At 39.9% G+C, this 72,089-nt stretch overlaps 1 protein-coding gene across 2 annotated transcripts; it reads left to right on the forward strand.

The window, feature by feature from the left end:
• Positions 1-7,541: 7,541 nt before the first annotated feature.
• TMEM161B (transmembrane protein 161B) lies at positions 7,542-54,027 on the forward strand. Of its 2 annotated transcripts, XM_086479556.1 has the most exons (12): positions 7,542-7,553; positions 24,146-24,249; positions 29,481-29,561; positions 35,138-35,235; positions 36,978-37,134; positions 42,470-42,621; positions 43,160-43,220; positions 44,887-45,027; positions 48,434-48,547; positions 49,663-49,837; positions 51,973-52,069; positions 52,940-54,027. In XM_086479556.1, the coding sequence occupies exons 1-12, from the start codon at positions 7,551-7,553 to the stop codon at positions 53,215-53,217; spliced, it is 1,461 nt and encodes a 486-aa protein (XP_086335682.1). In that variant the 5' UTR covers positions 7,542-7,550; the 3' UTR covers positions 53,218-54,027. The 2 variants fall into 2 exon arrangements, with proteins under 2 accessions (XP_086335682.1, XP_086335681.1); XM_086479555.1 differs by lacking the exons at positions 7,542-7,553; positions 24,146-24,249; positions 29,481-29,561; positions 35,138-35,235 and having other exon boundaries at positions 37,015-37,038; positions 42,568-42,621.
• The last annotated feature ends 18,062 nt before the right edge of the window (positions 54,028-72,089 follow it).

Below are 72,089 nucleotides of genomic sequence, written 5' to 3' on the forward strand. Positions count from 1 at the left end.
ACAAACAGAGTAAGCTGAAGGCTCATAATAATACTTGTGAGCACTGGGGATACATTTCTCCTTAACCGAGACACTAAGTCGAGGCCTATAGCACTTTCACCGAGTGTTTGAAGAATGCTCCTGTCGGGTTGTTAACTTGGTCCCAAGCCCCCAAACGTACTGGAATCACTTTGTTCATTATGCTGCTTCTCCGTGAAGCTGAGGATTGGTTTAAAAACTCTCTTTCTGCAAGACCTTCAGTGGTCCAGTTCCTGCAAACAGGCACAAGCTCTCTTCCCCTCTCGCACTGCAGGTCTGAGTGCACTCTTCCTCACCTTCTGCTAGCTCTAATACCAAAACAGCAAAGCACTTCACCTTTTTTTGAATTGTACATCTAAAACACTTTGCCAATTTGTAGTCTGCTCACTCATTGTAAGATTTTTTACACGCAAACGCTGCTCTGGGGAACTGTAGCACATGCTGGCACATTGCTGATATAATTACATTCTGCTTGCTGCTGTTATGACTTCATTTTTCAAATACTTTAGTGTATATTAAAACAATGTAGATGAAACTTTAAGGTACAGTACAAAGAGGAAAACATTAAAACCACTCAGTGCTTTTTAAAAGGAAATCCTACTGTCAGAGACATTTAAATTCTTTTAACATGTAGTGGTTAAGTGAAGTCACAACACACCACAGGCCTTTCTAGCTCTACTGCACTCCTTAGCAAGAAGGCATTTGCTCCTCAGTAATCTGATTTTTTAGGAAAAAAAGGAAAAGTGTGCTGACTATCAGAAAATACATTTCAAGTTCACCTAATTAAACAGAGCAGTAACCACTTCAGAAGTGACGTGCCGTAGGTAAAATGAGAAGCACCTTGTTTTAAGTTGCAAATTTGGAGCTTACAATTTGCTTAGTTTTATATATATATATTTGACTTGATGATCTTAAAGGTCTTTTCCAAGATAAATGGTTCTATGGTTCTATATATATCTCTGTGTGAATGTGTGCGTGTGCCTGGCATAGCCATGGGAATATATAAAAAGATGTACTTTCATACATAGTTGAAGTAATTTGGTCATAATTTCAAAATACAATAGAGAGGTCAGGGGTGGGGATTAATATCTAAAAAGACTCAGACCAGACCTAGGTCCTGGGAGCCCACTTACTACGCACATGCACACAAAAATGAACCCACAGCCTTTGTAGTCACAACTTTCTGTCTTAGGGCATGGTAAAACAGGTGAAATGAACACACTGCTGGCACAAATACAAGTGTTTTCTTTTTGGTCTGATTTCCTGTGGAAATAAGGCATATACAGTCCTGCGGTGTGGTTATATGTAAAGTCATATGGATGTGTGAATGTGTCTGCTTGTATGCTGGTAAGTCATTTTTCATTCGGTTTGGAACCCACTGGCCTGTATCAAACACACAGGCAAAGTAAAATTCTTAAATTATAATTACACTGCCTGTGTGTAGGCCAGAGATATTGTAAATCCCCCAAACAGACACACTCTTAAACTAGAAACTTGTGTTTCTAATCTATCAATCATGAGGTAGAAATCGACAGGAAATGAAGCTTCATTAGCCCTACTATTCACAGAACTAGTTTAAATCAGCTGAGCAGTCACCTACCTAAGTCAAAAGAACCACCAAGAAAACCCCCTCCCGTTCTGTGCTAAATGCCTTTGCTTGTATTTTCAAATGCTGGGAAGTATTTTTATTTTACTTAGAAAATTTAGAATTATTCATATAAACGGAAACTTTCCAGTCTGACACACTGTCTTCAGGAAAAGAAACTAATGATTCCTCTCTGGAATGTATTTTGATGGTTTTGCCACCATTTTCCTTCAACGTCCTCTCATGTGTCGAATTAGTCTTTAAGTGAATCTCTTCTCAGTCTTCACTTTACAAAAATGGCAAATAACCCAAAAAATGGAAAGTTAAGAATAAACAGAACACATTGCAATGGCACATGTTCTCGTTGTTCCCTTCATTAAAAACTTTGTACTGATACAGGACTGTAAATTTTCACATATTTACAGGGATTTATTCACCCTATAGAGAAACCCAGAACTTAACATAAAGGTCAGCCCTGGCTCTATCTCAAATAACAGCAACTTCCCTTACCTGGTGGGTGTACTCCAATGCCAAATACATGAGAGATCCCCATGCTACAGCTCTGGTAAGGGAGAGTAATGCCTATGGGTGCATACAGGGCCTTGACAGGTCCAGGGAAAATAAGGGAACATTTTCAGGTGGCCAAAATTGCACCTAAGTTTCAGTGGGTGAGTAAGGACAGACTGTGATTCAGATCTCTGAATGACTGTCAGAGGCAGTTAATCCTCTTCAGCAATTAGCCAGAGAGACTCAGGAGGTATTTAGGCCATCCAAATGAGAACAGCAAGATTTACAGATATACTGTAAGTGATAAACGTGGTGTTACATTTCATATCAACTCTCAGAAGTCTCACAGCTGGCTCTGCTTCAGTACATGGAACAAATTCTTCAGAGCAAGCAAAGATGCTCTTCAATTTTTTTCATTGATCCAACAAGAGGCAGAACTTGCACAGATCTAGGAAAATGGGAACATTCATGTTTTCATGCAGCTCTTGTTCATTCTTTGTGGAATAACAACAGTGCAGCTGGGCAAGGAGGTTCCTTAAATACGTCTTTGTGCTTGATTCAGAAGAATACAGGAAATTTCTAGTATGTTTTATGTTTTGGCTTATGCTAGACAACTCAAACTCTAGCATCTCATAGGAAGTAGAGGTCTTATTCTTTCCTGCAACTTGCTCTAAAAAATTGCGAAATAGCTGCATTCTTTTTCTTTCATTAGATGATTTGGCTGTTGTTGAGCTAAACTTACCTTCTGCTTACCGTCCTGTCATCTAGGGACTGTAGGTGGTATTATAACAGAATCAACATTCTCTTTTTGCATTTTGTCTCAGCAGCTCAGTTGCCTTGCTTTAACATTACATTGCAGATTTCCCAAGTGCCTGTGAGCATCTGAACTCCTTCCAGACTCATCTTCCAGAGGAAGATGTCTTTGGCTTTTTACCATGTGGGAAGCTGTGAGATAAAAACCATCTTCGAAAATGTTTATAACATTTTACTGCTTTCAAATGATGAGGATCATAGAATCATAGAATACCAGGATGGAAGGGACCTCAAGGATCACCTAGTCCAACCTTTCAAGGTAAAAGTATAGTTTAAATGATATGGCCCAGCACCCTGTCAAGCTGAGTCTTAAAACTGCCCAATGTAGGGGAATCCACCACTTCCCTTGGGAAACTATTCCAATGTCTGATTGTCCTCATGGTGGAAAAGTTTCTTCTGGAGTCCAATCACAGTCTCCCCAGGAGTAACCTGTACTCATTACCCCTTGTCTTTTCCATGTGACTCCTCGTAAAAAGGGAGTCTCCATCTTCTTGGTAGCCACCCCTTATGTACTGGTACACGGCAATAAGGTCTCCCCTAAGCCTTCTCTTCTCAAGGTTGAACAAACCCAGTTTTTTCAGTCTTTCTTCATGTGACAGGTCTTCTAGTCCTCTGATCATCTTCGTGGTCCTTCTCTGGACCCTTTCCAGCTTGTCTGCATCTTTTTTGTATAGCAGGGACCAAAACTGGACAGAGTACTCAAGGTGTGGTCTGACCAGTGCTGAGTAGAGCAGGATAATGACGTCTTCATCTCTGCTAGTGATGCCCTTGTTGATGTAGCCCAGCACACTGTTCACTCATGTTGAGCTTGTCATCCACCAAGACCCCCAGGTCCTTTTCCACAGGGCTGCTCTCCAGTCAGGTGGATCCCAGGCTGAGCTGCATTCCTGGGTTATATATTCCCAGGTGCAAGACCGTACACTTGTCCATGCTGAACTTCATAAAGTGCCTGCTAGCCCACTCGTCCAGCCTGTCCAGGCCTTCTTGGAGGGTGGCTCTCCCTTCTGAAGTGTCACTACACTCATTTTAATGTCATCTGCAAACTTCATCAGGGTGCTCTTGATACCATCATCCAAACCACTTATGAAGGTATTAAACAGCACTGGGCCCAACACCAATCCCCAGGGGACCCCACTTGTGACAGGTTGCCAGCTTGAGAACGGACTGTTTACTACGACCTTCTGGGTGCGTCCTGTCAGCCAGCTCCCTGCCCACCGCACAGACCATTTGCCTAGGTTGTGACATGTCCGTTTTTCAAGGAGGAGGCTGTGGGGGACATTTTATCACTTTCAAATGATGGATGTCACTGAACCCCCCCCAACTCCTGACAGCAAAGTACTGTCCCACAGATAACCATGAGATCAGATCTCCTTAGCACTTGACTTGAAGAAAGAGAATCTCCTTGAGAGAAGTTTTCCTCCTCTCCCCTTGAGAGAAGTTTTCCTCCTCTCCCCTTGAGACTCTGCCTTTGTCTGGAGCAAGACTGCTGCTGTATCAGACAGTGAAAAGTTCCTTCAGAATATCGTTGAGTCGGAGATCACAAACAGTTGTGCCACAGCCCTGTTAAGGTTCCTTTATAGCCCAAATGATGTAAAGGTCTGCTGGACACAAAAGTGAGGACGATCCTTGACAACACATGAACTGTGACATTACGAAGAACTTCAAAAGTTGAGGACCCTGTTTAGTTATTTTCTCACTAAATCTGACGAAGACGATGTTGTCTCCCCCACTCTCCTTGCTGGAAGTCATTACCCATGTGGCCACAGCAGTAGAATGAGATCCATCGCACAGCCTTACTGTGGTCACACGCACTTAAACCGCTGACAAAACAGCCTGTCTCAAATCACAGCAGTGGAAACAGGTCTAATAGCAACAGTGACCAGGTCTAATAGCAAGCTTAAGGAAGTAGCCTGTGGAGATGGTAATGAAAATATCCTCAGTGCCAAGTCCCACTCCTGAATTTTTCTGAACCCCTCATGATGTGACCTCGGCATACATTTGGCAAAACGGGCAAGCTTCCATCTGCTTAGACCTGAAGCAGAGTTTAAGTCATGTTAGTTGCTACATAACATGTTGCATGTTATGCGAATAATTTATTTTTTTCCTGTGGAGGTTAAAGAATACTTGGTGTGGGGGAGGAAATGGTCATCTGGAGCAAAAGAGAGTTTAGTGATGTGGAATAAAGAGAATGGAGGGGCTGCTTAAACCACACCTGAGAGCCTAGAAACGGCTAGGTATTTTGGGAGAGCTCTGTCCGTTTCCTGAAGCATGTTCCGCTTAACCCAGCCTGGCATCCAGGCGGCACAGGCAGCAAGGCTGCATCTGCTCTAACGGGTGTCTTAAAAAAGAGAGAGGGTCTAGGAGAGCACCAGCACAGGCGAGATGCTGTTTGTATCAGCGGCACTTGATAACACACACAACAATCTTCTTTAGGTTGCTCACTGCAAAGGTCCTACTCAGCCTAGATAAATCCTTTAAAAAAAAATATCCATTTTTGCATAGGGATTACAACAACTTTGGCCTCGTTTTTGTATGAATACTGACTGTTCTTGTTGAACATCCTTTCAGCAGTACTAGAATTAAAAATACTAGGGCTCTAAACTCATGCTTGTTCAAGAGTTCAAGGCAATTAATATGTAATCCTTGTTTCAGCTAATGCAACAGCTCTGCTTGTTATCGATTTTGTTTGCTTATTTTTCATAAAATGCCACCAAATTCTTATCAGTGGTGAAATCTCATGCCACAGGTAAGCTATGAATTTCCTTTACAAGACACACACTTTTGGGACTTTTACATTCAGAAGTTTCAAACTGATTGCCTTCCAAATGCATCTGTTCTCTTGCTATTGTATACTAACAAGATGAATGCTTTTCAGATGATCTTCGCTTTTTTAAGAATTTACTAATTTTCTTTATTATTCTCTGCATGCCAGGAACACAGGATTAACGGTGTAAACAGAATGCTTTTGGAATTTGTTATTTTCTTAACTCGACAGCGCTCTTCTGTACCATGCCACATTTGCCACAAACATCACCAAATCAGCCTTAATAAAGCAGGAAGCCCAAGACTTGTTCACGAAAATGAAATGGTTTGAATAGGTCAAAACTGTCTTGTCTTTATCCTCGTCTTGTATCAGAGAGGATTTCCTTTGAAGTCTGTTTGCTCTATTGTTTTATTATTGTGAAGTTCAGTGGGTTTTGTTGGATTTTCCTTTTAGTCTCCACGTATTTCAAAGGAACAGTTAAAAATGTCAGAACATCAATAGTTTGCAGGCCACTGTGACTGTCGTTCAGATGTCACTAAATTATCTTTTCCTAGGTATTTGTATGTGAGGCGAGATTCAGATTCACTGTGAATCCCCTCCTTGGGATTCTCTGAAAGGTAAGTAAAGTTTGACAAAACACCAACAGATGTAGATAAAAGTTTTCTATAAAAATACTGTTTATCCATTCAAGCAGCATGCTGGTGCTCCTTTCCAGCCCATGCGTGACAAAGGAGACCGGTACATTTAAAGCAGCAGGATTTACCAAAAAAGGCGTTATTTCAGTTAGACATACAATTTGGCATCACTCTTTTGGGACAGGTGCGGCTGGCTATCAAGGCACGTCCTCTTATCAAGGGAACTAGGCGGAAAGCGGACCAAAGACCAAAGGGAGGCCGAATGCCGTTTTGCCCTGGCAGAGCTGCGGGACGGCAGACACACGGTACATCGGCCTCGGGTCAAACGGCTCCGCGCCGTTTCCCGCCTCCGCAGCAGACCGGCGGGGACCGTCCGGCGGCCGTGGGCCCCACTCTCCTCACAGCTGCCTGCGGGTCCCCCCAGCTGGAGAGGACTTTTCGGAAGGCCCTACTACGCCCTCCAGCCCTCAGGGATCACCGTTAGTGTCCACTTTCTCGCGGGGTACTCCCGCCATTACCGGGAAAAGAGAAGCCCCAAACGCCCCTGCCGCACTTCCGGCTTCATCCTCCAGCTCTGCGCATGCGCCTTGGCGCCACCACCCCGTGGCGAGCGGGGGGGGCAGTGTCAGCAACGCATGCGCGGATGCGCCGCCGTACATTCTACCCAACCCCCTCCCTTCTCACAGCAGCTGAATCGCCCTCCCGCCCCCGCCGCCGTTTCTCTCCCGGTAGACACCGACTCCGCCGCTCCGCGGAGCTCCTCTCCGCGGGGCCGAGTAGGGAAGTCAGCCCTCTAGGCGACCTCCCGAGCCACGTGACCGGGGTCGCGCCGGTGCCCTGCCCGAGACTGGCTGTCCCTGCGGCGCCTGACAGATCTCGCACAAAGGGACCGGCGGGCGGTGTGTCCCGGCGGGCATCTCCCCCGCCCCGCCACCGCCGCTTTCCCTTCCGCCTGAAGGGGCGCGACGGCAGGCGCGGGGGTGGCCACCGAGGCGCCATCTAGGTGCGCCGCTGTGCCCGCCGCGCAGGCATTTGGTTGGACAGCTCAAACGGGCCTCTGTCTGTCGGGGTCCTGGCGTGACCTCCGCGGCGAGGCGTGCGCCGGGCGAGAGCCGGCGCGGCGGGGCCTGGCGGGGCGGCGGGAGCGGAGCGGCGGATTTATGTGCTGGGAGCGGGGCCGGGCCGGGTGGCTGGAGCGGCGGCGGCGGGCGGGGCCGGCTGGAGCACCATGGTGAGCGGGGCAGCACAGGGGAGTTCGGGCGGCGGGACGGGACGGGACGGGGCGGCGGGGGGCTGTGGGGTGAGGCCGCCCGTGCTGAGGCCGGGGGTGGGGGGTAGCTGCGCTCCGCCGATGTCCCGTGGGTCGGGGCTGAGGTCCTGCCGTCCCCGATCTGCCTGGGCTGCAGGAGCAGCTCGAGTGTTTGAGGAGGTCGAGCAGAGGGGAAGCGAGGGCGTAGGGAAAGCGTTGATCTCTGCTGTCAGTAGTCGTTAAGAAAATACCGGGCTGTTTGCTTCCTCACTGCGACTTTACACCGACACGTCTTTACTGATTTCCCTCTTTGCTGCTTTCACACTGAGCAGCAGAGTGAGCCACTACTGTTATGAGGTGTAAGGTGTGTTTTTATGAATATGTAGAACTCTGTTCCCATCTCCTGGAGACCCCCTGTAAGTAGATTATGTAATTAAGCTGTGGTCTGGAAACTATCTGGAAACCTTTGCCAAATGCTTTGTTGCAAGTAGTTCAATTTTCCGTGCTCTGGATTACATCGCAGCTGTCGTACATGCTGTGGCAGCACACAGATACTTTGGGTTTATGGAAAATCCTGCCTTAACAATCTTTTCTTGACAGAGGTTTTAGCACAGGCACAACTTACTGCATTTGGCATAACACACAGTAAATGAACCTGTAGTATAGATAGTGTCAGAAAAGCAAAGCTCGACTGGTGTAGAATTGGTTGGATGGGCCTTGGAGCAACCTGGTCGAATGGAAGGTGTCCTTGCCCATGGCCGGAGGATTGGATTAAATGGTCTTCAAGGTCCCTTCCAACCCAAACCATTCTATTCTGTTCTGTCCCGTTTTGTTCTGTTCTATTCTATGAATTGCTACCAATGACATGAGATTGTTGATTAGACATAGCATAAACAGCGTAGGCTGAGTATATCATGAATGGACTTTCTTCACTAAAGATATGCTGAATTTTGTATTTAGTTCTTAGTGACCATTTAGAACACCAGAGTTGATTGGTTCTGCTTTTAACATACTTACTTTACAGATATGAAGTTTATGGAGCACCATAGCGATACATGAGTGCGGGTATAAATACATATTTTGTGAGTGCTGTAGATATGTATATTGCCCTTCCACATGGGTGTACGTCTTGGTATGTCATTTTAACTATGGTGACATAGTGTTTGTTTGAGTGATAGAAGTCTTGCTTAGGAAATACACTTTAGAGTTACACTTGGAGTCAAATCTGATTTTTAACGGCTGTAATACTTAAAGATTTAATCACCTGATTTTACTAAGGTATTTTTTAATAGTATCTGTTTTGAAATCTGAAAGGAACTGTGTAGCTTTTTTCCTTGATATGTCTTTTCCTCCTTTTCCCCCCCCTCCTTTTCCCCCCCCTCCTTTTCCCCCCCCTCCTTTTCCCCCCCCTCCTTTTCCCCCCCCTCCTTTTCCCCCCCCTCCTTTTCCCCCCCCTCCTTTTCCCCCCCCTCCTTTTCCCCCCCCTCCTTTTCCCCCCCCTCCTTTTCCCCCCCCTCCTTTTCCCCCCCCTCCTTTTCCCCCCCCTCCTTTTCCCCCCCCTCCTTTTCCCCCCCCTCCTTTTCCCCCCCCTCCTTTTCCCCCCCCTCCTTTTCCCCCCCCTCCTTTTCCCCCCCCTCCTTTTCCCCCCCCTCCTTTTCCCCCCCCTCCTTTTCCCCCCCCTCCTTTTCCCCCCCCTCCTTTTCCCCCCCCTCCTTTTCCCCCCCCTCCTTTTCCCCCCCCTCCTTTTCCCCCCCCTCCTTTTCCCCCCCCTCCTTTTCCCCCCCCTCCTTTTCCCCCCCCTCCTTTTCCCCCCCCTCCTTTTCCCCCCCCTCCTTTTCCCCCCCCTCCTTTTCCCCCCCCTCCTTTTCCCCCCCCTCCTTTTCCCCCCCCTCCTTTTCCCCCCCCTCCTTTTCCCCCCCCTCCTTTTCCCCCCCCTCCTTTTCCCCCCCCTCCTTTTCCCCCCCCTCCTTTTCCCCCCCCTCCTTTTCCCCCCCCTCCTTTTCCCCCCCCTCCTTTTCCCCCCCCTCCTTTTCCCCCCCCTCCTTTTCCCCCCCCTCCTTTTCCCCCCCCTCCTTTTCCCCCCCCTCCTTTTCCCCCCCCTCCTTTTCCCCCCCCTCCTTTTCCCCCCCCTCCTTTTCCCCCCCCTCCTTTTCCCCCCCCTCCTTTTCCCCCCCCTCCTTTTCCCCCCCCTCCTTTTCCCCCCCCTCCTTTTCCCCCCCCTCCTTTTCCCCCCCCTCCTTTTCCCCCCCCTCCTTTTCCCCCCCCTCCTTTTCCCCCCCCTCCTTTTCCCCCCCCTCCTTTTCCCCCCCCTCCTTTTCCCCCCCCTCCTTTTCCCCCCCCTCCTTTTCCCCCCCCTCCTTTTCCCCCCCCTCCTTTTCCCCCCCCTCCTTTTCCCCCCCCTCCTTTTCCCCCCCCTCCTTTTCCCCCCCCTCCTTTTCCCCCCCCTCCTTTTCCCCCCCCTCCTTTTCCCCCCCCTCCTTTTCCCCCCCCTCCTTTTCCCCCCCCTCCTTTTCCCCCCCCTCCTTTTCCCCCCCCTCCTTTTCCCCCCCCTCCTTTTCCCCCCCCTCCTTTTCCCCCCCCTCCTTTTCCCCCCCCTCCTTTTCCCCCCCCTCCTTTTCCCCCCCCTCCTTTTCCCCCCCCTCCTTTTCCCCCCCCTCCTTTTCCCCCCCCTCCTTTTCCCCCCCCTCCTTTTCCCCCCCCTCCTTTTCCCCCCCCTCCTTTTCCCCCCCCTCCTTTTCCCCCCCCTCCTTTTCCCCCCCCTCCTTTTCCCCCCCCTCCTTTTCCCCCCCCTCCTTTTCCCCCCCCTCCTTTTCCCCCCCCTCCTTTTCCCCCCCCTCCTTTTCCCCCCCCTCCTTTTCCCCCCCCTCCTTTTCCCCCCCCTCCTTTTCCCCCCCCTCCTTTTCCCCCCCCTCCTTTTCCCCCCCCTCCTTTTCCCCCCCCTCCTTTTCCCCCCCCTCCTTTTCCCCCCCCCTCCTTTTCCCCCCCCCTCCTTTTCCCCCCCCCTCCTTTTCCCCCCCCCTCCTTTTCCCCCCCCCTCCTTTTCCCCCCCCCTCCTTTTCCCCCCCCCTCCTTTTCCCCCCCCCTCCTTTTCCCCCCCCCTCCTTTTCCCCCCCCCTCCTTTTCCCCCCCCCTCCTTTTCCCCCCCCCTCCTTTCCCCCCCCCTCCTTTCCCCCCCCCTCCTTTCCCCCCCCCTCCTTTCCCCCCCCCTCCTTTCCCCCCCCCTCCTTTCCCCCCCCCTCCTTTCCCCCCCCCTCCTTTCCCCCCCCCTCCTTTCCCCCCCCCTCCTTTCCCCCCCCCTCCTTTCCCCCCCCCTCCTTTCCCCCCCCCTCCTTTCCCCCCCCCTCCTTTCCCCCCCCCTCCTTTCCCCCCCCCTCCTTTCCCCCCCCCTCCTTTCCCCCCCCCTCCTTTCCCCCCCCCTCCTTTCCCCCCCCCTCCTTTCCCCCCCCCTCCTTTCCCCCCCCCTCCTTTCCCCCCCCCTCCTTTTCCCCCCCCCCTCCTTTTCCCCCCCCCTCCTTTTCCCCCCCCCCTCCTTTTTTTCTTTTTTGTAGAATTTAGTATGAACATCCTGTCCTTTGTAGGAATGCATGGATGCTGTAGTCTAGCTACTTTTTCAAAGTCACAAGGAAATACAGCTTTTTCTCTCACTGTAGGTCCTTATTTAAATAAACCAGCAAGAAGTGCTTGCTTTTGTTGCCTGATGGGGTTGAAAAATCAGGTCCAGTTTTCTTTGCTAGTTGCTGGCAGTGTAGACAAATAATCTTTGTATGTGATTCCATGACGTAAGCAAAGTGAAAAGGTGATAGTCTACTTTCATGCTGTTTGGAAGCTGTGTTCTCCAGTTCCAAAGCAACAGGAGAATGAAATGTTCATCAGTTTCTTTTGCATCAAGAAGCTTATAAATCAAGTCATCACAAGAATTTACTGGCAGCACTCTGCCAAGTTGGGACCGCCAGGACTCGTCTGCGTAGTTGCAGTGCCAGTTAGGTTCACAACTTTAAACCATGCACAAGTATCTTAATGCTATGTAGGGCCATGGTGTTTTAAACTGTTCAGCAGAGGCATTGAAAACTTCCCACTTCTTATACTTGAAAGGATTCCAGTAATGGCAAACCCAGCTATTTAAAAAGCAAAGAGCTTCCATACTTCCTCCTTGTGTTAATTGGGGAAGTATGGGTAAACTAGATTTTTAAACTCTTTGAATAGTAATAATAGGATATAACTTTGTTTTTTCCTTTGTGGTAGATCAGTTCTCTGAACTAGTTTTACTTGTAATTTAATAATATGTTGGATATGTATTGGTGTTCTGCACAAGAGATGTCCTGTATTGACTTCTTCAGTAGTAAGAATAATTCTGTGATTTTATAAATGTCGTTGTTCTGGTCAGATTTCTGTAGATTTCTATAGCAATAACTTGATTTACCTAATGATCACTGGTTCTATAGTCTTTGTGCTTAGAGAGCCTCAGTGGAAAAAGGTGCAAGACTCTCAGGTAAAATGCAGTTGACTGACTGGAAGGTAGTTTTGGTTTTGAACAAAACACCTTGTTTCAAAGGGAGTCGTGCTGCTGGTGACTGCTTCCAACTAGCAGTTTATGGCTCTGCTGTGCATGCGTGGAAAGATGCTGCTCAAGAGGGATGCGACCTTTGGGTGGGAAAGACCCACGAAGTTAAGCGATTTGGTCGTAGCCCCAAATTCCTTGTATGTTCTTCATGGCTCGTTGTGTATCTTTTGTTCATCTCTGCTGTGTTGTAAACAGTGGTGGGTGTAGGAAAATAAAAATTCAGGGAAAACTTGACCATGAAATAAAGAAAAAAAAAATCTGAAATTCGAACAGGTCTCTTGGCATAGATTTCTTTCCCAAAAATAACTTTCTGAATGTCTGACATTTACAAATTGTAAGCTTTGAACTGCCTCAGGTTGCCGACTATACAAGGTATCATTCTGACTATAGGTATTTTGTGAAAGTAGTCTTTTTCACAGGAAGCATTCATTTTAAGACTTCACACAGCGAGCTTACTTTGGCCATGCCATATAATGTTTTTTACTGTTTAGCGAACAATTTTGAATTGCATTTATGTTTCAGGAGAACACTGTCAGCTTGCTTTTGCAAGCTGCAGCTTGATCATGGAGAAAATTTTGCGTATGGAAAAGTCTCTAATTGCAAGAGCAGTAATGTGTCATCAATTAAATGGCATTTCAAATAGGTTTTATCACTGTATCTTCTAGGCTTCACAAACGCCATTGCACTTTTGGAATTGCAGAAGATAAGAGTATTTGTTATATTCCCCTAGAGATCTTACTGCTCGCTATTAATATAAAAGCTTTTCCATTTCTTACTTGAAAATTCATAGCCTTGTTAGCATGTTTGTGTGCTACCGTTGAAAGAGATTGATATGCCCTGAATTAACATCTATGGAATATTCCAGTGCACTTGTGTAAAAATCTTGTTTTTACAAGACTTGCCACTTCAGAAAGTAAGTGGCTATCTAGCATTGCATTTCTGAAGATGAAGTTGTAAATTCTTGGATTCTACTAGCTGCATTTTCAGTCATGCAATTGTATTGTTACTGCAGTCCAGGTATGTGTGGTGGTTGGCTTCAGCTCAAGGCCCTTGTCTTGCAGTGGAGAAGATGGTTATTGTTAGAGAACAAGTAGTTTCAAAGTTCTGTTTAAAGCTAGGTGTTTGAATTATTTATAATATCTGGGGGTGTCGTAAGGGGAAAAAAAAATTAGGAAAAACCTGTCCTGTTATAGTTGTGGGAGAATAACCTTGGGCAAGGTCAAAATGTGGAGACCAGAGTGGTGTCTTGGCATAAAACTGGTAACCTTGGTTGTCTTTGCTCTGCATATTCTGTAAATCAATTAATGATGAAAAGGAAAACGTCCTTCAGGCAGAAGTACTTTTAAAAATTTGTTTGGGTTTTTTTGATAACTATTCGAAGATAGCTGTCGGTGTGTTATAAGTACATTTAACTTGTAGATAAGATTATTGTACCTTTATCTTAATTGCTTATTCTTACTTTTTGTTCTCCTAACTATCAGCAACTGTGTCTCCAGGCATGTAGTATAAAGAGTATAGACTGTGAAAACCGAAGTCTAAGTTATACTTTATTCAATCTTAAGCTGTTGCCTTTTGGACCTGTCATCTTCTTTTCACGATTTTAAGAAATCTGGCAATCTTCCCTTTAATGTAGCTGCCAAGACTTCTCTTGTAGACCACTTATGTATTGTCTGCTATGTTTTATTAAAAGCTTTCTTGTCAAACATGTGCTGTGTTGCACAAGCAAAAGCAGGAATACTATACCTACTGAAGGTCCTGGAACTCTGAGCACAGTGCTCAAGGCTTTTAAGACACTTCTAACCAGAGACCTTGCTCTGTCACAGGAACGCAGCCAGACCGCAGTTCATGAGACAGTGTAGTCCCTACTTGGTTGTACTATTTCAGTTTCGTGAGGTTGCTTGCCAGCCTCTATTTTGCAGAGAAACTGACTTAACTGTCTTATGTAGTTGTCTTTTCTTTGGGCTGAGTGCTTTGTGGCGTCATGCAGATTGACAGAAATGTCTCTGCCTAACGAGATACTGACTTCTCTCTCCAGTGTCTTGCATTTGGATTTCAAATTCCAAGTTGCAAAGCTGAAGCATGATAGGGAAATGGATGTATGTGGAATCGGAGAGGGCCGAAGGCCTTACGAAATAGGTTCAAATAATGTAATTTTCTACAAACTGTTCTGTAACTACAGAAGCTTGATTTAATCTGTGCAGCAGTTCCTCATCTCTAAGAGGTGAATAATGCTTCTGTTACATTTGAGTCAAGCCTGTCAATGGCCGTGTGCTCTTTATCACAGACCACATGGGTTGGTGGGTTCCAGCTTTTGTTCACCAGAGGCCCTCAAAACCCCCATGTAATTGGGGACTTTGCCCTTGAGCATCTTCTTCATCAAACACATACTATACTCTACTAAGCAGGGCTAGATTTTTTTTAAAGTTGTGGATTTCTGGCTAAATTCTAAACTCCTCTTAATTTACAGTATGGCAAGTAGAGAATATAAGATATTGGTGGGAACCAACACCTAATTTAATTCGTGTTCCTGAAACTAGTAGTTTTGAATTTAAACTGATATTAGTGGTAATTAATGAGAAGACAACTAGAAAGAGCCTGAATTGGAATGAACCCTGTATTTTGTGATTCTGTTTTGGGGGGTTGGGTGTGTTTTAGTGTTGTAATGCAAGACAGTTTGGAATGTTGTAGATTTTTCCAAATTGTAATAATAAACATGTAAGTAGTGTGTAACCACACACAGTCAAAAGAGTAGAGTTGGCAAAATGTTCTGCTTTGCACACAGCATGGTATTTTGAATGGGTCTATTACCTACTATATTCCTGTGCCATGTGTTCTCGGCTGATTGCAAGAAGATTAATGCAGTGGAATTTTTTAATTTTGTGTGACAGCTTTACTCTGTTAACGTATTGCTCATGGTTGATTACTAACCTTTGGGAATCAAGAGAAGAATGCCCTGATCATGTAAATGGGTATATAATTTTTTTAATGTATTGAGGTGTAGAATCTTTTTACCACAAAGACTGAAAATTAAGATTAGTTTTAATTTTTGATCTGACTTTGTGGTGAAAATATCCTTCTAGTATCTTTCTACACTTCAGTAAATTAAAAAAATGTAAAAAAAATTTGGGAGAAATATGACTGTTCTCAGAAGGTGTAGGGAGGCAACTAGGAAAGCTAAGGCCTCCTTGGAGGTAAGCTTTGCAAGGTAGGTCAAGGACAGCAGAAAGGGCTTCTTCAAAACCATTGCAGACAAAACTAACACTGGAGGCAGTGTAGGCCCTTTGCTGAATGAGGCAGGTGCCGTGGTGACAGAGGATACAGTGAAGGCAGAGTTACTGAATGCCTTCTTTGCCTCTGTCTATGCTGCTGGAGACTGTCCTCAGGAGCCCCAGGCCCCAGAGGAAGTCAGGATAAAGGAGGAGTTTGACTTGGTTGATGAGGACGGGGTTAGGGATCAATTAAGCAAGCTGGACATACATAAATCCATGGAACCTGATGGGATGCACCTGCAGGTGCTGAGGGAGCTGACGGAAGTTATTGCTAGACCACTCTCCATCATCTTTGGTAAGTCGTGGGGAACAGGTGAGGTGCCTGAGGACTGAAGGAAAGCCGATGTCACTCCAGTCTTGAAAAAGGACAAGAAGGAGGACCCGAGTAGCTACAGACCGGTCAGGCTCACCTCCATCCCTGGAAAAGTGGTGGAACAACTTATCCTTGACGCTGTCTCTAGGCATATCAAGGATAAGAGAGTCATTAGCAGCAGTCAACATGGCTTTACCAAGGGGAAGTCACATTTGACCAACCTGATAGCCTTTTATGAAGACATGACCAGGTGGATAGATGATGGTAGTGCAGGGGATGAGGTTTATCTTGATTTCAGTAAAGCGCTTGACACCATGTCCCACAGCATCCTTGCAGCTAAACTGAGGAAGTGTGGTCTGGATGATAGGGTAGTGAGGTGGATTGTGAGTTGGCTGAAGGAAAGAAGTCAGAGAGTTGTGGTCAATGGGACAGAGTCTAGTTGGAGGCCTGTATCTAGTGGAGTCCCTCAGGGGTTGGTACTGGGACCAGTACTATTCAATATATTCATCGATGACCTGGATGAGGGAACAGAGTGCACTGTCAGCAAGTTTGCTGATGACACAAAACTGGGAGAGGTGGCTGACACACCAGGAGGCTGTGCTGCCGTTCAGTGAGACCTGGACAGGCTGGAGAGCTGGGCGGGGAGAAATTTAATAAAATACAACAAGAGCAAGTGTAGAGTCTTGCTTCTGGGAAAGAACAACCCCATATACCAGTGTAGGTTGGGGACTGAGCTGTTGGAGAGTAGTGTAGGGGAAAGGGACCTGGGGGTCCTGGTGGACAGCAGGATGGCCATGAGCCAGCAACGTGCCCTCGTGGCCAAGTGTCATGGTTTGAGCCTACCCAGCTGGCTCCAAAACCACCATACATCCGCTCGCTCACCCCTACCCATCCCCTGAGGGATGCGGAGGGTAAGATGCATCCATTTGTCTTGAAGGTAGAGACAAGGGACAGGGAGGGCTCACTCACCAGTTATGACCATGAGCAAAAGACAGACTCAACTTGGGGATGACGACATCAATTTAATACCAATCAATGGCCACCATCAAGGAGAAAAAGAGATACAACCATATCTTAAATACAACACCACCCCCCGCGCTCACCTCCACCCCTCTGGTCTTCCGGGGCTCAACTCTGCTACCTCTCCCCCCCCGCCCAGCAGCACAGGGGACAGGGAATGGGGGTTACAGTCCGTCCAGTACGAGATGTCTCCACTGCTCCTCTGTCTTCAGAGAGGTCCTCACAGTCCTGTGCTCTGGCGTGGGGTCCCTCTCATGGGAGACAGCCCTCCACCAACTGCTCCAACATGAGTCCTTTCCCGCGGGGCTGCAGCTCTCTGCACAACAGGCTGCTCCAGCATGGTTGGAGTTGCGCTCTGCTTCGGGCCTGGCCTGGGGTCCTCCACAGGCTGCAGGCCAACCTCTGGCCACTGCTGATCTCCAGGGGCTGCAGGGGCTCAGCTGCCACCCCACCATGGGCCACAGGGGAACCTCTGCTCCGGCACAGCTCCCCCTCTCCTTCCTCACTGACCTGGCTGTCCACAGGGCTGTCTCTCTCCCATCCCCCTTCGCTCACCAACACAAAAGAACAAAAAGATTTAATCAACCACTTCTTTCGCTCTTAAATAGTTATTCCCAGAGGTGCCATTGGTCTGGCCTTGCCCAGAGGCAGGTCTGAAATTGGAGCCAAGGGAGCTTCTTGAAGCCCCTTACAGGATCCACCTCCATAGCCCCATCCACCGCTGCCAAAACTGTGCCAAAACCCCACCAGACACCAAACCACCACACCAAGAAGGCCAATGGCATCTTGGGGTGTGTTAGAAGGGGTATGGTCAGTAGGTCGAGAGAGGTTCTCCTCCCCCTCTACTCTGCCCTGGTGAGACTCCATCTGGAATAGTGTGTCCAGTTCTGGGCCGCTCAGTTCACGAAGGACAGGGAACTGGTTGAAAGAGTCCAGCGCAGAGCCACAAAGATGATCAAGGCTGAGGGAGCTGGGTCTCTTTAGCTTGGAGAAGAGGAGACTGAGGAGTGACCTCATTAATGTTTGTAAATACATAAAGGGCGAATGTCAGGAGGATGGAGCCGGGCTCTTCTCGGTGACGGCCAATGGCAAGACAAGGGGCAACAGGTGCAAGCTGGAGCACAGGGGGTTCCACATCAACATGAGGAAAAACTTTTTCACTGTGAGGGTGACAGAGCACTGGAACAGGCTGCCCAGAGAGGCTGTGGAGTCTCCTTCCCTGGAGACATTCAAAACCTGCCTGGACACATTCCTGTGTGCCCTACTCTATGTGGCCCTGCTCTGGCAGGGGGCTTGGACTAGATGATCTTTTGAGGTCACTTCCAACCCCCAACATTCTGTGATTCTGTGTGATTAGAGATATCATAGGTTTAAATTTTTTTTTTTAATTGGCTTAAAATTTCCTGTGTTATTTTCAGTTATAAGCTGAAATATTTTTGCAGGTATTTCTATTTTTCAGAAATACAGCAATAATCTTTATGGGAGTGAGTGCAGTGAGTTTCTGATGAAAGGGAGCAGGGAGGACGGAGAGACACATTCAGTGACTTAAGTGGAAATTGTCTTAATGGGTTGTTACAACTTACAGCCTTCACTTGAGTAAGGAAATGGCTTTCTGTAGGTGCACTTTTAAATCGTGTGTTGAACTTTAAGAATTTTAGCTTAGCTAGTTGTCCTGCTACCCTGTATAAAAAATAACTGCCTTGGTTTGCATCATTTTCCCTCCTGCTATCTTGAGTTGAAAAGGCAATTTCTTTCCCTTACAAATAGGAAGTGCTAGGAGTATTTGCAGAGACATACTGGCACCTGATCAGGCAGGCCTCCTAATAAAAACATTATTCTAGAGAAATATTAATGTAACTTTATGCTGAGATAGTGGATTCTAAGGATCGTGGCTTAGGCAGGCCAGATGAAGGGGCAGTGGTTTCTCTCTCACATTGGGTGGAAGCGGTTAGGCTTATCATGAGGTAGTCAGAGTAAACATTTGGTTTTAAAATGCATCGTTTTGTAAACAAAAAGTATATACTTCCTGAGCAATTTAGTAATTTAAATATAGCAAATTTATTATGCAGCTTGTTTTAGCAACAGTTTCATTTAGGTACGCTTCCCGTTAACTAGGGAGTCAGTTTGAGTAATCTTATGCGTGGGACTCAAAGATGCAAAGAATCCTTAATAAATGTAGAGTTTTTAAGAGTATGCATACAGTTTTCGATCCTCATCTTGATCCCTGGTCTTGGTGACATGGATCATAGGCAAAAATTAGGTCTCACTTTTTGAAGTACCTTGAAGGATTGATGGCACCAATGTAGAGGAGCAGTAGAAATTCCAAAGAGGGAGGAGGCAAAGAGAGGCTTGAGTACTAAAGAAACAATAATAGTCTGAAAAAAAAAACCCAACAAAGGTGTTATTTCAAATTGCAAACAAGTAACAAGTACTTCTAAATGATATTTCACACTGTTTTGAGATGTATGGTAACATATTGAAAGTGTTTGCAAATGCTAAAAAGTAATTTATGCTACCTTGATCTCCCTCAATCATGTTATATTAAGGGTGGTACCGGACATCATGTATAACATTTCTGACTGTAATTGTTCGTAAAAGCAGTATTGACACAATTTCTGATTTATTTGAATTAAAAAAACTCATTGAAGGGAGAAAAGAGAAGAACTTTCATTAGTACAGTATTTAAGACCAAAGAAGATACTACTGGTAAGGAGGGGGAAGGTTGACGAAGAGTGGTGGATCCTGTGGGTTAGCAGCTGGTTACAGAGCAGGCATTGACAGCAGGGACATGGCTTGTATGACCCTCTTTGAGGTTTGAGGAATGCTGGGAAGGGACAGCATCCACCTGACCAAGTGGGGCAAAAGCATCTTTGCCAAGACCAAGTGGGGCAAAAGCATCTTTGCCGAGACCAAGTGGGGCAAAAGCATCTTTGCCGAGACCAAGTGGGGCAAAAGCATCTTTGCCGAGACCAAGTGGGGCAAAAGCATCTTTGCCGAGACCAAGTGGGGCAAAAGCATCTTTGCCGAGACCAAGTGGGGCAAAAGCATCTTTGCCGAGACCAAGTGGGGCAAAAGCATCTTTGCCAAGACCAAGTGGGGCAAAAGCATCTGTGCCAACAGTCTGGCCAAACTGCTGTGGAGAGCTTTAGACTAGGACTGAGAGAGGAAGGAGCTGATGACTCAAAAATTGAGAGGAAAAAGTGGTGGACTGGGTTGCTAAGCAAAGGATGCAGGATGGTACGGAGCAGAGACCTTGAAAACAACTAAACAAGGTAGAAAAGGGCTCACACAAGCATATAAACACAAACAAGGAAATACTTGTACAGAGGTAATGGCACCAGCATTATGAGAGAGAAGCTCTTATACCTCTTCTGGGAAATTGGCACACTAGGGTGTGCAGCATGGGGGAAAAAGTGACAAAGTAGGGGGCTGTATGAAGTTGCAGAGCAACGATTTCATTGGGATAACAAAGATGTGATGGCATAGCTCGTACAAATTTGTCTGCTCCCATGGATGGATGCAGGCCTTTTAGAAGGACTGGCTGGGATAGTGAGGAGGGGACTTGCTCTTAAGTGGAGGAGCAGCAGGGATACCTGGAGGTCTGACATGGGATTGGTAATCTGAGAGTTTGTGGGTAATGACTAGAGGGCAGAGCAACAGGGGTGATGTTGTTGTAGGTGTCTGCTCTAGATAGCCTTGACCATGAAGGAGTAGAAGATAATGCCTTCTTCAGAGAATGGGAGGAATCTTCCAGGTACTGGTCCTGTAGGGTACTTCAGCTACCCCGGCTATCTTCTGAAGAGACAACACAGCAGGGCACAAGCAATCCAGGAGACTTTTTGTGTGCTTTGATGGCATTTTCCTAACACAAGTGATTGAGGAGATGATGAGGAGAGATGCTCTGCTGGCCCTCGGACTTGAAAACAAGGAAGAACTGAGCAGTGATGTGAAGGCTGTGCAGCCTTTCCTGCAGTGACTGTTGTATGGTGGAATTCAGGATCCTGAGAGAAGGCAATGAGGCAAGTAGCAGGTTTGTAATCCTAGACTTCAGGAGAGTAGGCTTTGGCTTGATCAGGCCTCAGCTTGGAAGAATCCTATGGGATATGGCCTTTTAGAGAAGAGGGGTCTGGGAAAGCTGGTTGACTTTCAAGGATCACTTCCTCCAAGCTCGAGAACAATCCTGATGTACAGGGATGAACGCTGAGCTCATGGCTAAGCTCAAACATGGAAAGGAAGTATGCAAGAGGCGGAAGCGAGGTCAGGTCGCCCAGGAGGAATATGAAGAAACTGTCTTGAGTATGCAGGGGTAGCATTAGGAAAGCCAAAGCCTGCCTGGAGTTCAGTGTGACGCAGAACGTGATTGGCAACAAGAAGACCTTCTGCAAATATATCAACAGCAAATATGTTATGACAGAAAACACGGGCCTAGTGCTGGCTGGGACAGTAGACTTTGGCAAAGAACATGGGAAAGACCAAGGTATTGATGCTGCCTTTCCCTTGGTCTTGATGGATAAAGTTTGTCTTCAGAAATCCCAGGTTCCTGAGACTGGCAGGAGAGTCTGCAGCAAGGAATGCTTATCCTCCGTGGAAGACTGTCATGTTAGGGAACATTTAAATAAATTGTAGATGCACAAGTCCATGAGTCCTGATGGGATGCACTCACTAGTGCTGAGGGAGTGGCCAGTGTTGTTGTGAGGTCACTCTTTTTGGCCACTCTCATTCTGTCTTTCAAAGGTCATGGCCACCAGGGAAGGTTACTGAGGACTTCAGAAGTCAAGTGTTATGTCTGTCTTTGAGAAGTGAGAGTATGAGAACTAAAGCTTCTCAGCCTCCCTTTGATCCCTGAGGAGGTAATAAAGCAAATAACCCTGGAAACTAAATCCAAAGATATTAAAGACAAGGTAGGTTTGGGAGTAGTTAGCTTGGGTTTGTGAAGGGACAGTCATGCTTGACCGACTCGATAGCATTGTACAATGAAAAGACTAGCTTGGAGATCAAAGGAAGGAGTCGATAATGTTTATCTTCACTTTAGCAAGACTTTCAGCACTGTCTGCCATAAGATCCTCATAGACAAACTGATGAAGTGTGGACTAGATAAGTGAGCAGCAAGGTGGACTAAAAACTGGCTGTGGTGCTGAGCTCAGACTGTTGTGATTAGTGGCACAAAGTCCAGCTGGAGACTGGTCACTAGTGATGTGTCCCAGGAGCTGATACTGGTGCCAGTGTTATTTAGCATCTTCATTAATGATTGGAAGATGGAAGAGGATGCACCCTCAGCAAGTTTGCAGATGGTACAAAACTTGGAGTGGCAGCTACATCAGGTAGTTGTGTTGTCATTCAGAGGGACCTCTACAGGCTGGAGAAGCTGGTCCACAGGAATCTTATGCAGGTCAGCAAAGGAAAGCGCCAGTATTCCTGAGGAGGAATAAGCCCAGGCACCGGTACATGCTGGAGGCTGTCCACTTGGAAGACAGTTTGGCAGAATAAGACCTGGGGGTCCTGGAGATCATTAAGTTGACCATATGCCAGCAGTGAGCCCTTGGGGCAAAGACGGCCAGCAACACCCTGGACTGCATTATGCTGAGATTCACCAGCAGGTTGACACAGGTGCTCACCTCTGCTCAGCACTGGTGAGACACTGGAGTGCTGCGTCTGGTTTTGGGTTGGCCAGTACAAGAGAGACATGGGCTTGCTGGAAGGAGTCTAGTGCAGGGCCACAAAGATGGTGAAGACACTAGACCATCCTGTCACAGAAGGAGAGGCTGAGAGAGCTGGGACTGAGTCTAGAGAAGGTTCAGGAGGCATCTTATCCAAGTGTATAAATACCTGGTGAGGAGCAATAAAGAAGGTGGAGCAAGACTCTTCTCAGTGGTGCTTGGTGAACAAACAAGAGGTGGTGAACAAATGGAATATTCCATTTAAACATAAGAAAGAAAAAAGCTATTTAAGGTGAGGATGGTCAAACACTGTCACAGTTTGCCCAGAGAGGCTGTGGAGTCTTCGTCTTTGGAGACATTCAAAACCCAGCTGAACTTGTGACTGACCAACGTGCTGTAGTTGACCCTTTTCTCAGCAGGTGAGATTGGACTAGCTGATCTCCAGAGGTCCCTTCCAGCCTCAGCTGTTTGCCCATGCTGTGAGAATAGCTCTTTCCTTTCCCAGAGGATCTTTACTTTGAGAGAAACTTCTGGTAAAAATAATGTATGATGAAATTTCCTCCAAGTGAACAGTATGCTAGGTGGGAGAGGATGTGTTTGAACAGTGGAAGTACTGCATGCTGTGCTGCTAGTGAGGTGTTCTTGAGGGATGAATCTTACTTCTTTGTTTGGGGAATTTTGGAGAAAATGTATCTCAAGTGTATGAGCTAATCTGTGTTTTATTTGCCAATGGTTAATTGTGTACTGCTTCTATACATAGGAATACTTTTGCCTTCTGATCTTCTATAGCGCATTGTGTCGGTGCAAAGCTAGAGAAGTGCAACTCCCAACTTCTGAAACTATAGAGGGAAATATTTTATCTTCAAAATATTGCTAGTAGCGGGCAATATCAATAAGTTGGTATTTAAGATTGAAAGTGAATATGAACTTTGATATGCCACCATGTGAATACGGCATTTTTAGTTCTGATTGAAAAAGTGCCTTTATTCCTTTCTGTGAAATAGTATTCTGAAGAACAGTTTAAAAGTGGAAGTAGCTTATTTAGTTGATTCTTAGTGTCTTTTCACTTGCATGTTTTCGTAAATTTCCCTTGCATACCTGTATTTGATACTTTTTGTTATTGCTTGTGATGTTTTAAGCATGAAAACCTTGCATGTAAATAGAAGAAATACGGTGTACATGATTTGTGCTGTTTTTTAACATGGTTTTAGTTGATAGAATTTAGTTTGCAGGATAAAAGTAATATGATGCAATATTTCACTCATTGTTATTTAGCTTTAGAAGTTTAAAGTTGCTTTATTAAAAAAAAAAAACAAAACAACAACAACAACTGATAATCAGAATTGAAGCTTGCTGAGTGACTGGGAATGAGATTGCTGCTGGCTCTGCTGAAGTGCCAAATCCTAATCAGGAGGTGGACATTGAAGTGAATTTATGCTGATTCCTATGTGCCCTCCTCTCCCTTCCATGTGGCCACGTCCACGTGTGGCCTTACAGTCTGTGAAACAGGGGACATGTGTTACTGGCCTTGTGACCTGGCAATGCCTTTTCCCTTTGATTAAGTATTTAACTATTATAGCAAGTTCTGGGGAATTTCTTGAAAACTGGTATGGTATCTTTTTTTTCCCCTCTAGTTTAAAAAGAACCAAAACTGTTATCCCTACCATATAAGGTGTTTTTAACTTTTTTTTTGAAGGTACTTCAGGACTTTTCTAAGACACATATTGACTTCTTATTAACTTATTCCTCTACAGGGTGTGATAGGTGTACAGTTGGTGGTTACCATGGTAATGGCTAGTGTCATACAGAAGATCATACCTCACTATTCTCTGGCTCGTTGGCTTCTCTGTAGTGGCAGGTAAGATAAGAAACAGTTCCTGCACTATGTGTGAGTATGGTAATGCAGTTATGCATTAGAGTAGTAGCAGTAAAACATACTATCGTTTGGGTTGTTTTCTTGAAAAATAATTAATCTGCTGTTCTTAAATTTATTACCATAGCATTGTGATAGGCTCAAGGTGAAAAGACAGTGTTGCTGTAAAAGAACAGGCTTGTTTGTTGCTGTTACTTGCATCAGTCATAAAGTTAACTGTTGTCCAGGACTTGTATTATTAAAGGCACAAGCTGCCATACTTCAATATTAAAAAGGTAAACTGAATGCAAGACACTATAAAGAATGGAAGGGGTGTTTTTGCCACACTGCCTCAGTGTTCTTGATAATCTACCTGCTGATTAGCTTCACATATAGAGAGTGCTTAGGTATTTATTAAAAATTCTGTTTTTTTTAATACTTCATAGGACAGGATTAGTATAAATTTCAGTACACTACTTCCTCATAACAATAGATCAAACAGACATAATGAGTTTCAAGGGGAGCATTCCCTATGTGGCTGTATCCATAATAACAATGAAAACCAGCAGCTGTTTTGAATATAAATCAGTACCTTAAATATTAAAAGAATTGTAGACACTGTTTTTTTATTTGGGAAGAAAAACACTTTGTATGATTAGAAGGTAGTGTGCTGTCTTTTGTAATTGTTAAAATTTTGAAAATACCAAATCTCTACTCCCTGATATCCGAAGGAGTATCCTTGAATAATAGTGTGCTCCATAGGAGTCTTAACCAGTCTCATATAATTGTCCATTGCCTTTTTTCCTCTGTATCTCAGAATTACCAGCTTTTTTCTTTTTAATTTTCCCCATTTCATCACCCAAAAAGTTACGAATAAAAAATAATTTTTAAATGTTGGTTAGATGCATTAGGTATCACTGGTTAGATATAGTGGAAAACAGTAATGGTTGGGTGAATAATATGAAAAGGAATCATAATTTTAATTGTTGTGTGAAGTTTCATTGTTGACCATATATGCAGAGTATTGATCACCTGTTATTGTGCTCTAAAAAAATACATTAATGAATATGAAATTGCATACCATTTATTTTTAAGGTGTGTTAGTACCAAAGTGTTTTTATCAACAGTTATTCAAATGACATTTTCTACTTTTTATGTCCTGTTTTAAAGATTTATTTAAGTGTTTATTTCAAAATTTAAATATTTAATTTCTCTTTTTAAAGAATTTATCAATATTGTGCCTGTGTTCATCATTCTTGTGAAGTTTTCACTTTCTGTGTGCTTGTTCTAAGGTATGCCTTGTGCCAATGGTATGGAGAGGTTTGCTGTTCAAATATTTTTCATAATCCTTTTCTCCTTTTATCTTTGCATACCTGCAGATTGATAAGTACATAAAACAGGATTTCTGCACTTGTGCTTATGGAATTCTGCTCCCACTGAAGTCAATGGGAGTCATCTTATTGCCTTTCATGTTAGTACTCTTGAAAATCTGATTGTTGCTTTTCAGTGTCCTTCTATTTATCTGATAACTATTTTAGTGTATTGTAATTGCAGTCATTGTAAATAACCTCCTGAATACAAGAATTATGTAAAGAGCCAGAAATAATTCTGTGTTCCAGAAATAAAAGCACATCAGAAGCTTCACTGCAACAAGAATCTGAATTTTAATGTTGGAGAGGAAAATAGTTCTTTTCTTGGTTTAGCTGGCAAACTATCTTTTATGCTAACCCATTTTCCTCAGTGCTGTCTTCTTGCCAACAGTGTTTGCTTTGACAGACCCGTGTGGGCGGGGTGGTAGAGGGTTTTATACACACGCAAGTGCACAGGCATAGGCAGACACACTCTTAAGATTTCCTAGGAAAAGTTACAGCCTGCTCCTCTTTTCTTTTGTCAATATACTTCAACTAGTCATTAGTTCCCAAAACCGTTTTTTAAGTTATTTGGCTTAAGTGTCTTCCAAGGAGTTGGGAGGCTTTTCTAAGCAAGATAGTCTGAAATGTCTACAGGTAGCCCTTGCCAAGTGGGAGGGAGGAGAAACACATTACTGGACAAGCCAGAAACTCTTCAGTGACCATTTGGTTTCAAGATGCCTGTATGGGTACGTTCAAAGTCCATGAAAAGGAAATATAGACACTTCAACATTTAAAATAATTGTTACAATAGATAGATATAAGATAATTATTCATTTACAGAATGAACAGCTGTCATTGAGTGTCGAAAAACTTTTTACTTAAATTTGTAAAGAAATGCAAACTTTTTCAATGAGTGTGGTTTTCAGAGCTTGAACAGAATTTGAATATTCATATTTATTGAAATTGATGAATTGTCATCCTAAGTATCTGCATAGGCCTTGCATTTTTAATAAAATGTTTTCTACCAGAATGTTGCTTTTGAGTTGCTCAGCTATGCTCTATTTTCAGGCCACCTCAGGAAGACAGGAGAAAACGGATGTTTTGTTGTGCATTCATTAATGACCTTCATTCAGATTAACTGGGGCGTATCTGCTCTGCTGTTGCTATTCAGACAACTTGGATATGTCAGAGTTACCGAGTAATATATTGTGGGATCTCAGTTCTAAACATATATAAGCTCAAGGAGACACAAACTGCTTTTTCTTTTTTAGTTCTGCCTGTATGAAAATGTGTGTTCGGATCTCTTGGTTTTGATATTTTAGGTGTAAGGTCTGTAGGGTTTATTAACTAAAAAATCTCCAAAACTCTTGTATGCTATTAGTTGTAATTATGAATCACTTGCAACACAATTCTGTTGCGTAATTAAGAGCAAATTGTTGTTTAAGTGTTTGATTTGTGTTCATATGTTACACAGAACATGAATTTTGTCTGTTCTGCTGTACTGGGTAATATTTCTTTGTGCAGGAAAGATTGTGAAAAATAACCTTCCAACACAGGTGATTTTCATCCTTACAGAACTACTCGTGCTACTCTGAGCATGCCAAGTTCAGATCTGTGAGGTGGTGAATGACAAAGCAGAAGACTATTTCTTTGCTTTCCTCCACTTTCTCTAGGTTGTGTGAAAGATAGGAAGAATTTAGTATCTTCAATGCAGTTTGTATTCTTGGATGAAAAGGTAGATGCTCTGGTTTCTGTGTGATTCTCAGTCTCAACAAAGTCTCTTTGCAGCAAAGTTTGCAAACAGCACATTTTTTCAGCTGGGACCACACATGCTAAAAATAAATGTGTGAAATAACTTTAACTCTTACTGATGCCTCAGAAAACCCAAAACAAAAATTCGGCCCCTCTGCTAACCACCAAAACTCCTTGTTCATGCAAAGTCTGTAGTATTTGCCATTTTCAGTTTTTGAACTGACGGTGAATTCCTTCAAGGGAAATTTTCAGCGATGGTTTGGATCTCTGTGATGTATTATTGGCTGGTACTGAAGTTCTTTGTTCTTTGCTACTGAAGAAATCCCAGTATTTGTTGGTTCTTTAGCACAGCAGTATGTACTGACACAGGTGCGTGGAACTCCATATTAACCGGTTTGTATTTGTGATATTCCTGACTTGAGCTCTTACTTATACACCAGTTTTTAAGTTATTTTAAGATGATGTCCACAGGCTCTGTGCAACTGCCTGTTTAACTGGGAGCTCTATCTGAAATGTGTTGAATTTTTTTTGCACCGTTTTTCTTCATTCTCACTTCCCTGTCTTCAGCCATGTTTATTGTAGTGTCAAGGATAGTATCAGGACAAAGGGGCAATGCCTCCTGTTTAAGATCTGCCAGGCGGGCATATGCTTGTGATACACACATTTCATTGAAATTGTACTTACTCTTACTCGTAGTCTTTATCCGGTGTCTTGCAGCACACCATGTGATCCATGCCATCATAAGGAAAGTAGAAGATGTATAATATTGCTTGTTGTGGCTGCTTGCATTTAGGACTGTTTCTGCTTTTAGCATGAGGTTGGGTAGCAGTGGACCTCCCACAGCATTTGTTGTGTAGACAGCGTTCTGTGAAGAATGACAAAATTTTTTGTTTTTACCTGAAAGGCCATATTCTGCAAAGAGAAAGATGGGTGGACCAGACTTACACTTGGGACAGAAAGCCTCTCCAGAACAGAAAGGCTCTGTCCCAAGACTTCCACTTGGGACAGAGCTGGGAATCGAGTGTTATCAGCTGGCTTGAGGTTGTTTGGGTTTGATGTTTGTCCTCCAAATTTGCTTTGCTATATTTTTTTTTAATTGGATGTAACATAATCTTTAATTTGCCAGTGTCCTATTTGATGAGGTTTTCTTAACATGAGAAGTACTGATAATTGTGGATTCCACTATTACCCTGTGTTAACCTGCGTCACCAATCTGTGGCCTCCTACTCCAGAAAAGTACTTTCACATAAATTTCCCAAGTCTGTTCCCGTTGGGGTCCTTTGCCTCAGCATTTCAGAATGGAGATCAGAGTGACATCCTTCCTGCATCTGGACAGCAGCCCTCCCTTCTTGAATGTGGAAAAGGCCTTGTTTCAGCTACTAAAGTTCTTGACATGCATAGAGATTAAGGTAAAATGTACCATCTTGGAGACCTAACTATGTCTGGTTTTCCTCTTCAGAATTTCCTTGCCCCTGCTTGCCTTTTAAATAAATGAGCAATGGATGGTGCATTGACTTATGAAAGTGGAAAAAATTGCAGCTCAGCTACATGTAAATTAGTGATTTTTTTTAAAATAGCACTTTTTCTAGGAGAAGATATCACTGAGGAGGTGTTTAGGAAAGGAACGTTGATGTTACGATCTGCTCTGCCTAAGAAAAAAGACTGGTAATCGTTATTTTATAATAGCTATTCTGGATTCTGGAACATTACATTTTTCCAAGAGGCATAGTTACATTTATAAAATCATTTAGAATGTGGTTCTGTTGGGTAACTGTAATGGTATAATTATTCTAGTGAACTTTTTCCAATATCGGTACAACCTTGTTTGCTGTATTTGAAACTGGGAAATTTGGTGTTTTGAGAAGTGAAGGGCTTTCACTTGAATGACAAAGTAGCAAAGCTTTCTAATTATAAATAAGAATCTCATATGCTGAAGAGAACTGAAGCTTAGCTGTGGTTGTTCATTTCAAGCAGGATTGGTACTTGCACACAAGGGTATTTTGCTTAAGTGCAGCAAATCACTAGTGTCTTAGTACGCATATAAATCTGTGTTGATATGTAGGTTTTTTTTAAAAAAAAACTCTAAATTGGTAATACTGGTATTGTTTTACTTGATATTTTCTTTTTCTTTAGTTTACGGTGGTATCAGCATCCTACTGAAGAAGAACTACGTACTCTTGCAGGGAAACAAAGGGGGAAGAGCAAAAAAGATAGGTAAATACTTGTTTTAAGCTTTTTTTTTTTTTCCGGCAATATCCATGTAACAACTTTGCTAGCCAGCTTTTGTCTTTTTGTGAGTTAAAAACTGTTACTTGCATATGACTACCTTGCTTGCATTAATTTGTCACACCTATCTACCAAACTGCATTCTTTTATTTTTATCATTTGAACATGCCCAGATTGTGCAGAGCTGGATGATTTCCAGTCCACAAAATTGGTCTGTGAAATTGCTAATTTGGTGGCAAGGATTTTTCTTAGTGAGTGTATTCATTTGGATGAAATCTGAGAAAAGCAAATCTTTGGGATTGAAGCTCTTCATCTTGAAGCAAGAGAAGAAGGATTCGAGTATGTTAGTTCAACGTAGGATTACTGTGAGCCACCACTCTTACATAGCTATGAAAAAGGTAAATATGCTCCTAGGATGTATTAGGTGAGGTATTTCTAGTAGGAGAGAGGGAAACACCAATCCTGTAGGATAAGGCACTGGTGTAGAACTTTATCTGGGTTACTGTATATGGTTCACTCATGTTCAAGAAAAATGAATTTGCATGTGAACAGTTGAACAGAGGGCTGCTGGGATCATCCAGGAAACAGAAAGCCTTTCTTACAAGAGGAAGCTAAAAGAGCTCATCTTGTTTAACCTAGCAAAAAGACAACTGAGAGGGATGGGGTAGCTGTCTATCAGCTTAAGCTGGTAACAGATTTCTGACGTTCAGGCGTGAAGTTCTGGAACAGCCTTACCAGAAGTTCAACTGCGGCAAGAACCAAGACGTCTTGAGGTGGTGGAGCTGGCTATATTGATGCAAGATTTCTGAATTGTCTATGTTTAGAACAAATTAACAAACCCCTCTGACTTTCTTTTTTTGTGACATGGGAGGTTTCCTTTAGTCCTTTAGTCCTTTTTCTTTTAGTCCGGTATGAACTCTCTTATAATGCTTAATGTTTGTGTTAATCCACAAACTGCACATATTATTTGATCATTGTAATGTGATTTTTTCCTGTTTTGTAGTTCTTAAGCTACATGGTTAGCAACCTTATTTGCCACACTTTGGGGTAAAGAACTAAGTTGTTCTTTTAATATTAAATAACTTTAATTTTACGTGTTTGTTGCAATATTCTTTCAAATTCAGAAACTTGTTTTTATCTAAGTTTTCTGTAATAAGTTGAGGGAAAATAATTGTGAATAGCATTACAATTTATAACTGTCCATTTAACCAGTGGTACTTCATATATGAAGTAACTTAATTATGTAACTATAAATTTAAGTCCACCTATAGGAACCTTAAGCAGAAAAACACAGTGACATTGCCAAATAATAGTTGTACATTGCTCTTACTGCTTTTACTTAGCCTTTCCAGTCTTTTTCTGTCCCAAACAGATGTGTTCTCACTTTCGCCAGGCAATTACATACTCTCAGCTGAGTGGAAGCACGTCATCTTAATGTGTGCTGATGTATAAGCTTAAATTTTCTAATCTTTGGAAAACTGACTATGAAATTTAGTAGGAACCTGTATCGAAAGTCACCTATAAGGCGTTAAGTCCTTTTTCAGTTACTAATCTTCTACATTTAATGTTTCAGATGTGATGCTATGGTTTCATGTCTGTGCAGTCAAATTTTGTTGGTGTGATTTACTTATAATAAGATTGATACAATTGTCTTACTTTATTAACATGTAACCGAGAGAATAAAGTTGTAGGAGTTGTGGGTAGTTGTTTTTACTTGGGTAAGTGTTAATCACAGGGGCACGTGAAGTGTCAAAAGAAACCAAGAGGGTGGTGTGGAGGTTTGAATGATGCTTTCTCTGCTTTGCTCTTTTAACAACAGAATCATAGATACATTTTTTTAGTCAATAAGTACACCTCTGTCAGCTAAAGAAGAGGCTGTTGTTGGAGGAGAACTGTAAAGTAGGAATTCTTCCATTGAGTTGGTCTGGTGTACTGTTTTAAGTTGCACAAAATGGAATGCAGTGCTCGTTTGAGCCAGAGAGATGTAAAACAGATGGTGTAAGAGAAATAAGATCACATCTAGTTGATTTTCCCCGTGTCTTTTCATCATCAAGAACTTGTTTTGTCAGGCCCATAGTCTTGCAAAATGTAGTACCTGCACTTTACTTAAATACTATTCCAATTTGAACTAATTAAAAGAGAAATGACGGAAGATGATCCAAGGAACTTGCTTGACAGTTAACCTTAGCAACAGCTGCAGTGTGAACTTGAAGTCCATTTTATTCAATGTATATTATGCTGTAGGTTATAGTAGCACATGAATATTAGGCAGATTTTCCATTTCAGAATCGTTTGTGTTAAATTGTTAGGCTAATGAAAAGGCCCATAGCTACTATGAATTACTTTGAATTAAAACTGTCAATGATCCTTGGTATGTTCTGACTGTGTCTCTTGGATTATGGGTCCCCTGGGATAATTAAACTGTAGGAACACCAGATTTTGTTGAGCTGAAATGGCCTTGGTTATCAAAATGTTAATCTCGCTCAAGATGATGGTACTCCTGGTTGCACACAGTAGGAAAACATCAGAGTACAACTCGGGGCAGGGAAGCACACAGAAGCTTGCAGATACTCGAGTGACTGGGCAGTATTTGGGACTTCTTGTTTAGACGTGAGCACCTGAAATTTTGGAGTAATGCTTTGCATTCCTATCCTCGGTTGTCAGTTTGTCTATTAAAATTCATGTACTTTGGGTACAAGAAAAAAAAAAGCTTTCTACTTGTATTCTCTTCTCACACATTAGTTGAGAGGACATTCATTGATTCATTCAGGCTGGAAAAGACCTGTGAGACCATCAAGTCCAACCATCAGCCCTACTGTACCAACCCCTAAATTGTATCTCCAAAGCACCACATCTCAACAACCTTTAAACACATTAAGGGATGGTGACTCAACCACCTCCCTGGGCAGCCTGTTCCAATGTGTGACAATCCTTTCAGTGAAAAAACTTTTCCTAATGTCAAGCCTAAACCTACCCTCGTGCACCTTGAGTCTATTCCCTCTTGTTCTATCGTTAATTACTTGTGAAAAGAGACCAGCACCTACCTCTCTACAATTTCCTTCCTTAAAAATAAGTTCATGATTGATTGACCTTTTTAATGCTTATGTCCAAATAACTTGTGTTTCTATGGAAAATCCACCTCTCCTTTTCTGATTTCAGAGGTGCTATTCTAAAATGCAGCAGAGTTTACTGTTTCCTTCTAGTCATCTAGGTGTTTTAAGTTTTGGGTTTGATTTTTTTTCTTTTAACCTAACAAAACATTTTCTGATCAGCTTTAATAACTGTTTTTTTAGTAGTGATGAGATAAGTTTTCCCCCGTTAGTAAAGGTAATCTCTCAGCCCAATTTCATATGACTTGACTTTGTTCAGGTTCTTTTGAGAGCATATTTTTTTGTTCAATTTAAAGTCTAGTGGTATGGCTTATTTTCAGAAAATGAAGATGATGATTGTCTTCATTTAGCCTGTACCCAGGGCTAAACTGTAACAGTTCCTCTGTCACCCAACGAACCCTCACCAAACAGGCAGGGGAATAGTGAAAAAGGAGAGCAGATCTGTGGGTAGAAGCGTAACAAATTTAATCAAAACACCACCAATACAAACAGAAGTACACTTAGCCGAATAAATACCCTGTTGTCACGATCTACTGGAGAGCAGTCCTCAGGAGAAGCCGGAGGAGGAGCAGGAGGAACCCCACAGGAGCTCCTTCTCTTTAGCAAACCTTCCCCCTTTATAATGACCATGACATTAAGGGATGGGCTACACCTGTAGCTAACTCAGGTCAGCTGCCCTGGCTCACTTCAGCCTGCCTGGCATGACTGGGCTGTGATTCTGTCCCAGCCAAACCAGGACAATGATGTCGATGTAGTTTCAGAGCTCCAAATGTAAACATGCCTTTTGCTCCAAATGCATCATCTTTTATGGTCTTTACATGTATCTCTGCTGTGAAAAATGATGCCTTAAAGGTGTGTTAGTTCTAACCAACAATTTGGAAAACACAGTCTTAACTTCATCTTACACGTATAAGACATAGTTCTGTTTATGCTGTATTTCAAAGCCATTTCAGTAGAACTGGAAAAGGGGAGCAATGGTGGCTAGAAGGAAGACTTCTACACAAGGATAGAGACATGTAAGGCTTACTAGTCTGGCAACAGGCTGAGGGAGGGTTTTGCAACCATTATGTATCCAGTGTGCACAGAGGTTGGGTGGGGAGTAGTAAACTCGGTACTATGTTGTACAAGGAGGCAATGAATGACGTTAGTAGAGGAGATTTAAGGACTTCTCACTTTGGGACACGCATTGTGGAACTTGATGCTACTAGACACCACGCAGCTAAACAAATTCCATACTGGTTCAGAAAGGGATTAGGCAAATTCATTTAAGTTTTGAAAAATGATGGTTTCAGAAGATGTAGTCCCTGGCTCAGATTATACTCAAGTTGCTTAATGCTGGAAGACAGGAAGGGTTTAGCACTGTATGAGGGTCAACATTTGGTTGTCTTATTCCTTCCATTTGTATAAGCACATAGCTACCTGTGTGGTAGGAACAAATGAATCCGTGTGCTACTCGTTATGAAGCCCCTGTGTATTGCTGTCACACTCAGCAGCAGCAACTGAAACCTGGGACACAGCTTTGAACCCTGGTGCTGTATTGTGATGTGCTTAGCTGTGTCTGTCTCCCCAAAGAGAGCACGATGGATTATTTCTTTTCAAGATGTACTGTTTCTCTGGAATTGCTAGTAATACAGCGATAAATTTTTTTTTTTTTTTTTTCATAAGCAGGGTATGAATTGAAACAAGTCTATAATATGTCTACACAAAGCGTTTTAGATTAGAAAACTGTCTTACAAGTTGTCTTTGCTTGATGGCTATTAAGATGGATCTTTCAAGGATTAGTCCAGCTCGTGTGACATACTTGCTAAGTTGTGACAAAAAGGCCTAATGCTTTTTTGTGAAATTTGGGTTTTGCTACGTTTTTCCTTATCAACCATCTTCCGAAATAGATTACTGCTTGTTGTTAATTCTAGTGAATGTTCAATAAATTAACACTGCCAACTCTGTCTATCTTTTTTACTTACTTTCAATCCAAAGACTCAGCATCCTTGTCTAGACATCAATTAAAAAGTCTCAATTTATCTTTGATTTTCTTCAAGGTAAGTTTGTATGGCAGGGTGGATATATTCTGCTCTGTAGCTGTACTCATATCACTAATCTTTGGAGACTGGGAACCTGCTAGAACACCCTGTAGCTCCCTGAATGGACAAAATCAGTGGGTTGTAGTAAATACTGGCCACCAGATCTTGCCCTAATATGTGCTCAAGATGCAGCATATAGAAGCCATTTAAACCCATACCATGGTAGTATGTCAGAGGCTTTCAAGCTAAAGCTCATACCTGGTTGTTTCTCAAGATATGAACTTGAATTAATACTTTTAGCTAACTAGATAAAAATGTTTGCATTGGGCAAAAAGATGGTCCACACTTTTCTTAAATTTGAAATGCCATTATGTATTGAAAAAGTTTGTCATATCCTTGTGTGTATTATCTATTTATTTATTTATTTTTACAGAAAATATAACGGTCATATTGAAAACAAACCGCTAACCATTCCAAAAGACATTGATCTTCATCTGGAAACAAAATCTGTGACTGAAAGGGACACTATTGGTAAGAATAAGTGGATGCAGACAATAATATATTATTTTAAATATATTTTGATTCTTTCTGTCAAGTGTTTATTTACTATGAATGCTGGAATATATATATATATTTTTTTTTAGTAGACCATAAATGAACAGGGGTACAGCTGATAATAAAGTTAAATGAGAAGGCAAGAATTAGGGCTAAGTCTCCTTTGTTGTTCCATGGGTGACATCTTAATAGCAGTGTTACGGAAAAGGATGAGTAGGTGAAATCAGCACAAAACACATCTATTGTTGTATCAGGCATTCATAGTAGTGTGAGCCAACACTGAAAGGATCACTTCATAGTCTATTTGAAATAAAGAACATAGCTTTGTACAAGAAAATGACAATTGGCAGATGTTGAAACATATACTTTCTGCTCATCTAAGGAAATGTGCTGTAGCATTGAAACCAAGACCTTTGAACCACACATCTGAAACATTGAGGTAAAATGCTTCGAAACCAAAAGTGACAGTACAGAAATAAGCAGCATTAAGTGTTTTGGAAGTTGCTATTTTTTTAAATGGTGATTTTTTGATTCCTTAATCAGTCATTGTGTTACAGAAAACACATATATGGATATATATGTACATGTGATATATATTTTCTTCCTATCTGCATTTTTATATGTATGTGTTCTATGCATAAATATAGAAAGAAAGGAAGCATAGTCCTATGCAGGAGATTTCTGAGCTTAAATTATTTGAGACAGTGTAGAAAATACCTTTAACAGAAACACAGAATTTTTTGAAGCTGGCACATAAATAAACAAAGCATTCAAAAGTTTCAATTAGTGTTATTTGTTTGAAATTGTAGTATTTAACTGTCTCCTAGAGTATTTATAGATACTGATAACAGTGTAGGGTTTAACTGTCTTTAAAAAGTTTTATATATACAAATTTTAGTTGAATCTAATCAGATAGTTACTTCAAAATAAATATAGGACTTGGAAATATCTGAGTTCGGCCAATTTTGTGTGTTTGACATCAGCTAGCTTGTAGTCAACAGACAAATGCTCAGTAATGTTTTGTGACTTTTTAACCCTGTAGGTGTAGGGAAGGTGTTTGGGACGGAGAGGCTGCACTTGATTGTCACAGATTGTTCTTTGCAGTTCCCAACACCCATGGGAGCTCTTTCTTTGTAAATCACCCAACCTGCATGCAACTCGGTATGATCCCCAGAATTTTTACGAGGGAATTTACCCAATGATTTGTTGCTGTGTGGGAGATACTAACAAAATCTGGAAGAACAAACTATCAGTATCTTAGATGTTGGTTTTCTTCAAGAAAAAGAGGGAGTGATTATATGTTGTATTTTAAGTGATTGCCAGTAAGTTTTAATCTTTAACAAAAGAGTCAAAAAACCTCTTACCTGGAATTGCAGCTAGACTGAAATGAATAACCATTTTTTGTTGTGATGTGGAGATCCAAATTAAGTATGCTTTTTGAACTTAGGATGTTAATGTATAAAAGCTGAGATGATAAAATAGTAAAATCTTTTAGCCTTACAAATTTGAGTACTGAGTAACAGAAGTGAAGAGTGAAGTTCGGGTGGTTGAGTGGAAAATATGTGACTTTTTGCTGTTGTTGCCCTTTACTGGATGATCTGGCTCTACCTAGACCTCAGTTAATTGAAAACATTTTTTAGTTGTCACTCCGTTGTATATTGGTCAGTACCTGCCTTAAAATATCTCACCTTTAACATTTGCAAACTTGTATTTTTCAGCATTGCATTATTTTCCGGAATACCAGTGGTTGGTGGATTTCACCGTTGCAGCTACTGTTGTGTATGTGGTGACAGAAGCCTATTACAGTATTGTGAAGCCCTCACAAGAAATGAATATCAGTGTAGTGTGGTGTCTGCTTGTCTTGGCTTTTGCAGTGTATCCTTTTCTGTTTCCTTAAATCACTCTTAGCTGTTCCAAATAGTTTTACATCATTCTGCGATTCATGTAAAGACTTGTATTATTGATTGACAGGATACACAAATATTTAATATTTGGAAAAAGGATCATGTATGCTAGTCCCATTGCTGGGTAATGTATATGCTGTACATGCTCTTCATACATGCTGATATCAATAGCTTGTTAACATTAGTACCAAACTGTTTATGGAAAAAATACGCATATGTGAACATACAGTTAGTGCTCATCTGTAGCGCTTAGTGGTTCTGAACTAATTTGGTTTTGCCTGAGTTCGCAATCAGCAGTAGATTTCTGTACAGAAAGTGTTTATAACTTTTGAAGAAATGTGCAATTTACTGCACACTTTTTGTTTTCAGTATGTTTAATCTGATACTTCCTGAACAAATTAGTACAGTAATGTGTATACTAATTTATTGCAAAGATGCATATCATGAATTCATAATTTTTAAATAAATTCAAGCTACTCTTACAAAGTTTACAGAAAATAAAATGTGTAGACAGTTGTAGGAGCTGAGGTGGTACATTTTCAAAGTTCTGTGAAAAGTTGAAGTCCCTCTGAAACAGAGGGAAACAAAAGCAGAGTATTTAGGAAACAGGCAATATCAAACCATGAAAAGAAATAGATGTTATGATTGTTTTTGCTGGAGAAGGCAGTATCAGACATGGATGCTTGTGTGGCAATTAACCACTTTGCACGGTAATTAACCACTTTCCACATACCAATCCAGACATATGCTTCAGGGAGGAAAGTTGCCTTTTAGAGATGTGAGAAGTGATAAAGCAGTGGAATTGAATAGGGGCCTGGAAGGGTGCAGGCTATGGAAAGGTGAGTTAGAAAATTAATTTCTGCAACTGCTCTGCTCCCTCAACAGCTGAGAGCCAGATAAAGTGCTAAGTTAGGGTCTATATAGCACTTGAATATTCGAAATTGATTCCTCTGTATACATGCTGGTTCTTCAATAGAGATTCTTACTGCATTGTGGGGTTGGTTTTTTTGATGTTAGCAATAGCTGGTGGTGTTATGTAAAACCCTTGAACTCTATTGTTTAGTTATAATTGGTTAGCAGTTCTAGATATGCTTAATGCTTGTCTGTACTTGATTATTAAAATGTCTGCTGTCTTTCCAGTAAGGACAGGAATTCTTTTTCTAAGTAGCCTGAAGTATAAATGATACCCAGAATTTTCCTTGTAATGAGTAAGAACTTGCTAGAACTGGGGGTTGACTCACATGAAATAGAAGACCCAATAGTTTGCTTCCGGACCAGGTATTCCTGCTTTGACTTCTTAGTGGACAGGTCCACAGTCGAAAAGATGTTTTTTCTAGTCTGCTACATAGTGACAGTAAAGTCAGTGCCTGGCTCTTGTGTACCTATAATGATTTTATAGCTAATATATAGCTGTTATTGCACAGCCTTTTATTTGTTTGGGTGAAGGCAGGAACTCTAGTTTAATCGTGGGAGAGGGAGGGTGAGAGAAGCAGCTACTACTTAAGAAATCAGAAATGAAAGCCAACACCTTTGAATCCCATTTTGAGGATGAGGGGGAGGTTAATAGAAGTAATGGAAAACAAGCTTCAAATACTAAAGCCACATTGAGGTCTTAAATTTATTGGTGGGAACCCCCTATTTGCTTCATCTTTCAAATCTTGGGTGTAGCCAAGTTAACACTACAGTGATTGCAACACTGGGTGAAACAGAGTTGTGAATTACATATTGTAGGAAAATCCACTGCATTCTTTCTTACAGTGGGATTTCAGTACAATCCTAATTGGTGCTTTCATTTGGTCATCAATTCAGGGCAAAATCAAATGCAGAAATCAAAAAAGGTTAAGTTGACTGACAGTGCAAGCTTTCTCAGTAGTGTGAACATGCAAATAGCTATTAGGATCTTTCTTTGATTGTTTCTTTCTAACCTGCTCTTTTTATATGAGTTGAGCCTAAATCAGCGTTTCCAGTTTTACACTAATCTGGCTGAAGCGCTTGAGATCTAATTGCACATTTGGACCTGGAGGAGATTGAAACATCTAGTATTCCCTGCATGTTAGAAGCACATTTGCTATATTTTCTCACTAGCCTTCCTACATGACTGAAAGGGAAGTAAGATCAGAAGGAATAGTATTAAAAGCAAAGATCATGTGCTAAAAGCTAAATTTTATTTAACAAGCTATGAACAGTTAATTGCATGATTTAGTGGTTGTTTATTTTTTTTTTTTCCCCTAGACATGTGTTGTCTGAGGGACCACTATTGTTTTCAGAGTTTGGTAGTAGTCAGCATACTTTAGAGAGAAAATTCTTAAGGACTTCTATCAGTTTGTTTGGGGTGAAAGATTAAAGAGGTTAAAAGTTTAAAATTCATGTGACATTTCTAAAAATATAGGCAAATTTGGGAAAGCCTGGAGGAGGATGGCCTGACATGTAGGACCAAGCCTTCAGGAATAAATAAATTGTGGGAAATAGGCAACCTGTGTACAAGTGTAACCTTGAATAAGTATAATTACTTATCCGGTACTAGGTAGTTGAACAGGCGTTTATTAATTATACAAAGGAAACAAATGGGCAGAAATAGTTTTCTGCCACTCTGTACAACTTTTATTTACTTTTTTTTTCCCCTGTAGCATTAAATAGAGCTTTTTTTTATTGGAGGCTTCTGCAGAAAATTAATGTGGTATAGCAAAAGTATGGTATTTCTCAGCTGGGAAGCTGTCTGTTATCTGAAAAGGTTTAAGTAACCTGATTTCATTGGTGGTTAGTAAATTTCACTGGCTACTTTTAGAAAACGTATCCATGGCATAGCAAGGGAAAGTGACAGTCTTTTCTTGACTGAAGATTGATCTGGGGAAAGTCAGTCATCAAATACCTTAAAATAAGCTCTAAACCTTAAACTATTTTTTTTCCTACATACATGCAATTAGAAATAATATGGAGGAGTTTATTTGCTTTTCAATTGTGAATCCAAAAGTTTCATTTGTTTTAGTAGAAACAAAAGATGGATCTTCTTCTCTTCAGTCATGTGCATAAATACCAATAGACTATATAATTAAAAAATTCCATACTTACAGCAATTTAAAAGATAAAATTATGTTTGTAAAAGCATATACCATAAATTCTACAAGCATATCACCTTTTATGACCAAAAAAAAAAAAAGTAGTAGAGGTTGGGGTTGGGGGTGGGGAATCTATAAACTTTGCACTCTATACTCCTGAATTATTTCTCCAGTCCTGAAACATAGGTCAAGCAGTGAAAGGAAGTGATGAAGTGAGACATGATGAGAGATAGTGCTCCAATTTTCTCCATCCCTAGAACAGGTAGAAATGGTGATCATTCAGCTAACAGAGAGTTTCAGTCACATATAGTTTGTATAATCATTAATTTATATATTGGCTTCTGAATCTGTACTATAATTGGACTTTACTGTCAGTGTGCTTTCTTTTTCCCAATTGCATTTTCCATATCCTTTAGGCACAATCCATGGTTGAAAAAATGAAGGTATCTAAGGGGCTATAAACCTGTTTATAGGTTAGGACTATTGATCTCAAACTGTTACGAAAGTCCTTCGTATAACTTCAGGATTTGAAATGAATGTGTTTTCAATTTGTGATCCGTGTTCCTGGCTTTAAAAAGACACTTGGTTTAAGAATGTAGTATTAGAGAAACAGGGCTTTCCAGAACACGGTCTGTATGACCTATTACTTACCTCTTTTTAGGATGAGGTAAGTCTTCCTTTAGATACCTTATTTCTTTCTATGAAGTATGAAAGGAGCTTAAGTTGATTACTGTGAACTTAGAGTTACTAAATGCTGTGCTTAGGCCCCTTTGTTGTGTGCATATGAGTGCCTCTGCATATACCTGAAGTACAGCAATGTGTATGTTAAATATGTGCTGCCTAATGAAGTGCGATGTTGCATAATTGTATAGTTTCTTGAGACATTAACTGATAACTGTTCAAATGTTGTACTGACCAGGTGCTCTAAAGTTTTCATGTAATCTACATCTTAAAATACTTCCAGTATTAAAAAAATGTCAAATATGAATGATTATGTTATTGCATAGTGGGAAAAAAGGGTATGGTTTACGCTTAAAATCTTCTTTTTCCTTTTTGTCTTTGATTTTTCAAAGCAAGTAATGTCTGGAGTGATCTCCAAGTAGTTTAATTAAAGATAGACTTTTGGATTTTGCTTGCCATTTGAAAAATAATCAAATATAATGGACTGCAGCTTATGGTAATGATACTTGACAATATGTCGTGAAAAATTTATCCTAATCTACTGTTTAACTTTGGAGCTAATTATGTTTAGAAATGGGTTAAAAAGGAGAATACTCAATAAACATTTTAAAACCAGCTTGTAACACAGCAGGTAATGTCTTAGATGTTTGAATTTGTGGCACCAGGGTTACATGATACAATATAATACCAGACTATATAGAGTTTTTTAAGGTGGGTTTTTTTTTCCCCAAGATGAGCATGGGATAGATTTTTCTTTCCTAGATAGTACTAAACGTGCTGTTGTTTTATTATCTTTGATAGCTAAAAATCTCGAACACATGCATGTGAAAGTAGAGAAATAAAAGTTTAATCTTTTCATATGTTTTCTGTTTAGTAAACAGCCATGTAACAAACAAGCAACAATCCCATGCCAGTTGTCACAGTTTCTTGTAAGGCAGGTCTATACTCCCTGTGAGCAGAAATTCCCATAGTTGACGAATTTTATCCCATTACTGGTAGAAGTGCTTGTTGGAGCATCCTGTTCTTGCTGATTGTTTGCGTACCTTGGGGTTGTGCATCCAGGAGGAATATGTATTGCTCCTCTGTGACTAAAAATATGACTCAGTTTTTGTGTTCAGAAGTAGTATTTTGAATTTTGAAATTAAGGTATATTATATCTTGAGTTATGTAGTTTGATGAAATATTTTTCATTTAGCTTGATATTTTGCATTGAAGATACAATTATTTTTATTTTTTGTTTGCTGGAACTTATGGTTACGTAATAATTTACATTTAAACTGTGGCTTACTTCTCCTAGGCTGATGGTGAATATTGCTGCAGCTGACTACATGTAAACCTAAATCAAAACAGTACTCCAGAGTAGTGTATTCCTGGCTACCGATTATGCGATTATTTTGCTTTACAGTATTCTGTAATTTTAACCTGAAATTGGCTAAACACATATTACTTTTTTAAAAAAAATTGCACATCATAGAACAGCCCTAGTGTAGATGACCAAAATACAGCTTTCTAGTTCTTAAATATAGTTATTTTACAAACTTAATTTTCCTTGACCTTTTTCTTTTGTAGTAAGGTACTATTTTCGTTGACTACCCATTATTTCAAAGTAGAGGATGGAGGTGAAAGATCAGTCTGTGTCACCTTTGGTTTTTTCTTCTTTGTTAAAGCCATGGCAATTCTCATTGTGACAGAAAACTATCTAGAGTTTGGACTGGAATCAGGTAACTCCTTTCTTTAGTGTTTGCAACAGCTATAGTGATTGCATGACCTGAAAAATTTTATTTTCAGTCTTTTAGGTGTTTTTGAGAATATCTGTGTTAAAATGAAGTCTATATGTCATACACATCTAAGAAATTCTGCTTTGGAATGCAGATTCTGAAGGATATCCTGTGTATTTTCCCTGCTTTCTTTTAAGTAGTGTGATCTTTATCTAGGTTGTTTGTTTTGTTAATTACATTTGCCCTTCAGTTTTACATTTAACCCATTTTGCCTTTCATAATAAAGCAAAGCTCCTTTTACTGAAGAAAAAAAAAAAAAAAGAAATACCTAGGTTTGTAAAAAATGTTAATTTTATTCGTGTTCCTGAACTGTACAGATATCAGTGATGTTAATCAAGTTTTATTGCATTGTGACATACTAATTAGCACATAAAAGAGTTATGCTAGACAGATGACAATTTGTTTAAAAGCATTTTATTTCAAAAAAGGGATTCTGTGTTTGGACTGTAGTAAAATACATATAATATACGTGTCTCTGCAGGATTCTCGAATTTCTCAGAAAGTGCTATGCAGTTTCTTGAAAAGCAGGGTTTGGAATCCCAGTAAGTTTCTGGAAATACATTTGTTTGTTTTATATGTGCATTTATAACTGAACCACTTGGATTTCCTTAGCAAGCATTTGTCTTGCATGTTTTGCTCTTGTAATGTGAAGAGGAGGGCTAATGAACGTAATTTGTCAGTACTCACAAGTAAATTAAGCTGCATTTGTGTTTTCTTTTTTTAATTTGGAGATAGTTTCTACTCATGCATTTTGATTGTAGTTCATAAAATACACTTCAAAACTATAAACATTTTTTTCTTGCCAGTTCCCTTTAACTTTGCAAGGATTGCTTAAAACAGGTGATAGATATTTTTTGCCATTCCTGTGTTACGCAGAAGAATTAGTCTACAAAAGCTATGAGTGGAGCTGTGATAAAGTTGGCATTAGGAGTAAATTTTGGCGTTCATGCCTGGTTTCGGGTTCTAATAGTGTTTTGATATTGTGCAAAAACATCTGCTTGCTACAGGACATCCAAGATATGTATAGACTGTCAAAGGAACATGCCATAGCTTGTGATGTTACATAAATTGCTGTCATAGACAGCCTTTGTATACTGTAAAATGGGTTTCTTTTACAATTCTTCCCTTATATGCCTGCTCTTAAATGCATTTATGGGGTATGTCCTCACTGTGGGAGCGCAGCTGTGAATTGCTTGCTTGGAAGTTCTCAAGTATTGTGCAGAAGCTGTGGAATCTCTTCAAGGAACGGAAGTCTCCTCAAACTAGATCAGTGTGTCGTTTATGAATAAACTCATGGGAAACCCTTAACTGAATCCCATGTGTTTCTTCTGCTTTGCCTAAGCTATTGCAAGTTTACTAACTTCTATATTAATTTTCCTGTTAAGTGTTTGTTTAGTTTTGAACTTTTGCAGTGCTTTGTCTGTTTACAGCAACAATTGAGTTGATGATGGTGTCTCTTGGAAGTTTATATGACAAAGATTAAGAAAGTGTCTGAAACTCACATGGATCACTAGATTTGTTTTTGTTCCTCTTTAGTCTGTGTTAGTTACATGTCACTTGGTTTTTTTGTGTGTAATCCAGTGTGTGTTAATTCTGTAATTCAGTTGATTCTGGATATTTTTTTTCTGTAATTTTTTTATATACTCTGTAGTTCATTAAAACAAACTATATTAATCATTTGGAAGAGACACATTAATTGGCCACATGTATGTTTTAGATAAATCTGTGAAAAACTGCAGTAAAAACAGTTTGATAGAGCTTTTTAATGGACAAAGGTAGAATGTAAGTAGTATAACATAAATACCCATTTTGCCTTTGACTAACTTATGATGCATCTGTTCCTCTCTTAAAAACATAATCATAAAATTAATTCTGTTAGCTATTTCTTTTATATAATTTGTTGTTAATTACAATATAAAACTATTCTTTTTTTGTTCTTTACTAACAAACTTAACATTTTATAGACAGCAGTTTAGGTTTTCTGTTTTTCTAGGAAATAGGTGTCTAATAGGTGTCCTTTTTTTTTTTTTTTTTTTTTTTTTTGATTGTAACTCCTGGTTGGTTTGTAATAATGCTGGTATTTCAGAGTAAAAGTGTAGAATACTGTTTGCTTTTTTTATTAAATGTTAGATACTGTTAAGTCTGATACACACCCCCACTCCCAACTTCCTCCCCAACAAAATGCTTATTTCCTTTCTTTTCTTTTAGGGGTCCTGTGTCTAAACTAACCTTCAAATTGTTCCTGGCTGTTCTGTGTTCACTTATTGGTGCTTTTTTGACATTCCCTGGCTTGCGACTGGCTCAAATGCATCTGGATGCTCTGAATTTAGCAACAGAAAAAATAACACAGTAAGAGAAAATATATACACATAGGTATATGCTACTCAGTCTTAAATCTTTAATGTCTGAAAATAATCAAAGCAAACTATTCCAACAAAAAGGTACTGACTAAGACTTCTGTTGCTGCCTGCTTTTCGTATCTTGAGCAGACTTGCCACCTGCCTCTTTCTGCTCAACCTGTGCTCTGCCAATCTGTTACATTCTTTGCCTTGTAATTAGATTCCCAGTTAAAGGAGCTTTCCTTTTCTCCTGCAAGAGCTCCATCAAGAATGTTTCTGCTTGCTGCTTCTTTTCACCCATCATATCTTTTTGGAAGCTCAGATAACTTTCAGGAAGTAGAGGTGCAACTACAGACATTTTTTTTTTTTTCCCACCCACATGTCCAGGTGGGCATCATGCCTTTGATAAATTTAGGGTGAGATAAAAAGAAAAGATGACCCGGAATAGTTAATAAGGGCCAGATGTTAATACCAGTTTAAAGGAATATTTTCATTTTCAGCTGTCTTTGTGTTTGGTAGTAAAATGTTTGCTTTGATTTAACTGTTACTTTTCAGTGTCCTCTGGTTGAGGGAGGAACTCCAGATGTCTTTCATAGATCTTGGCCTATGATGTTTGATACATGTTAATGGCAGATTCTGCAGCATAGCCCATTGTGATCATTTAGTCTGGTCACTTTCTGAAGAGGACCGTTATGTTTTATGATACAACCATCAGTTATGTTCAAACTGCATTTTTTTTCCTTTCCCCCAAAAATGCCCAGCTGGAAGATTAGTCTATGTTTGAAGTGGATCCTTCACTCTTGGTAAACTTAGAACTAAGTACTCTGTTATACTTGCACTCATCGTAGCTGAATGCATCCAGGTACAGCTGCAAGCTGATGGCTTGTTGTATCTGCTGTTAAGTTTCTGTCTATATGTAGGCTGTGACTGAGTCACTTCCTAATCTGTTCTTTTCAGCCAAATAAAGTAAACTGCGTAGTTTTTCGTTTTTATGAGTCTCAAAATTCTAAAATTTCTTGTACCTTTTCTGTAGGTATCCTCTGATTTTTCAAACATCTTCCTTGTTCTGTGGACATGAGACCCTATGCAGAAATATAAAGTCTCTGAAACAGAAGTTCGATAATCAAGAACTAAAATAATTAATATCCACTAGGATGGGGTTATGAAAAATCAGTCTTCTCTAACTTAATGTTTGGAGGATATTGGAAGTGGTTGTTGAAGATAACTTTGGAACACCAAGCAAATTATTTTTGAAAGTCTACCAGTACTTTGACTATCCAACTGGAACAATATAAAAATCACATTAAGCGGATTAAAACTTGGTCAGATATCAATGTAATTAAGAAATGCAGTTATAAACAAAGAATCATTGTCAAGTGATAGGTTCTAAGTGGCATGAAGAGATTGGTATTTGCTGTTAGTGATGTCAGTGAGTAGATCATTATTGACTGTTTGCAGTTGTTTGACAGTGACTAAAGGGGAGTAGTAAACGAAGATGTCAGTGATACGAAGTGCTCTAATTTGAGGGCAGGAAAACAATCCTTTCTCTGCAGTCAGTGGTCTACTTTTGGGAAAAAAAGCCCCAAACAATAACCAAAAAAACTCCAACCGAAAAAAAAAAAAAAACCAAAACCCAAAATCCCTAGAAACTGCACAGAGAAAACAGCAGCCCCCAAGCTCTCGTAAAAAAACCAAACAAACAAAAACCACAAAAAAAAGAGGGGGGGAACCCCAAAACCAGTGGACCCACACAGAAGAAAAAAAAGCTGAGGGGACAAGCTCCCTTTCCCATTTCATTACAGAACGGGAGACTTAACTTACAGGCAACACTGACCAAAAAAAAAAAAAAAAAAAAAAAGAAAAAAAGTAATGGTTAGAGATTAACCACCACTTCACTAATATGGTTAATGTGGTTCTTTCATTATTTAGAGAGTAAAGTTGTGGTTTTCTGGGTAAACAGAATAAAAATAATCTGGTGTCCCTTTTGGTTTTGGTATCTGGTTTGATTTTTTTTCTGTAGTGGCAATATCCTTCCCTGCATGTATTTTGTAGTCATCTTAACCAATTTGTACCATTTTCTATGCATTCCCTCATTTTTCAGAGCCTTCTTCAAGAGTCTTTCAGCCTTTCTCCCTGTACTCAAATAAACAGGAAGGGATTCTTGCCACCCTTTGTCATATTCCAGTCCATTAACTTTGTAAGATGTCTTAAATAAGTAAAAACTCAGGTGAAATGCTTTCACTCGTTACTGAAATGCTTTAGACTGTTCTTTGGTGCCGTTGTGTTCCCTAGCAACACTGAACAACTAGTAGTGCTTACTTCTTCATCTAAACCAAATAATTTAAATGTGAGTGTGATGACATCTTTTGAAACATACAAACATTTTGATGTTTTTAGGAAGCTTGATAGTTTGAAATCAGTAAGGTCTTATGTTCTTTAGAATAACTTTTGATTACCTCATTTTTTCTATAGTGTAGGAGCACTCTGGTTGGAGATGGAGGTATAGAGAAGCTGATTGTTTTAGGGAGGAAGCATTGCACTAGCAAACCCACCAGATCTACAGAACTGAAGTCTTGAACTCTTTTCATTTCATTTTAGTATGAAAAATGTTTGGGATATGGCGTTCAGAAATGCAGGGTATTAATTCAGGAAAAACTCCAGAAGACTTGTATCTTCTTTTTAAATTCTGCTGTCTGTTTTGTAGGATTACAAAAGAGTACTACTTTTATATTAACTGTGCGGTTTTGTACAGTGCATTTAAAATGGAATAGCTGTGCTGTTTTGATTTTTTTTTTTTGTTGTTGTGTTTTTTTGGTGTTTTTTTTTTTTTAATCCAAATATCTTTAATTGAATGTAAGTTCCAAGTTTCATTTAGTCAAGGTTGCTAAGTAAAAACCTTTATTAAACTGGGAAATCTGACCTCTGAGAACTGTTCCCCCTGGTCTGTATAGACAATGGAAATTAATCTGATTAATAAATAAAGCAGAAGAAGTAGTAATACAGCAGTGTATTTCCCATAATTGTCCAAGATGCTGACTCTCTAGATTAAAACTGTGATAGCTAGTGCAGTTTGGTGTTATGCCATCGTATGGAAACTTTCAACAACTGTCTTTTATTGTAGCATGGCATTATGCAGGTAGCTCCTTTGGTTAGATAGTTTGGAATAAATCAGGTTTTCAGATATTCTAAGAGCACTGTTTTTAAGCCACAACCAGTGTGATTTCACAGTATGTAGTATTACTGTTTTGTTGAATATGACTGTTTTGTCATACCTATCAATAGGAAAGTAGTTTTTTATTTACCTTTCTCCCGGCTATTTTAAAATTTGGATTTCTCATTTTGAATTTGTAGCCCCAGTTTCAACAGTATGGTAATTGTATTCAATAACTTCTCCCCTTTCTTTTTTCTTCTTTCAGAACATTGCTACATATAAACTTCTTGGCACCTTTATTTATGGTTCTGCTGTGGGTAAAACCAATCACTAAGGACTACATTATGAACCCACCTTTGGGCAAAGAGAGCGTCCCTTTGTAAGATTCCCTTTAAAAATTCTTTCTGGGGTGTTGAGAACAAAACTATAAGCCTAGGTAGTGCCCTGTGAAAGTCACGGAAGCATGGAAGACCTAAAATTTAGTAGCAGCTGCTGTCAAAGGTATTTGTGGAAGTTGCAGCTGAGCTCTAAAGAGCTTCTGTCATTTCGGAAGAACGAGAATTTGTTGCAGAGTGTTGAATGTTAAGGTGGTGGTTCCTCAAAAGGTGCTATCTTCTGGCATCTCCTTGGCAGTGGTGGGTTGTTCTTCCTAGGCGTGGAATACCACCTCACTGCCACCTTCTGGAACCTTGTCTCTTACATATTGGTGTAGAAGAGGAGTGATTTCAGTGAAGGCAGTCAAGATACATTGGCACAGGTACTGACCTAAGTGATTTGTCTTAAGATCTAAGTGTAGGTGAATTGCATATAGAATTGATAGGTAAATTATTTAAAACATAAAAAGGGAAGGAATTTTCATTAAGAGTGTATCTGAAATAGATGTTGTATAAGTAGTGTAGGTGATTGTCATTGGCTCTGTTAGTCTGGATAATTCAAAATGAGAAAAGAGACTTGAAACAAATGCGGTTGGCTAACACTTTCATTACTGTCTGGGTCTAAGGTATGCTTCTAATGTGGTGCTGTGACCACTGAACTATTACATAAAACATTGCAAATACACGTATTTTGTATTTGTTCCTCAGTTTATGCTAAAATGAGAGTTGAGCTGTAATGGTGTATCTAAGGCAATTGAGGTGCTCGTTTGCTGTGTAGAACTGGGTGTCTCAAAACCTGTAAAACCTGTAAAAAGCCTCAAAATCTGAGTAAGCTTGGTTTTTAGTGTCCTGTCTTTGTTACTCAGAATTTAAGTGCTGTTTGCAGACAAGTGATTACTAATTTGGATCTCGTGCTGTAATAGGGCTACTAAGAAGCAGCAGTAGAGAGAAGGGGGGGGGCAAAAGTGCATGTTACTTGCACATGAACTTCGTAACTATATATTGTGCATTAAGTATTTTTGACAATATGCTTCAAGATTTCTTTACAGATGGTACAAACATATACCTGTAGCAGTAGGTGACCTTTGGAAAACGGCATTACCCTTTTTTCTATATGCAGAATGTCAGAAGATACCTTTGACACCGTGAGGTTGTGGATTATAATCCTGTTATGTGCTTTACGGTTGGCTATGATGCGTCATCATTTACAGGCCTATCTGAATTTAGCCCAGAAAAGTGTGGATCAGATGAAAAAGGAAGCTGGCAGAATAAGTATGGTTGATTTACAGAAGATGGTAAGTACTGAGGTTACGTATTTGGAGTGCTCTGTCTCTACCAATGCCTTTTTCCAGTTTGTTACATATTCGGTGGCACCAGAGCTGAAATCTGAACGAAGCTTCCTACACTACATCTCCTATAAAAATAACACCAATACAGAGAAATTCTGCAAACCAGAATATGCAGAGATGTGTCATCCGTATTATGCAGATGGCTTGTCTTAAGTTATTTGAAAGTTTTTGTAAAAGATCCCTTCATTAATTGTTCTTTATAAATATGTACAAATACGATGAGTTTCTGCTCAGCATGAGTAGATCTTGGTGAGTGGTAATATATAGCTACAACATGGGAAAAATATTAAGTTGAATTTAGATAGAAGGGTAAATTACTGTTACCTAATCCCAACTATGATTTTTAAATTGAGGCAAAATTTAAGATAAGGTGGTTGTATTTTGGGGTAAAATGAGACATGCTTAATTCTATCAGACCACTCTCAAGTGCAGTAGCCTCATTACAAAACTGTCTGCCCATCTTGTTACTGTGGCAAAGGAAAAAAGTCTTTGATTTTTTTTTTTTTTTCAAGAAAAAGGTTTAAAACATACCATCTCAACAAACTGAGGAGGTAGAAGTTCATCAGCTTTCTGTAGAATGGTGTTGTGTGTTACCTGCAAAATAAACATTTCTAGTGTTGCATGACAGTGCTGCCTGGTGGTCCTGCTGAGTTGGGGTGTCTTGCAGGAGGAATATTGAAGTATGCCATAAGATAAAGATTCCTCTCCTAGAATTGTCACTGTTACAATCTTGTCCTTGGCTTCAGGGAGTATCTGAAGGTTGTAAGTGGACTATGCAGTGGGTATTTACAAACAAAGTGGCTAGCAGTTTGCTTCAGAAAAAAAGTTAGGAAGTGCAGGTGGCAGCAACTAGTTAAGACAGAACTGTGCTGATCGCTGTGAATGCATAATTTTAGTTTGGGGAGCTTTCATCCTCTGTGTAAAACAATAATGTCTTCTCTGTGCAGTGTTCCCTAAATCCGTTTTTATGTCTTTGGGAAGGCCATAGCCCCTAAACAAAGTCCTGTCTTGTTTTACTAGTCATGTCTGCTTTATCTTCTTAGGGAAGTTTTGCCAGTAAAGTCTTTCCTACAGTGATCATTACTTTTTAAGTTGTTCTTTTTATCCTATTCCATCAATTATCTTGCAATATTTTTGTCTCATGCTTTTTCTTCTGTTAGTGTCTTACTGCTTTTTCTTCTTGTGCTACTTTTTTGATGCTTGTTCATCATGAAGCCCTTTGAGGTTTTAGAGGTATTTCCAAAAATGTCATGTCTGCCTTCATCTTTTTTGCCACCCTGTATTCTGTTCTTTTCAAAAATCCAGTTAGCTTTATTTCATTGCTTGCTTGCTATTGATTTTATGACTTCTTTCCTTCTTTATTTGGTCTAGTCTTTTAGGTCAATAGCTTATACAAAATATATAATGTAACAATCTTGAGAAAGGTGGAACAGATTGGGAGCAGGGGGAGGGATAAATCTGAGTGGATTTCAATGAACCATAAAGTGTGCCTGAAATAAAGACCATTTAAATGCTGTTATTGATCAGCTACTCTGAAAAATCATCTTGTCATTGTTTTTACAATACTGGTTGGAAATCTTAAAAATATCTTGCTTTTGAAAAGGGACTGCAATATTAACCAAATTTTTATTTACTTTTTATGAGGCTTTGGACTGTGACTACTGCTTCATTTTTGAAATGGGATTTAGTTTGTAAATCATTGGGGACTTTAAAAATTAAACATATATTTAGCTTTGATTCTGGTGTATTGAAATAGGAATCTTTGAATGATGACATGCAGTTTGCAGAAGTAAAATGGATTCTGTTTGTTTTAACAGAAGTGATGCTTTTAGTTGTTTCCTTTCAGCACTTTCTGTCAGATTTGTAAATGTCCTGAAACTGGAGTTCATTGTAGGGATTTCTTCATTAGGCCTTTTGAAGACAGTATGTCACATCCCAAGATGTGCTAGAAAACTTTTTAAACAGCTTTAATGCATAAGTACTTTTTTTTCTTAATAAATTGCTTTGTTTTCCTAGATGTGTTCATAAAGGTTGTCTTTGATTAGCCAGAACTCATAAATTACTCTCTTCTGTTTTCCCAGGTGGCTCGGGTATTCTATTATCTTTGTGTAATTGCACTGCAGTATGTTGCACCATTGGTAATGCTCCTTCACACAACTCTGCTCTTGAAAACACTAGGTAGGCAAAATTGGATCAACAAAAATGTGTTCTGTTCTACACAGGGCTTTCATATTTTCGGCTTACTAAAGAGAATTAGAATGTACAGGTACTTGCAATACAGAAATACATTGTCGTTTCCTACAATTTAAAACATACTGATGTGGGGCTTTTAAGCAGTCCTCTTCTGTTGCTGCTTTTGACATCTTTCAATTATATGCTAATTTGTTTGATTTATTTCTGAGAAGTTGTGTAATACACCAGTTAAGCTGTTCACGTCAGTTGAAATATTTGTCTTTTAAAAGGTATTTTAAAAGTGAGCTGTATAAAGCATTGTTGATTTAACCTTATGACCATCCATTGAAGGAATTTTTTTCAGCTTTTCAGTCTTAAGTAGGCTTTTTGAATGGAAACTGTGACATATGAAGTTAATTTCATTACTGGGAGATCTGATGTCACTCTGTTGGTGTGGTTTTGTTTTTTTTTTCTTTCTTTCTTGAGAGGGATGTTTTTCACAGCCTGCCATACAGACGTGATACTCTTTTTGCAAAATGTCAGTGGAAAGAGATAGGCTTTGTTAGGCTCTGATTCATCCTGTTCTGGAGTAGGCATCTACATCTGGTGAGGTGAATCATACCCAGCGCTGACAAGGTCCCAAGGCAACCATGTCACATGTAGATGTTAGGATGTCAAAAGGTAAGATGAATCCTACCCTAATAGCTTACTAGTATGATCAAAGCCATGCAGATAGTCAGTATTTACTAAGTTAGAAATGCTTCAATTTTTTTTTGTGTGTGTGAAGAATATATATAAGATGATCTATAGAGCGATAGAAATAACAGAACTTGGGTTTTTTTCTATAAAAATCTGTTACTCATTTCTTTTTAACAGGTAATTATTCTTGGGGCATCTACCCGGAATTGAATTCTGACACTCCAGTAGAAAACAGTCTGCTTCCCAGTTCAGTTTATTCTGAGTCTCCACCTGCTGATGGAAAGATGAAAGTAACTGTGGTACAAATAACAATGGCTTTGGGAAGCCTAAAGAATATTTTCACTCCTCTTCTGTTCCGGGGACTCCTGTCTTTCCTCACCTGGTGGATTGCTGCTTGCCTCTTTTCTACAAGCCTTTTTGGGCTGTTCTATCACCAGTACCTGACTGTGGCGTGAACCAGTCAACTGACAAAGCAAGTGTGAGGTCAAATACTACATACAAACCCAGGTACCCAAGAGGAGATGAAGAGAAAAGAAGAAAACTATATATGAAGAGAAAACATATCAGAATTTTTTTAAAACACTTCCTCTGTGTTCTCAGGGTGAATATTCTTATAATGTTTAAAATTGCAACTGGGTTTGTTATTTTTGTGACCCAAATGGTAGGTAACTAATTGAATTATAGTATCAGGACTGACTGATATTGTGTGGCAGGTGGTGGCGTGTGTGCTAAAAAGATATGACCTCTGGGTATCTTGGTTTCCATAAACAGCAAGCCAACCTCAAAACTTTGTGTTTTAAGCATCAACAGTCAGTGACTGAACTGTGCTAGAAGGGTACTGGTTATAGTAATGGTGGCTGCCTATCGATTAAATCTTGAAACTGAGCCATACAATGGAAGGAGCGAGGGGATTTAAAAAAAATTCTGTTGGATAGCTATCAATCACTTTTCTCCATGAAAAATGAAATAATCCAACAGGACAAAAGAGATACTGTATATTACAGTAAAGAAAGCTGTACAAAATTTAAATTTAACAAGAATAGATGTATGGACCTGAGAGGTATTACTGCCTAAATATTTTGCAGGAATGCTTGTGCAGTAAGAGGAGAGTTATAAAAAAAAATAAATTATTTTAGTCCCTTCAGTCATTTTGAAGTAATGGCCATCTGTATTGGTGCTAATATTGATCCACAGATTCCATTTGGATCTTTTAAATTTCTCCTTTTCAGGTAATAGATAAATTCCATTGAATTCACAAAATAGTAGAAAACAATTAGTGATACCAATCAAACATTTCAAAAAGAAAACAGTTTAATCCTGCTGACTGAGAGTGTATGTATCTGTGTATTGTACATATAAATATATATTATATATTAAATATATAATATATATGAAGTTATAAAATATGGAATCTTTATTTTAAATTACTGAATGTATCTTACAGGGCCGTGGGAGAGGGATGTATGTGTATCTAATAATTTCAAGATCCCTTTTGAAATGAAAATTAAATTTTTTTTGAAAGTTCAGTTGAAAGGGCTATTTGTTTTTGGTGCCTCTTCAAAGGTACTTAGCTATACTAAAGAATTTACGCTCTTTTGGAAGAAAAGATCTACTTAATCTGTTAACCTTGAAGTTTCTTCTCTGTCAGATCATCATCTTTAGCCACTCTAATCTGTGTTAACTTGGCTATATAGTAACAACTAATATGTCTTGGCTTCAGAAATAGATTTTCTGTATAATAAAACAGCTGTAGTAAGGAGGAGCAAAGCATTAACTTTACAAGTTTTGCTTAAATGGAGGGATAGATTCCAAGTATAAAACCTTCTCAAAACAAAATAGAATGACAATTTTTCAGATGTTTTGTGTAATTGCAAAACAGGAATGGGAATTTATACGCAGTAGCTTTTTTAAAAAGTTAATGTTACACTTTGCAGAGGTCAGTGGGTTTTTTAACTAATACTAGCTGTTTATACGTTACTGTTCTTTTTCTCTTGAATTTGTGTACAGCTTTGGCATATAATAAGCATTTATAAATGGAAAAGCTTAACTAAATATGTAGCAACCTACCATATGGGAAAACAAACTGTTAATGAATGCAGAAAACCAAGAACTTAAGCTGGTGATAAACTGTCTTACTATGTTGAATGCCTTTTAAGTAATTTATTAGTGTATTAAATTGCATTTACTGATACTAGGGAGAGATTTGTGTACACCAGCTAGTACCTACCGCATGCATTTGGGATGTCTGAGGACACCTTGCATGATTCTACTGATTTCACTGCAGTATAGTATTTCAGTGCTAATGGTGATGCAAGCTTTGTTTTTTCACACTTTTCGTAACTAATGGGGATAAATGCTTAACTGTGTGAATTTGCCTAAAGAAAAATATTTAATTTCATAGATTCAGATCTTGAAACATTCCTAGGAAATGTCTTTCAGATTAATAGAGGGACAAAATATGACAGGTCCAGCAATACTCGACCTACTTGCTATTAGTTCAAGAGGTATTGTTTGTTACTAATAGGATTAATAGGGACAGCTTTTAAGTTATAGTTAGGTATCCAATGTTAATGTTTTATTCAGGAAAATAAAACTGTATAGTGCAGTTGATTCTGATAGTGAACTTGGCTAAAGCTCCTCACTGTATGGGAGATGTATAGGATAGTTTGCAATCTGAAGGATAGGAATAAACTTTGGGTACTAGAGCAAGCTTCAGAATAGTGCTAAGTAACAGTTTCTATTGGCATAGGTATTCTGAAAGCTCGTAAGTGAAAGTGAACTGTAGTTATATACTACTGCATTCAGCAAAGGTAATTGATTGTGTGTCTAGCTGAGCTTCACAGAGCTTTGGGTAAAGAACTCATGCTGTCTTATTCTTCAGACGTCACACTGATCACAGTGAAAAATAGGCACCTGGATGTTGCTAACATTAAGATCAACGCTTCTGGCCGTTGCTGTTTCATTGTTGTGCAAAACTGAATTGTTGACCTTCTGGTCAGCAGTCTGATGTGAGTGGGAGATGGTCTTTCTTTGGATCCATTTAATCCTTGCGTGAGTCTAGGAGGTTTATTAAAAACTAAAACATAGCAATAAACGCCTTTGAAATGTGAGGTGACAGTGAAACTAGAGGGAGCATATTGCTATGCCTTCCTACAACTACGTGATGGGCTCAAAAGTGACTTTTAAAGTAGAATAGTAACCCTGATAGTCCTGACTTCCATGTATATTATATAAGCTTCAAAGGAGTATCTGCTCACTTCTTTAGTGAGTTCCTTTGAAACAGCACCTGGCAAATACTTTTTTTTTTTTCTTCATGGAGATCTTTACCAGCACCTGGGGAAAAAAGGCATCTTGCAGAAATGGAAAAGCAGGTGAAACATGACTGAAAGGTTAGTAGTTTTTATTTGGGATTCTTAAACATTTTATCTTGCTTTTTGGCCACTACTTACTTAATTTGGGAGATTTTAGAAGGAGAGGTGCCTATGACAAAGAATAAGTCTTTCCCTCCTTTCTTTCCCTCCTTTCTTTCCCTCCTTTCTTTCCCTCCTTTCTTTCCCTCCTTTCTTTCCCTCCTTTCTTTCCCTCCTTTCTTTCCCTCCTTTCTTTCCCTCCTTTCTTTCCCTCCTTTCTTTCCCTCCTTTCTTTCCCTCCTTTCTTTCCCTCCTTTCTTTCCCTCCTTTCTTTCCCTCCTTTCTTTCCCTCCTTTCTTTCCCTCCTTTCTTTCTAAATTCAGATCTGCCTTTTTCACTCCAGTAATGAGACTTGTTACCTTGACTCCTTTTTGCTATCCACAGCTTTTTCCCTACATTCCCTAAACAGGACTGACTGGGCTAAATTAGTTCATGATTATATTTTCATTTTTATTGTTTTGGTTTAAATTAATCTATTTTTGAAGGATTAGTTCCTTTAAATAGTTCAAATAACTTTGAATTCTAGCTGAAATGTGAACAAACTTGTTAACGATTGCTTAAGCACTGCACTTCTGTTATGGAAGTCGCTTTGGACAAAGTATTAAGATAGTGATAAATCCAAGTCTTCCAGCAAGCTCAGGACAGTCCAAACATTACTATTCGACTATTACATTCAGCTGTTTCTGAGCTTAGAGAAGTTGGTTAGGAAAAGGAAAATAGATTATAACAAGCCTGTTCTTCCAATTTGTAGGCGATGTTCTCAGCAGCACTTGTGATACCTTCTCGTGCTATAGGGTTTGCCAGGTTTTGAGGTATTTTTAGCTGCATGGTTTTTTCCTCTTCCAGACTTTTTTTGCATAAGAATCAACAGATAAAGTAATGGGGGAAAACCAGGTAGTATTGATACAAGAGAACATCCTTGTACAGAAGGACGTGCTTTAGAAAATTCATTTCTGTGGCAGTTGTTCTCCTCCTTGGAGCCACAAGTGGAGTCACTTGAAATACGTGTGAATAATGTGTGCTTACCTGGGCTGGAAGGTCAAACTCACCTACGAACGAAAATGCCCTCATCGTACATCAACGCAACAGTCAGTATAACCTCAGTCTGTAAAATGGTTAGCGAGTACAGAAATTTCAGCTAACTTCAAAATAACCATTAAAATTTCGTACTTGGTCACAGTAACTACAGACAAGTGGTAGTAGAAGCCATCAGATACTTCAAATTTTCTTAAAGCTGTTGGAAGGCTCTGCAAGGTGAAAGGCCTTATGCCTCTTTATTCTCAGAGGCCTGTGTTTTCCTTTTGAACATTAGCTTGTTTCTCCAGAGGAGGTTTGGAACAGTTTTTAAGTGCTATACTTCATGCTTTGTCACATGACACAAATTGTGCGTTTGTTAGCCACAAACCCCCCAAGACTTAACCCCACAGGTTGTTTCGTCACTACAAAGTTACTAGAAAGTTTTAGTGTAGTGCATGGTGAAAATGGAAACATTGAGTGAAAATGAGCCCAAAGAAAATTCTGTGTTCTCTCAGAGAAATCTTTCAATTATGGCTGAGCAAAATCTTAACAGAGGAAGACAGCAGCAGCTCACTTGTATCCTAAATCAAATATTAAATGTGAATGTTTACCATTATGAGTAAATAAGACTGTTATTTTCAGCATCTGCAGCCTAAATCCTAAATCCCAAATGGTAAATAAAGAGCAATATTTTGACCTCACTGGTATTTACTCTAAAGAGCATCTAGGCACCACGTATTGAAGCCAAACGACTGATCTAGTTAAGCAAGCTGATGCAGAGTAGTCGGTCTGTGCTTCGAAGTGATTTTTGTGCAACTCCTTTACAAAGGTCTGCCATGCTTTGTGGCTTTGGCAGCGCATGTGCTGAAGAGGATGGCATGTCTGTTCTCCACTCCTAATACTGGACTGAGAGGTCTTCCTTTTCTGTGGGAGTGATCGTAAGGCCAGGATGTTATTTCAAGGCTGCTTTTACTGACATCTGTATACATGCTGCACTTAACTCTTTCAGGTCTCTCACTGTGGACTGCCAGGCGAGTAATGCTGCACTGGACATTGTTTTGCATGCCAGTGTATATTTATTTTTATAACTTTGATTTCAATGGCGTTTTTAATGGAAATTATTTTTAATCCCAATACCATCTTTTTTTTTTTTTTTTTTTTTTTAATTACTATCAGTGCCTGCAACAAGAAGTCAAATACTTCTACACTGAATTTTTTTTTTGAAACTTCATGTGCAGACTGAAGTATTAACAAGTACGCAGTTCTATAATGAAGTGTGAAATCCACCTGTGAATACCAAACCTTTTTCCATATGCGCTCACACATCAGTCAAGAATCATTATTCGGATTTGTGGCATTTCTGTCAACAACATGCTATCCATATGACTCTGCTATTTATAAAACAAACACCTCAGTAGAGTGAGAGTAGCTTTTTACAAACTCCTTGGTAATAGGCCATTGCTATTTATTTTATGATGCTGCTAAGTATTTTTTAAAACCTGGCTTAAAATATCTTGTGCTTAAAGTCAACCTTGTTCTCTTTTCCTCTGTTCATTGTAACTCTGCTTCCCGTATATGTTCTAAGCTTCCAGAATGCGTATTCATAGTATTTTGATAAAAACCTAGGGTGAAGAAAAGAGCACCAAAATCTTTTTTTTTATACTACAGTTCATACCCTTGTCATCATGTGCCAACAAAGTTTTTATTTTTCCTGTCTTCAATTGTTCCTTTGTCCCATTGTTAACAATCTTGCACATTTTCGGTATATAAGGTTTTCTAGGAAGAATACATGTGGGGAAATACTCTGTAATAGCAATCACAGGAAACTCTGTCTAGTGTTTCAGTCTTCCTGTTTATGTGAGCAAATATTAATGTAAAGATGCTATTAAATAATTTAAGCCTAAAATTTCTCATGAGGTAGTCTTGTTACAAATTGCACAGGGAACATTCTCCAATTGTAAATATTTTACTCTCAGTATGTCTTTGTTGCTGGGAACACACATAAATTCAGTGTTGTTGTTCTGTTAATAGTCTTTGTCTTTTTAAGTGAAAAGCACATAATACTTCCTACTCCAGAGCAAACCTAAGAACAAAAGACTCCTCTCCCTTCATTTCAGTATTTGCCAAATGGGAAAGACTCTGATTTTATTTATGTAAGTTCTAGCTTCCTCTTATTGCTAGATTACTGTTAAAATAAAATGTTTATAATTACAGAGTTACAAGTATTAAGACAGTCATGCTTCACAGTGAAGATGATGTCAAATGGTTGTTGCATTGTAATGACCTGTCCTGGCTGGTGTTGCATTACCTGCTGTTTCAAAACAAATTGTCTCATTTGCTTTGTGCTTTAGAGGTTCAACGGGATCTGTGAACAGAAGAGTGCAGCGCATGTTGGAAAGGCTGAGGAGTTGCTCTGTTTTGGGGTTGGGGTTTTGTGGGCGTTGGTTGGTTGGTTGGATTTTGGGTTGTTTTCTTTTTTTAGTTGGTGTGGATAATACTTAGATAAGATTTTTACAAATAATAAAAAACCTACAGTAACATTGCATTCTTTTTGTACACTGTAGACTAAAGTGCCTAAGTGTATGTGGTCTCTGGAAGACATGCTGTAAATTTCTTGCTTGTACCTTTGTAGTTATTTTGCTACATAATAGAAGCTTAAGTTTTGCAAAGAAAAGGCAAGGACAGCTAGTCCTTAAAATGTTTCCTTACAGTTTTTGGCATATAGAGTGTCTACATGAGTTTATGGGTTATTACACAATGGAGGCAAATAAGATTTTGAAGAAATCTTTTTCATTCCTGTTACTTTAAAGATAATCTTAACATCTTTGCCCACTACCTGACTGGTAGTATCACACCCCACTGCCATCTATGCATTCAGTTTTCTTTTTTTATGACCGAGGGAAAGGACTTGGACAATTCGGAAAGGGTTGACTTCTGCAAAGTTTTGTGGTGACAGCCTGGGTGTTACTTATGCCCCAGTTGTGCAGGCACATGGGTGACTTCAGCCAGGTAAGTAGTTCTGCTAGAGCTCAGGAAGGCTGCACTGAAGTTCAGCACATCCGTATAGATTTGGGGCACAAGGAGTACCAGAGCTGCACCGAGCAAAGCGGCTCCAAAAGAAAAGGCACGAGTTATGCCTAGAGAATTTTGTAGAATGCCATGAGGGTATTGAATAGTGAAACCACCCTTACCTTTCAACTCCTTCCCCTCTTCTGAGAACGGCAAGAGCTGAAGGTGAAACCTGCCTGGTCTGGTTCAGTGGTGAAATTAGAAAAATGAGGAAACAGCAGGTGCCTGCTCTTGAGTCAGTTATGCATTCTGAATGTGAAGTGCTTGTAAGCTGGGATGGTGTTGCTGATTCAAAACTACCAAAGGAAGCCTTCCTCTGAGGAAGGCTTATAAAAGCATTTTGAGCTTTTAGCTCTAAAAAGTGGCTGTAGTAATCTGTACTGTATGTAATACACTGTTTGGGGAAACTTGCTCCGGTAAGCTTACTAAACATTTCCTTACACTATGTGTAAGAAATTGCATTGCTTTTTTTTACTGTAGAGCACTTAAGAAGCTGGGTTTGTCTTGCTTAATGTGTATCAGGCAGCATTTTATTAATGTGAAAATATTAAGAATTGGTTTGTCTAAATACTTAAATTCCTTTAACATCAGTAAATTTTGCAAAGTGAAGCAAGATTATACTTTCTTATTCCCCATTTGTTCTGTTGAAACATTATAATTAACTTTGGTTTTATAATGCAAACGTTATTAACTTTATATCTATTGGTTGCTAATGGTAATACCACATCAAATCAAAGAGAAACTGTGATATCTGCTGTATATCAACTGCCCCATCAACTTGCTTGCCTTTGTAAAACACTGATCCGTGTTAGACATTTAATGTCTACTGCAGTGATGCTCATACAGTATTTTAGTATCCCTACATGTACTCTGCATGCCTTGCCTTTATGCACTGTAAAAGGATAGACTGTTTTAGAGCACTTACTCTAGGTTTAAAAAAAAAATTCCATTATTTTATATAGTATTTCCCATATCCAAAATAGGACAGCTTCTAAAGCCAAAGATCAATAAATGTTTATTGTCTATCAGTGTGATTTTACTTTTTTTTTCCTATTTTTATGATACATCCCACTTGTTAACCAACTTGTGCAAAATCTCCACGTTTACCAAAGAGCGTGTGGTAAGCAGGCTTTTTCTCACTTTCTATGCTAGCCCAAATTATCTTTTTTAGAAACAATTAAGTAGACCGTTTATCCCCTCCTTGTTTGGGGTGCAGCAGAATAAACACTTTTCTAGTATAAATGCACGTAGTGTCTTACTCACATGACTAACAGTTTTCCCACAAAGAATGACTTACAGATGCGATATAAATGCTTTCATTTCTAAGTGTTTCAGAATTAAAATTTGGGAACAATTTAACTTCCTGGGAAAAAGGTCAGCTGTACACCATGGTGAGTGGAGGAAATTAGGAGTTTCCCAGTACGCCCACAGGATTTATCACCTTTCTTCTTGACTCTCACCCTTCCTAATAGGAAACCACTTAAAAAGGGGTTGTATTTGCTGTCTTAAAAAAAAAAAAAAAAAAAAAAAAGTAATGTGTTTAAAACCACGTTACATTGTTGTTTCTATTTGTTTCATCCAAAAGCACTAAGAAGGAATGTACTTAAAGTAATAACATCTTGTAACCTTTGGGGGTTTTTAAATTTGATTTTTTGGAATATCAGATTTGGTTATGCATAGATTTTCTTCCTGTGTGCAACATGTATGGATGAATGCTGCCAAAACTGCTCAGATAGTTCCTCAGCAATAAGAAAATTCTTGAGAAAACAACCTCCTTTAATATGGAACCAAAGTGGTGCCAAAGACCCCTTCAATTATAAAGGACATTCCTATGGCAGGGAGGAGAAGTGCCCCACAGGTCCTAGAAGAGCCAGTCTTGGGTTTTGGGGTGGGGATTTGGAAGTGCACAAGGCATTTGAGCTGTAGGCCCTCCTCCTGAAAATGATCAACCTGTCTCAGGTAATAGGGTGAGTTTAAAATCTCAGTTAGGAGGTTAGGAGGGAGGTAATGAGCTATGGTGGGAGGTTTGTTTGAGCTATCTCAGCCTTCTGCTTTCTCCACACAACTCTGAAGCTTGAGACTACAATCCTCAACAGTTTGCAATAGAAAGGATGTTTAGCCCTACATGTTCTCCACAGTTTTTATAGTCCATGCTTATACTTTCGATAATGTGTTGATGCTAGTTTGCTACTTTAAAGTGAAGTTAATCTGCAGGTGCTGACACAGTGTACGTGCTTTTCAAGATCTTTTCTAGGCTAAGTTTCTGTGCCCTGCAAAGTTTGTTGTGTTTAACCTTCAAAAGGACTTTGGAGCCACACTGAACACAATCAGGTTACTTGGCCTGTTGACTCTACAGCAGCTTTTCTACCTGTCAATTGTTCAACCGCTGCAGAGCTCGGACAATTGAGCAGTTGCCTGAAAAAAACATCCATCCCTCTGCTAGCCACAGCCCTGGTTGCCACGAAGGTGAGTGTTCTGCTCTCCAGCTCTTCAGATTGATCTGCTCTGCAGCAAGAACCTGCTGTGAAAGCCCTGGCAGCGTGCTCCTGGAATAGAAGTGAGCCTTTGATTTCAAGGATTATGTGAAGTCTTGCTTTTGAACCCATCGGGTTTACACTCCAAAGCGCTACTGATTTAAAAGGTCTTCAGTGAGGAAAACTAGCAACGCTGACCTCTGCTGTCAGGTGCAAGCATGCATGATTCAGCGTAGTAGCCTAGGGACTATCCGACTTCTTGAAATGTTAATTTTAGCAGAGTATATTCTGTGGTAGAGGAAGGCCTGGAAGTGTACTGCAGCTGAGAGGGCAAGCATCTGGTACCTGTCCCATGCTAGGAAAGGGCTGAGAAAATAGCGAAGACATTGCTGTTTTGATTCAGATTTTACAAAGTGTTTTCAAAGAAGTTATAACACAATTATTGTTGCTTGCGTGCTTAATAGACAGGCTGTTAACTGACTGCAAAGGGGATGCAACAGAGATTGGGAGATCACTCTTTTGGACGACTATTCAGTTTCCTTCTAAAGCTACATTAAAAAATAGGAAGTAATTTGTTGAACTTGTTCTGGAGTCAGTCCTGCAACATTTTCTGCTTCTCATGATATTCAAGTGTTTAAAGACCGCTCTGAAACACTTTCCTAGGGTTGCAGCCCTGATGGGTCTGGGGAAAAGGTGGCTTTTCAGTTTGTGAAGTGTGAAGCAGTTTTGTAATTCTGTCTGTTTTGAAAGCTGAAAGGAAAATAAAGCATCCTTCTCTCTGAGTTACAAGATTTGCAAGCTACTTTCAGTGATTCTGGATAACCAACACATGCCCATGTTCTTTCCACCTGTCAAATCTGAAAGCAGTTTTTCGAGTGTAGAACTTGCGTGATTTCCTGAAATGCTAATTTTTATAGATGTACAGGGTATAGAGGGAAGCAGTGGCACATATGTCAGAAACTGAAAGAATACAGGCTCTTCGCTGGAGTTAGATATATCTGATCTTTTAAGATCACAGATGTCCAGTTGCATCCCATTCACTTGGGTTATATTTGGAACAGGACATACCTGCAAGTTTTGATCCTGAAATCCAGTTTTCTTCCTTGCCATGAGCACATGCTGTTCCATTCCTACTCTTTTCTTGGTATCAGCCTGATTAGAAAAGTAATACACAAAAATCTTCAGCCCAGGCGTCCGTAGCTTGTCCAGATTGTCAGTTCCCTGTCCTCTTGTTCAGGGGAGCTGGCAATTAAGCTGTTACTGTCATCTCCCAGGCAGCAAGAGCTCATAGGAGTGGGGAAGGGGATGTGGAGGTGCACAGCAGAGTCGTATACCAAGGAAATTGGGTGACAGTTTACAGAATGAAGGATATAGGAAGCAATTGCTCTGGATGGGGTTTTGTTGGCCACAGGAAAGCACAAACGTGGTGATACAGCAGTTTGATCTATGCTGCTAAAAACCATCTGGGAGGTGGGGGGTGAATGTGACTGATTAAAAAACGAAAGGGGCGAGTTGGAGGTTGTGTTGTGTATCACAGGGTGGGTGGGACCGGTGCCAAGGAACTGCAAGGTGAGGTGGTGTGTGTTGTTTTTCGTATGAAAACCTGGGAAAGCTGTGGAGGACTTAAGGACTAGAAAAAAGACTTTTAGTGAGAAATGTGAACTCTGCAGGGTATCAAGGGAAGATTCAGATGTTGAAGTACCTTAATGTGGTATAAAAACTGCATAGAGAAGAACTTAGAGGAAGACAGAACAGGAACCAGAGACTGGAACCTGACAGTAGGTAAATTACAGTGTTAGAAAATGTGTTTTTAATGGGAAGAGTCACTAATTGCATTGCAACCCGAAGTGGTGAAATCTCCACTGGGTTATCTTCAGACAGCCTTTATAAACTGCTGTGGGTGAGCAAGTTACTTCTCTTAATATGAGGATAATCCACAAAAAAGTAAAGGAACCAGAGGACAAACAACTAAACCACTGTTTAATTCAGTTTTATTCTAAAGATTGGAGTTTTGGAACTTTTGGATTGGCACTGCTATGGCTGGATTACTACATGACTAGGAGGAAACGCACAAACTTAGTCTCTTTAACCCAGATTATGTGTATCCATTTTTTTATCTTGCATAGGTTTTAATGTCTTTGAAAAGTTGTAACTGGTGAAAGATTTTAAAGTACAGTTTTGCTGATATGTAGAAAAAAAGGTAATGTAAATTTGAAAATAAAGTAAGGAAATTCGTTACATTCTCTTTATATAGAGGCATAATGTTGTCTTAGAAAAGAAACCTTTCAGTGGAATTTCTTTTTCTAAAAGATGCCAAATTGAACTCTGTGTCAAGAGTGGAGTCAGAACATTATGCTTATGAAGTTAGAAGTGTAAGTCTTTGGCACTTGAACTTCTTGTTCTGATGCTGCAATTTTATGATTCTCACTTCTTAGCTAAAAGCAGAGCAGATGAGTTCCTTAGCTAAGGAGCTAGATGGGAGATCAAGAACTGGCACTGAGATTTCCGTTCAAATTTTGGCTTTCCAAGCAGCAGCAGTTGTTAGCAGGAGGAGGCTTGTTGTTGGCACTTGCTGACTTCAAGTCTGAGCTGGCAATTTAACCTTCCGATTCTCTTAAACGCCTGGAGGTAAGAACCATTTTGTTCTTTTCCTCTATGTGTCATTATCATCATTATTATTATTAACCTTTTGATGGCTATATTGTTGAGACTTTGTGCTACTGTCAAGAAACTCTACTTTGGAGTCATATCCTCCCCCCTCCTCCTGCAACTCCATCTTTTCATTGGAACCTTGCTTGAGAAATGGATGTCTGATGATGGTTGCGGTGCATTTAGGATGTTCCAGTAGGGATTCAGAGGTTCCTTGTCACCAAAGTCTTCATAAGCTGGATTGGAGACTTTCTCCCTTAGTAGCATCTACATTCTGTTATTTTTTTTTTTTCAGTCATACATACTGTTTTTTCTTTCATATCTTAGTTTTCCCTATGGAGTCTGCTCTCTAGAGCATAGATTTTAGCTGAGACGTATTTTCAGCAGAGCAGCCTCCGCAGGTGCCTACTGTGTCCCCACCTGGAGGTTTCACCTTCGGCCAGCCCAGGCACACACTTACCCTCTCCGCATCCCGTACTCATGCCTCCTCCTCGCCCACAAAGAAGGAGACTGGACACGTGCACTTCCCTGCATATCTGTAGTTACAGGTTTACCCAATTATTACTTGGCCTCTATGTACTTGTACAGGCTGCGACTGTGTTCTGGCCTTTTTTTTCCTCCTGCCCTTGACTGCAAGCCCAGTTCTTTCAACCCTCCCAGACGATCACCTCCCAAGTGTTAATAAGACAGCCCTATTAATGTATCTCGTGATTAACTCTGCCTCTTGTTTTGCAACAACTTTGTGACACTGGTTCTTACCCGGGTATTTGATAATTCCCAGATCCCTATGAAGTACTGTTGCAAGACAGTTATTTCCTATTTTTGTATATATGCTATTTTCTTTTTTATTAAGTGTAGTATTTGGCACTTTGTTGTGTTTCTTTTTTAAAAAATGCTAATTTTGTACCATTTTTGCAATGTATCAAAGTTACTTTAAATTCAAAGTAATTGTAATGTGAGTCCATTAGATTTATTATGTGTTTTCTACACAAACATACTAAGCTTATAGAATAGTTTGGGTTGGAAGGGACCTTTAAAGGTGACCTAGTCAAACACCCAAGATGCCAAGGAAAATATTGAGGTGTATTGGTCTCATAGGAGTATGCACACACATGCATTATATGTATGTTTACATACACGTATTTTTATTATATAAACACCAGCCGCATTATATACTCCTTGTCTAACACTGAAATGCTCGTAGTAGTTCTTCTGCATCATGTCCTAACCGGTGTGTACATGCTTCATACTCTTAATCCATATATTCTGATCTGCTTATGAAAATTTCCTGCTGGATTACCTTAAAGACATTAATTAAGGCAAGACACATAGCATCTCTTACGTTCCTCTTCCCCATCCAGCCAATTGTTTGAAAGAGAAAATTAGACTGGTTTGACATGATCTGTCCTTGGCAGATCTGTGTCAGCTTTCATTATTGCTTCACCCTCTCAGAATTTACAAATTGATTAGGAACGTGTTCGGAGTTTTTGCCTGGGTACTGAAGTTAGGTTGGGTGGTTTAACAACCCCAGTTAACCCACACTTTCTGCAGGTGGATGTTACATTTCCCTGTCTTCAGCTGCATGAAACTTCTTGTCCTCTGTGAGCTTTTTGGGGCTCATCAATAATTGTGTGGTGACACTTTTGGCCAGTGCAGCAAGTACTCCACTGACCTTCCTCAAGCACTCCTGATTAAATACATCAAACTTTTCTTAATATTCAGTAAGGTTTGTTTTTGTTTTTTTATTCTGTATCCTGGCCTGCCACTGTGAAAAACAAACAAAAAAGTTAAAGAGCATTCCAAAAGCTTATTTAGTTTAATTTCCCTAGTAAGTAATAGCTATTACTTTTTATTCTTATTTCTGTTGTCCCTTAAGATATTCTTAGCTTTTGTGGTTTTGTCCCTGGCTGCCTGTTGAGATTTTTTAATGCTCCCTCTTATTTGTGTCCTGTTGTTCAGCTCTTTTTGTTGTTTTTCAGCTCTTTTTGTTCTGAGTTTGGTTATGAAAGAAATCCAGATGTCTTCTTGCTCTGCTCTTCCATGGTACTGTTATTTATCATCTCTCTTTACTCTCACTGGAGAAGTCACTTTTCTTACACATTTTAGAGGATGAGCTGTTGCAAGAGTCGAAACATAATGGAGTGACCTTGCAGCATAAATTTATCCTTTTGGGAAAGTGTACGAAGCCCAGCTTTGCTGCCTTTTGTAAAAGCCTCCATTCTCTGTCAGCAGCATAAGTTCCTGACGTTTGCGTCTACACAAAACAAACTTATTCTAAACTTGCAGAAAAAGGATTGTTATGACTGAATTAGTAGTTGTTTTTAGTGGGATGATAGTTATTTTTGCCAGATTTTGATTAATATGGTGCATTCCACCTGTGTTCTCTTAACCTCCCAGTCAACACAAAAAACTTGTAGGTATTTTCTGTCCATTGCAGAGCTGTAGCAAAGAAGGAAATAACCTTCTGTGGAAGGCATTAAGTAGGAATAAATATGCCTGAAGTCAGCTGTTGATGTCTCTGATGCAGACCTACGTTAAACAGAGCAGCTTTTCAGCAGGGCAGGAAGAAATTCCCTGAAAGTTGGCTTATTTGCTTAAATGGATTTAGTAGTATTTCTGCTTTTTAACAAGCAAATTAGATTATGTTAACATCACTCCAAAATACCAAGAAATAAGTTTTGAAGTGGTCAGGGAATGTACTGCTTATATTTAATATCTTTCTTCAAATTTATTTGGTCTCTACAATCCTGTTTTTACTTCCATCTTCTCCTTTTTTTTTTTTTTTTTTTGATTCAACTGCATAAAAGTGTAAAGGGTTTATTTTTCACAAGGTCTTTGCTGGCAGAGGGATATTATATCTGAGAAAATGTCTATGCTAAGCCTTTCACATAGAAATGTTTCATATACTTAATAAAACCCAAAATTGTCAAAACATACAAAAAAATTTTGTCTGCTGGTGCTTGTGTGTTTCAAAACGTGTTCTGTTGATGAAAGCGCAACTGGTAGAGACTGAACCTGTTTGTTTACTGATGGTTTCATTGTTCTGTACTCAAATAAAAATGCCAGGTGACAGCATCAGAGTGAAAATACAGGATTTTAGAAGCAGCATTGAGGAAGGACATTTTGGTTATAAGAAAATCAGAGGCTGAAGAATACAAGTTCATTGAGGGTAAGTTACTGGTGAAGTGAGTATTTAACCTTACCTGCTGAAGTATCTGCAACCATAACCTTAGTGTTCTGGTTTTTCTGCAAAGACTTTGGCACGAGAAAAGTCCTTAGACACTTGGTTTGGGCCAATACACTTCCCACCTGTGTGGGACTTGCCTCCTTGTCGTCCATGAGGCTTTTCACCGACTTTATCACTAAAAGTTCTCCTCACCTTTCCATGGCATACTCAGATTTGAGGACCTAACATGATTTCATGCAGCAAAGGCAAGAAAAAATAAGACAAAGCTGTGGAATTATCTAGTATTAAATTTAACCTCTGTTTTAAAATCACTTAACTAGATTTCATGGTTTCAGTATCTCTTTAGCCTGTCTGCTACCTGGTGTAAAATTAAATGCAAGGGAGGAAGGGAGGAGTAGAAACTGAATGGTGAAAAATGGCTACTGCTGGTGCATGTGAAAAATGCAAATGACCTTTCCTTTAGGAAATTTTAAAATAATGAAGTCACTTTAATATACTTCTAGCAGGTCATTCAATTAAAAGGGGTTTAAAATTAAGTTTCCGCTGCTGAACAAACAAAATTGCAATGAACCTGAATTAGCAATGTAAATAGTTTGTTTATTGGGTAAACAGTAATCCACTCTGTGGTTGGCAACATGGAGAGGGAGTTTTACAGGACAAAGTGTTCAAGGCTGTCTACCTCAAGGTGAACTCTTAAATTTATATGGAGGCCCTGGTCTTGTTTTGCTATACGTGTGACTTTTAAACTTGGTCATATATCTAGCTGGCTAAGCAGAAGCAAATTGATACTGGATTTAGATGTGGCAACATTGGACCCACTTACAATTGAACCCTCCTTTATTTTTTCCCCATAAAAAGTCACCCCTTAGGCGAGGGATGGACATTGCCCCCAGGATGAGGAGCAATCCAGGAAGGATTGTAAGGATTGTAAGGAAATCTGGGCCCTGGTTCTTACTTAGTCCCTGCTGAATAAAAAGGGATGGATTTTGATTAATTTGAAAAAGCGAAAAAAACTTTAATTGAAGTTTTGTGATTTAGTGAACAGTTTATTGTGTCATTTGATGCACATTATAGTTTCAAAATTAGTGTGAAATACTGGTTTTAAATTCATTTGTAAAAACCAAGAGTAAGCACGTTTAAAAATTGATTAGAGCTGCATCAAGCTGTTCCCTAGAGTTTTAAACTCTGGTGCATGTGCCCTCCCAGCTATCTTAGTCATTGCTGGTTTGCCCTTTTAACTTGCAGCTGGCTCACCTTGTACTTTTGTGCTGACCTAGTTTATCTGATTACTTTAGTTGGCCATGGCAGAGGGGAGAGGAAGGGGAAAAAAAAAAAAAAAAAAAAAAAAAGAGGAGGAGAAAAATAGCAGAGTTGCTGCTTCCAGTTCTGGCGAGACACTCATTTTTGTCCCTTGCAGCCATCTCTGTTGTTTCACATATTTTAAGCATGAGATTGCTTATACACTGCGCTGTCTTCCTGCATTATAACAAGCTTCAACAGGACGTCTCTCTTCAGGCCTATTCTCAGGGATGGGCAGGAGGATTTTTGCAATAACAGTGTGTGCACAGATGCATATACTAGGCAACATATGTTTATACTTCAGCAGTGAGCAGCATGAGAGGAAATGGTGTTTTAATAAAAAATGAAAGCCAAAAGACCGTTCTATTCAAGGGATTAAAATATTTGTGTTAAATGAATAACTGTGGCAAACCCAATGTTTTCTTGTTATTTTTATTTTCTTTTTTTCAGAGCAGAAATTGAACTATCCTGTTCCCGTGCTTTAAGTAAGAGTTTTGGGTGTTTGTAATTGATGTTTTAATTGAGGTTGAATGTATTTTCATGTTCTGAGTTATTCTGAAATTTCCCCTCCCACACACCAATACTCTTTTGGTTTAGTGGCTAAACTAAGATATCCATCATTCGCACAACTTTCTAGTTACGAATGTCTGACTGAGACAATTCAATACTGCTCTCTGCTGTGAGGTGGGAGTTATAGGAAAAAAATGTTAAGCTTAACATATTTGTTAAATTATTTTCAGTACTCAATGCAACAGGCTTCAAGTGTGCAACTTCTCCTGACCCATAAAACACTTTCACTGCTAAAGGAAAACCTCTGGAGAGTATTCAACCCCTTCGTGGTTTTTTTTGTTCATGTTTATGATAGCTTAGTCAAAGTTGCATAATTGATTTTTTTTTTTTTATCCACAGTTTTTTTAATTTGATTGCATAGGAATCAGGAAAAGGGTTTGTTTGTTTTTTTTTTCTTGCATCCTTATGACCACTATTTTTTTTTTTTTTGTGCTTGGTGAATAACAAAAATGAGAAGGGAAAAATACAGAACAATTTCACACCTGAGATTGAAGGAGTTGATTACTGTCATTTTGATGATGTGCCTTTTATATGTCTGTAGTGGTTAAGAAAGACTTTATGGTTCAGAGCATGAGCATTTTAGAGCAATTCAAAATTATTGAAGAGCTACAAATTTTGTAAAGTGCTTCAATTTGTTAGTGACTCATCCAGCAATGTAGTGAGTTTTGTAGGGCTTTCACCATGGTCTTATGTACAACCTGTAAATGTTCTGGTCAGCTTCCCTAGCCTTTTTTACCCCCCTCTCTGTGTGTTGGTGCTGTTGCTTATAACACTCCCTCTGCTAATACCAACTTCTCTGTTCAGCAGCAGCATCCTGCACACAGTCTCAGCCTGGCCCTTGTGAAAGGGAGGGGGATCCTTGCAATGCTACTGTAATAATAAATAATAAAATATCCTCATGCTGGTGGTGACATTAGTCACATTAAAGGTGCATCACCCCGTTGCTGTGGAAAAGAAGGATGCATTTCACTCTCACATATTTAAAGACTACAGTTTGCGAAACTGAGATCAGAAAAGGCTTGCTATTTAAAAGCAAATAATCTTAGCACACTGAAAAAAAAAGGAAAAAAGTACTAAGTTGTCACTTTCTTGCTAACTTTTATGGATATGGAATTTCTGTCTTATTCAAAGTGGTCTTACGTATTGCAGAGAATCTATCTCCTAATGTGATCACATGATTTGGTTATTTCGAGCGTAAATCACAGCTTTCACACATGCTTTCCCTCAATTTTTCCCCTCATTTTGCAAAGCAGCATGAGAATAGTTCAATTTGCTTAGCAATTTCAATTGCCCATCCTAGTGAGGCAGGAATGCCTGAAAGTTGTGGGTTTATAATACAAATGTTCTGCCTTGAAATAATGAGGAACATTCACATATCTTATGAATAGTGCATTACCTACTCAATGTTACACAGAGCAAAGTGAAATTTCCTAACAAATTTACACAAAGTTTCCTGCAAAAACTTGGGTTTTTTTTCAGCATTGCGCATTTGGAATGACTTGTGTCTTCCCTTCCGTGGGTTGCTTTTGACTTTTGAAATCCAACATCATCTTAGCGGTGATACAAATTGGATTTTGTCTTCTGGATGAGTGTAAACCCAAGATCGTAAACCTCCTGGACTGAATCCTCATGGTGAGCAATATTTACATTTG

Source organism: Leptosomus discolor, chromosome Z (assembly GCF_034619465.1).
Source record: "Leptosomus discolor isolate bLepDis1 chromosome Z, bLepDis1.hap2, whole genome shotgun sequence".
NCBI lineage: Eukaryota > Metazoa > Chordata > Aves > Leptosomiformes > Leptosomidae > Leptosomus > Leptosomus discolor.

Coding starts and splice junctions, on each gene's coding strand:
- TMEM161B (XM_086479556.1), top strand. Junction 43,221..44,886: donor AAGCAGGGTTTGGAATCCCA/GTAAGTTTCTGG, acceptor CTTTTCTTTTAG/GGGTCCTGTGTCTAAACTAA. Junction 48,548..49,662: donor GGCAAAGAGAGCGTCCCTTT/GTAAGATTCCCT, acceptor TTCTATATGCAG/AATGTCAGAAGATACCTTTG.